This window comes from Pongo abelii, chromosome 3 (assembly GCF_028885655.2).
Source record: "Pongo abelii isolate AG06213 chromosome 3, NHGRI_mPonAbe1-v2.0_pri, whole genome shotgun sequence".
Lineage (NCBI taxonomy): Eukaryota > Metazoa > Chordata > Mammalia > Primates > Hominidae > Pongo > Pongo abelii.
Window position 1 is genome coordinate 174,175,620 of NC_071988.2, and position 72,089 is coordinate 174,247,708.

At 35.4% G+C, this 72,089-nt stretch overlaps 1 protein-coding gene across 1 annotated transcript; it reads right to left on the bottom strand.

Moving 5' to 3' along the window:
- Positions 1 to 19,236: 19,236 nt before the first annotated feature.
- On the bottom strand, positions 19,237 to 49,756 carry FBXW7 (F-box and WD repeat domain containing 7; the record flags this gene model as incomplete). Its single annotated transcript, NM_001133157.1, is given in 11 exon segments — positions 19,237 to 20,314; positions 21,349 to 21,559; positions 23,172 to 23,397; positions 25,369 to 25,550; positions 26,837 to 26,950; positions 27,901 to 28,037; positions 29,734 to 29,857; positions 34,908 to 35,042; positions 43,983 to 44,124; positions 47,081 to 47,163; positions 49,490 to 49,756. Coding segments are annotated over 11 exon segments (1,884 nt in total). The 3' UTR covers positions 19,237 to 20,045.
- Between the last annotated feature and the right edge of the window lie 22,333 nt (positions 49,757 to 72,089).

The following is a 72,089-nucleotide window of genomic DNA, read 5'->3' on the forward strand; positions in this document are numbered from 1 at the left end:
CAAGATGGAGTATCTACATCAATTATTTGGAATTATTCTGTTTGGGAGATTTGTCTCTTCTGTCCCATTCCGCTCATTTGTCTATTTCAGTATGAACTTAAGGATATTTATTTTATACTTTCAGTTATAATATAATTCTATCTTATTTTATTATTATTATTTTTTTTGCTCAAATTGTTCCAGCTTTGGCCATTGGGAGCTCTTCCAGTTGACATACCCCACAACTGGCGGGGAGAGGGTGTTTGTTTGGCTTTTTAAATATTTTTATTTATTTTTAGCCCTTCCTTACTTTCTGGCAGTATAAAATAAGAGACTTTTTAAAAATATTACAAAACATTTCAATTTTACATAAAGGTAAAGAAAATAGTATAAAGAAATCTCACATTCCAGTCCCTTAGGTCTAACAACTGCTAAAATGTTTTTGGTATATACACATCATCTGTTTTTATTTTTATCTCTAACAAAGATTTTCAAAACATATAACTATAAAAACTGCAATGTCACTATCACAGCTCACAAAATAAACACTAATTCCTAAATATCACCTATGATAAGTCATTGCTTAATCTTGGCTGACTGTTAAAAAACACATTTTTACAGTTGGGTTGGTGAAATCAGGTTTACACTGGATTTGGCTAATTGTATCTTCATGGTGCAATTTAAGATGTTCATCTCTCTCCCATATTTCTTATAAACTAGAATTAGATCCAGGAGCTTGATTATATATCCCCCAAAGTTAAAAACATTAATGAGGAGGCCTACACCCTGAATGAGACTTTGAGACTTTGTACTTTGAAGAAACTTCTCTCTCGTGGAAGTGAATGCCCCCCAGACCCTATGTTCAGGAAGAAGCAAGAGGCTTTAAGGCTGCCAGGAATTCACTGCTGATGATGCCCAGTGGAAACGTCAGGAGAGACGTAACCAGGCTCGTATTTTATTAAGGTTGTGATTGTTGTTTGCGAGTGCTTTGGTTACCAAGTTCCATCGGTTTTTATGGACTGCCCCAACTCTATTTTTCCCATAAGCCCTATTATTTTTTAGCATGCCATTTTGTAGAACTCAGAGTTTTTAGCAATGTATATGTGATGTTAGAGCAGAAATGCCAATACATTTTTCTTGAAAAGAATAGAAGGCAGTCAGGTCAGTCCTGGAAATCTGAGAACGTTTGGTGTCTCTGTGTGCAAGGCCCCTCTTGGCCTGTTTCCATTGCCACAGAGCCTGACAGTCCTCTTGAGGAACCCTTGGGTTGCAGCTCCCCCTCAGCACCTCCTCGTGGTCCACAGGGAGGTGTCCGGGCCTGGCAGGGCCTTGCCTCTGTTTGCAGCTTCTCTTAATTCTTCTGATTCTGCTTCATTTACTCCCATAGCCTCCGTCCCTGTACCAGGGCAGCAAGACCAGTTTCTTTTACAAAATGTTATGAGTCAGCTGCCTGCCCCTGTCCTCAGGACAGCAAATTGAGCTCCCTCATCTGCCGTGCAAGAAGGGCCTTTCGGAAATGTTAATTAATGATGAGGCCATGCATTGACAGACCAAGCTCAGGAAACAGCCCGTGCATGCCAGGTGATTCTGTTCCCAGGCAAAACAGTAGACATACTGCTGCTTTGGGAGTTTGGGGTTTCTTTTAGTGATTCATTTGTAGTGCTGGGAGAAATGATTTTTCTTTTAGTTTTCTCTCTTTCTCTATTTTACTCTGTTCCCTGCCCCCCAATCAATTTTTCAACAAGTAATTCCAAAGTCTTAGTGCCAGGTGTCTTAGAGAGTGAGAAAATTAAGTTTTAACTAAAATGTATGTCTTACAAAACAAAGGAACAAACAAAATACACCTAATGGTGCTTTTAGAAAGAAGGCCACTGGGTGGATGATAGTTGCAAAATCAACAGAACTATGTTGTGTGACTGGGCCCTACATCACATCTTCCCACTTGGGTACCCCATCTCCTCCCTATTCCAAAGACCAGGGGGCACCACCAGATCTGCCTTGGAACATGGAGTCATGTAGACTGAGCCTGGCAGCAGGACTGCTCCCTCCTTCTTTGGGAGAGAGGCCCCTGGGAGCAACCCCACCTATCCTCCAGGCAGGGGAATGGGGTGGGTCTCAGGCTCCAGCCAGAGTTTTGTCACCAGGCCAGTGGTCACCTCACTGCACCATGTTATGTGATGGAAGAATTTCCACATCTGCAGGTGACTCTGGAGTGGTTTGTGCTATGTCCCTTCAGATTCCTTCTTGGCTACAATTCCCACACATGAGGCTCCAGGAATGTTTTTGAGGTTCTTGACTCAAATAAGGTGGGAGTGCACACAGAGAGCCTCACTCCTCACTGCCCAGAACTCGGAATGACCGTGAGCTTCCTTCCATTCCTAACCCTCCTTCTTGGGATCCTTCTTTTAAAAATTTCCCCTGCTTTCCTGAATACCTATTTCCTCCCATTTCTCTGAACATTCTACTCCCTTCCTCAGAAATCACATCACAAGTTTCTTCTTGTATCTTACATATTCCCCAACTTCCAGAACTTCCTGGAACTGGACAAAGAGGAGGGCCCGCTTTAGTTTCCTGGGTAGAGGCCAATCTCCAATCTCCACCACCATCTGTTTGACGAGTCAAACGACAGACATACATTCAGCCTCTTTTGCTCATTGGTAAATTGGAGATAAAACTCACCCATTTCTCAGGCTTGCTGTAGTATCAAAAACTGGCTTGCTGAGAGGTCGCCATTATTACTACTGATGGTGCAAATGGAACACCATTTTAGTTTCAAAATGGTGTTTCCAGCCAGGTCAGCTGCACCAGCACCTTTCCCATAAAGTTAGACCTCAAGGCTGCAGGTCGAGGGCAGCCTAAATGTGGTCAGCCTGCTGAGACCCAACTCCCAGCCAGCTTGCAGGTTCCTCTCTTGGACCCTCCAGGAGCCTCCATACTGTGGCTACTCTTTCAGAGGTCTGTTCAGCCAATGATGGCTTCCAAAACCTCCCCCTTCAGACCAGACCCTGTGGCCATCCCCTGCTCTGCAGAGCGACAGAAGTGGGGTCCTAGGGCAAATGCCAGGCGGAGCTCTACAACCACCTTCCAGATCCAGATTCAAGGAAGGGCTTTCCCGACCTCTTTCCAAGTTCACTCCCACCTTTCTTTTTATTTATTTATTTATTTTTTTGAGACAGGGTCTCATTCTGTCACCCAGGCTGGAGTGCAGTAGGGCAATCACGACTCACCGCAACCTCCACTTCCTGGGCTCAGTGATCCTCCCACCTCGGCCCCTTGAGTAGCTGAGACTACAGGCGCGAGCCACCACGCCTGGCTAATTTTTTGTATTTTTTGTATTTTTTGTACAGACAGGGTTTCATCTTGTTGCCCAGGCTGGTCTCGAACTCCTGGGCTTAAGTTATCCACCTGCCTCAGCCTCCCAAGGTGCTGAGATAACAGGTGTGAGCCACCGCCGCCAGCCATCCTGCCTTTTAACTGGCAAAGCCTGGGGATGGATAGTTGGAGGTGGCACAGAGTGCGGCACGTGACAGTTCTACAGACTCAAACCTGGTTCTCTCAGGTTTTCTAGCTCAGTTGAAAATAATAGTTTACAGGGTGGGATGGGGGAGCATTGGTATTTCATTCCTTACAAAGCTCCTGTTGGGGCTGGAGGGACAGTCTACAATATGTCTGATGAGATTTATTGTCTTATGGGAGTCCAGTTCCTTTATCTTATTCCCAAAAGTTTTGCCTGAAACCCAGACCCCGTAGTAAGACAGCCACCAGAGTGTGTCGGAAGTCACTGAGAACCACATTTCTTCAGAGTAGTTGGATTTGGGGAACAGGGAGCAATATTTTTTCTACAAATCAATTCTGCTGAAGGATGGTGTGCCCTCCCACCCTCTGAAATCCCAGGAAGCTTCTGTCATTGCAGTAGCAATTCAGCGTCCACTTGGTAAAAATAGCTTTTTAATTTATTGACTGGCAAAATACTCTATTTATCAAACCATTCTGGGTTCTTCTAAAGATAAAATGGAGGTAAAACCCAAAAGGAAAATTAAAGCTTTAATGCAGTCTTGCAGACTTCTGCTTCATTTCATTGTAAATTGCGTGCAATAAAACATAGCATTGGCAGCCTGCATAAAGCAGCTGTATAATTTTCTTTTGTGCAGGGAACTAATTCTGAAGACTTCTCACCTAAGAGAAGGCTTACGATGGTGGATGACTCCCGTACACTAATTATGTCTTCCTTTATATCTTTGGCTTGAACTCTAATTTGCTTACAGTTTAATGAACATCAGTTCTTGCTGAGAAATATCTAAGTACCTGGGAGATTGAACACTTAGGCAGTCAAATGCTCTCACTCCCAACACTAATCTTCAAACCCTCTGCATTCTAAACAGACTTCTAAAGGAGAGTGGCTCTTTAAAGGCTTGTGAATCACTTTTGAGCAGTAACTGTACACTTAAATTAAAAGCCATGATCTGGCAGGAGACTTGGGTTGTGCTTTAAAAAAAAAAAAAAGAAAGAAAGAAAGAAAGAAAAGAAAAGGCTTTCCTAGTTCAGGTACAAGGCATGAATTGCCGGTTTCTATCATTGCCTGACGCAAAAACCATAAATTCTATAGCTGTTTGTTTCCCTGACTTTGGTCTTCCCAAGAGTTTCTCCAAAAAGGTTTAGTTACTTTCTGCAGGTGTTTTCCCTTTATCTCTGAGAATTTAGAAACTGAGGAGCTGGAGAAGCAGGGAGGGGGTTTCCAACCTGGACCTTGCCTCTCATTTCCAAGGTCTCTTTCCTTTAACACTTTACTCCTGGAATGGTGATGCTGAGCTTACTTTGATGGCAGATAATTTCAATATATATCATTACAATTAACGGCCATTATGTGCTTCACTTGCCATGACTTCTCAAATTTCAGTATTTGAGATGAAGGACCATTCAGATCAGCACCGGAGGGCGAACGTACAGATTCTGGTTCAGCAGGTCTGGAACAGGACCTAAGAGTCTGCATTTCTGAGCAGCTCTCTGGTGAGGGTGCCGCTGCCGCAGGACAATGCAACACACTCTGAGTAGTAAGAACAAAGCTCTGGACCTGGATAGTCTGAGTTCATATTCATTATGGCGTCTAAGGTAGTACTCTTACAGATGAGGCCACCGATGTGCAAAAGGAGGAAGTAACGTACCTGAGGCCACCGAGCTGTAAATGGCAGAGTCTGAATTTGATTCCGTTCCATTTGATTCCAAAGCCTGAGAATACAACCCCTGCACATCGCTCCTCCATTTTTCAGTAGGTGCTCTTGTGAAAAGGAAGACATGAAATGAATTGGTTCATTGCTCTTAATCCAGAATATTCTGTGGGTAGTCCTTGTAAAGCCAATAAGCCATCTCTTAATTTACCACCATTGTCAATCAAGGTTTGTCTCCAGCTGGGCATCACTGTGTTGCCATAGGAGAACCCAACCTTGACAAGCACTGAGTAGCCAGTGTAGGCTGGTCCAGTGCTCCTGGCAAGGCAAGGGAGGAATCAGCATGATGGAGATCTCTGGTCACATCTCTCTAACGCTTTCAGCACTCCCCAAGGAAGCCATGTTTTCTCTGATGACGTTGGGTCAGATTACTCAGAAGTGGATTGTAGGCGGACAAGGAAACTTTTGCACTTCACTTGAGAATTTAAAATGGCACAATGTGTTGCTTCTTCATTTGGGTGAAATAACTCACTTTTTTCTAACACTGCACACTTAAGTCAGGGCCCTAAAGAGAGGAGCAACAGCACATGGTAGTTAAATGTGTCCACACCGGAGCCAGAATGCCTGGGTTCAAACCCTGGCTTAGCTAGCTGCTATGGACTTGGGTAATTTACATAACCTTTCTGTGCCTCTATTTTCTCACCTGAAAAGGAGAGGATGATAATATTTCCCTCATAGGCTTATTGTGAGGATTACAGAATTTATTCCTGTGAGGTCCCTTGCCATAGGATAGCACCTCAAAAACGTGAGCTGCCATTATTAACAGGAAGCTGGAACAGCCTTGCGGAGAGTGCTCCCTGAAATGTGGGCGATGTTTCTTTCTTCTATACCTATAGCCCCAGGAGCTAATTTTATTGATTCTTTACAATAGGGAATAATGGGAAAATAAACTTCTGCAAACAATTGACACTATAAGTAGTCCAAAGCAGAGAGAGAGAAAAATGTATAGGTGAACGTTAGCACCTTTATGGATGATGCTTCTGTTTACACGTTGAGTCTTGAAGCTATTCAAATTAAGACCTTCTGCTTTGACTACAGCTGTGTGCACAGGCGATGTTTGCTGAGCCCAGTTCCTGTGCTATCATTGCAGGACTGAAATGCAAACATACTTGTAAAGAGGAAACACACTTTTATTTCCTAAGGGCCCTCTAATCAAGGCAAAAGCTATTACTTGATCGCATAATTAACCTTAGGAATAGAAGTGTAAACAGCACAATTCATGAATTTGTTAATTGGTCTTCCCTGCTACTGATATTAGCCCAAGTTGATCTGTTGTTCTCCTCTGTTGATTATCTTAAATAGGAAGTTTTCTAATTTGGATTTCTCCAGGGTAAGCAAGGGAAAAGAGTGAAGTAAGATATTTTTAACAGATTGAGAATATTCTGTAATTTTTTTTTCTTCGAGGTGGACACAACTGGAGGGAAGATACTATATATCTTATCAGATTTGGACCTCTTTCCAGATTTCCATTCTGTGCAGTGATTAGCCACATAGCTGGCTTTCCCCCAACCTCACACCCCAGGCAGTGAATACACAAAACAACCAGTAATGTTTCATAGGCAGCCATGCTTCCTGGACTCTGAATCTCAGTCTAATTTGGTTCTAATTTATTTTTCCCATTGCAATGACTCCTTAGCTGAGTGGAAATAAACAGAAACACTGAGGGGGGTGTGTGTAGACTCAGGTCCTGCAGGTGGAGAATGTGTGTGTGTGTGTGTGTGTGTATGTGTGTGTGTGTGTTAGTCTGGGGTGGGGAGGCTTTGAGGAATATAGTACCGGGATCCCTCTCCTATGAGTTTTAAAGAATTGTACTCACCAACCAGGACACTTGAATTCTGAGAAAAGTGGACATGGCACATCTGTAGTAGGAACTTGGGCCAAGTTCCAGAAACAGCCAATCAACACTTCAGAGATTCTTTCATTCTTTCATTGGAGTCCCTCGTTATGACACCTAGTTATTCAATTAAATTAGACCTTAAGCCTCTAAGGGCTGCTTTAATTTAAAAAAAAAAAATCACTGAGGGTAGTGATACTAGGCCTGATTTATTCACACATACCTAAAAATATTTGCAGAGACATCTTAGGAATCATCACTGACAACTTCAGAAAATTAAGAAGCTGCCCACTTCAACCAACAGGCAACTTCAGTTAAGAAGGAATGGTTAAAAAGCCCTTAACAAAGAGAAACTTGCTAGTGGTCTCTTTAGCTGCTTTGAAACCTTAAGGAATCTTGCTGGGTAAGAGTCTAGGTCACCAAGCGGAAAGCCACAGTGAAACATATACAAATGAATAGCCCGTGGCTATGGGATTCAAACACCACAAACCACCAAGTGCAGAGACATGGAATGTCTGTGGTTTGGGGGCTTTCTGGCAATCTAGGATGTGTTCAGAAGGATCAGGTGGCAGCAGTCTGTCATTTAGACCTTAGGACTTAGCCTGGAGAGCTGAGCTGACACAGGGAGCCTCCCAGGCTGACTGCCACGCCTGTGGGTGGGCCTCTGAGGCTCTCACTGGCTGTAGGCCTTTAGAGAGAGCAGCCAGGGCAGATGATTTCATGGGCAATGTCTCTGACTGTCTTGGGCAGATTTGGAAAGTCAGGAGTAACTCACAGTGATGGCACACCCTGTCACAGCTGGGCTGCGGACCAATGTACACCCAGACCAATTCACACTGCACACTTCCAGGTATGAAAGACCTTTGGTCATCATGGGAATTATGAACTCACCCTAAGGATTCCATGTAGTGGGACTAACAGAGGTGCACAGAAGTCCTTCCAACTCATTGCTTCTGCTCTTCTATGGACCCCACTCGGGCCTTTTTGAAATTTTGATCTAGAATTTCAAGGGAAAAAATAGAGTCCCAGAAGGGATACTCTGAACTTCACTTTATGAAAATTTCAGTCATTTTCATTTTACTGAAAAGCATTTCCACGTGGAGAAAACACTTAAGATACCTGGTGGGAGAATCTGGAAATAAACCTCAATGAAAGTTAGGAAGAGGTGATGGGAAAACAGGTTGGAGAGGGGAGAGGGCACCTATATCCTTGAGGATCCCCAAGTGGCTGGTCCTCTTGATATAAAATGCATGGGGTTACAACTCAGTTTATCCATCTGCACATGCTCAAATCAGAACCTGAAGTCAAAAGCTCTGGATTCTGCTAGTTCCAGATCTTAACATATGATGGTTTCCACCTTGAGACTGATGAATGCTGCTAACAGTGATATTATCAAGTACTTTTTATTAACAACTCATGAGCCAGAGACTATGCTAAGCACTTACCTACATCATCTGTTCAGTCTTCAACAGCCTGATGAGGTTAGGACTATTATTGTGCCTGTTTTACAGATGAAACAAGAGACCAGAGAACCGAGGTAATTTGCCCACACATGGATTCCATCCTAGCCTCTATCTAGCTATAGAACTCCTCCAGGAAAAGCACCCCGAAGCCCCTCTTTGTGACATGAGACTGACTAGATAGATCATTCTTGTTGATGGATTCTACTGGCATGGGTAAAGAAAGGTCACTATTTCTGAAATCTGCCATATTGATTTTTTTTTTGCAGAGGGTATTGGGGGAACTTGCTTTAAAAAATATATTTCTAGCAAAGTAATGCAAATACTCAAAGTATATGAAAATGCTATAACCCTCCACTTTCCCCCCCAACCATAGAGGCAAATATTTTTAACTTTTAGCTAACTCTTTTGATATATATATATGTCCCATCTTTATATAATATGTGCATCTTATTTTTTCATTTTAGACATTAATAACTTCTAATTATGGTAGATGAGGATTTAAGTCTCCTTCTACTATCCTCTCCCACTCATTGATGTTTTAGCAATCATAATCATAGTATTTACATTTTTATGGCTACATAAATATAGTTTAGTATAGTTTCTAGGGCTAACTAGTATACTATGTTTTTAAACATACTTTTAAAAATTAATAATTGCCTTATTTTTATCTGTTGCATAGCTTTTTATATATTGAACCTTAAAAAATTTCTAAATGTACCATCAGCTGTTTGGAACCCTGAGACTTTTTTTCTCTAAAAGCTCTGGCATGATAATAAGATGATTATCATTTCCTTTTGTACTCTTGGGACCTTTCTTCCATTACTTTCCCTGCTTACACCTCAACTGCTACTTCTTGAATTCAAATGCCCCACCTACCATCCTAGAACTCCCTTCACCCATCTCCTGTGTTAAAATCCCTATTTTCTGTCACGTTTTTCTTGATTGTGGTTTGTTGGACCACATATTCATTTCAGAAAGAAAAGGTTTCTGAGAGGGAGTGCTTTGTGTCCTTCCATGCTGAAAATGTCTTTATTCTCCCTCCCACTTGATTATTTGGCTGGTGTAAATTCTAAATTGAAAATACTTTGCCTGTACAATTTTGAAGACTTTTGTCTTCTATTATAGCATCCAGTGTTGCTATTGAGAAGTCCAAAATTCCAATTCTTATTTTATTTAACCCCGACTTTTCTCTCCACAAGTTTTTAGGAAGGTCTTTTTAAGCCTAGGTGCTTCAAAATTTCATAATGATGAACATGGATGGGCAGTTTTTATTTCATTCATTTATTCAAAGGGCACTCAGTGGGTCCTTGCCATTTAGGGGTTTTCTGTCATCCAATTCTGTTCATTTTTCTTGCATTTAAAAACATTTTATTCTTTGTTTTCTATTTTCTGTTTTGGACACCCTGTTATTTGAATGTCAGACGTCCCAGACTGATCCTCTTAAGTTTTTAATATTTTTTCTACTGATTTCCATCTCTTCCTTTAACTTTTGTTTGATTTCCTCAATTTTTATTTTCAGTTTAAGGTTTTCTTATGAAATTTCTATTATATTTTAGTTTCCATGAGCTCTTTTAAAAATTGTACCCTAGGCAGGGCAAAGTGGTTCACACCCATAATCCCAGCACTTTGGGAGGCCAAGGTGGATGGATCATTTGAGCCAAGGAGTTTGAGACCAGCCTGGGCAACACGGTGAAACCCTGTCTCTAGAAAAAAATTAAAAATTAGCCAGGTGTGGTGGCATGAGTAGTCCTAGTTACTCAGGAGGCTGAGGTGGGAAGATCACCTGAGCCTGGGGAGGTCGAGGCTGCAGCGAGCTGAGATTTTGCCACTGCACTCCAGCCTGGGGGACAGAGTGAAACTATGTCTTTAAAAAAATGTATTCTGTTCCCATATTATAAGATGCAATATCTTTTTGAGGGTATAAAACTTTCTTTCTCAAAGCTTATTTCATGAGTTTTTGGCTTACTTAGTCTTTTAAATCAGAGTCTTTTCTCAAACGTTCTTTGAATCTTGACTATCTGTTCATATTTTACAGACAGATGCTAAAAAGTGAATAGGAAGCTCTGTATGGTTGGGGCTCTTAGAATGAGAAATTTCTCCTCTGATTGGGTAGGGAGCCAGCAGTTTCACTGAAGGAGTCCTCCAATAAAATGCCAGTATCTAGAGACTTTTTCTCGCAGGTTGTTCACTTCTCTGGGAAAGAATCCTCTGATATATTTCAGACTGTTGGCATTCTAGGAGACGGTTAGGGAGAATGTAATCTCCATTTTTGTTTCTGAGCCTCTTCTGTGCCTGTGTGCTCAGTGCAAGGTGGGGTGAAGTGGAAAGTGGGATAGGGGGTAACACAGAGGTGGTCCCCTGGCTGAGAAAAGGATGTAGGGCTCCAACCATTCCATGTGTTCTCCTTTTCAGCTAGTCCCCCAGTTTTCAGCTCCTGTCTTACCTTTGCCTTTCACAGAAAAGGAATTAGCTTGCTTCTCATTTGTATCTCCCTTTCTGGGCACATTAGATTGTAGCTTTTATACTCTACTCAACTAGAGTAATCCACTCCTACATCTGTCTTCCTACATCCAAAGTTGATGAAATCTTTTGTCTACTCAATTCTCTTCTCCTGCTTCCTTTCTGGGGTCCTGATTTTTAGATTTCTCAATTGAAATAGGTTCTTTGGAGAGAAAGAAATAATTTGTCATCTTAGACTGGATTGCTTTTTTTTTTTTTTTTGAGACAGTTTCTTTCTTGTTGTCCAGGCAGTGATGTGATCTCAGCTCACTGCAACCTCCACCTCCCGAGGTCAAGTGATTCTTCTGGCTCAGCCTCCCGAGAAGCTGGGATTACAGGCACCTACCACCACGCCCTGCTAATTTTTGTATTTTTAGTATTGATGGGGTTTCGCCATGTTGGCCAGGCTGGTCTTGAACTCCTGGCCTCAGGTGATCTACCTGCCTCAGCCTCCCAAAGTGCTGGATTACAGGCGTGAGAAACTGCACCCAGCTGGGATTGCATATTGCCTTCTAACAGGGAAGACTACTGTCTTAGGTTCCCGGCACATTTTGGGAGGCAGTTCAAGCACTGCGTCCTGGAAATTTTACAGATTTCCTCTTCCAGATAAACTTTGAAATAGTAACCTGAAACATAGTTACCAATATCTTGTTAGTGGTAGTAATAATAACAAAGATGACTAGTATTCATTAAACACATAATTAGGTCAGTACTGTACCAGATGCTCTATGTTATTTCATGTAACATTCACAACAGTTTCTTTTTTACAGATGATGAAAGAGGTTCAGAAAGATTTTAAAATCCTTTCAGAGTTGCATGAGCGGCTGAGATGGAATTTGAACTCAACTGTCTTCCTCATTCCTGATTCATAATAAAATAATAATAATAGCTACAACATTTATTGAGAATTTCCTAGGTATCAGTGTAAGTTCTGCATGGCCCTGACTTTCCTGACAATACAGCATACAAGCTTGCTCCTTCACTTGCCTAGTTGTCTTTAGAACACAAGTACATCAATGGTGAATTTATTTATTTTTAACGTTTTTTATGTAACGAAAGTATCCACCTTCTGCAGAAACAGCATTTCTTTCCTCCTGAATTATCTGGTAATATTCTTTCTTTTAATATGCAATTTTACCTACTTTTCCTGAAATTTCATTACTAAGGAGATGGCTTAGAGTAGGTTCTTTCTTCTTAGGCAACTCACTCTCTTTTGTTTCTGCAGTTGAAAATAAGCAGGAGGGGATTCACACAGCCAAACCATACCAGGAATCTACTACACATTTGTTCTTCAGGCCTCCCCTGTTGAAAACCAGGCACTTGCTTGAATAGCTTTATGTCAGCTTCTAGTTTGACAGGTCAAGGCTGAGGACTACATCATTTTCTGGCATGACCTATGAGATACTACATGTTCCTGTATTTTCAAGGCAGTTGTGAATCAATATATAACATAGTGGTTAAGAGGTTGGGTTCTGGAGCCTCAATGCCCAGGTTTAAATCCCAGTTTCTCCAAGTTTTGTTTTGTTTTGTTGACACAGGGTCTTGCTCTGTCACCCAGGCTGTAGTGCAGTGGCACAACCACAGCTCACTGCAGCCTCAACCTCCCATGCTCAAGATATTCTCCCACCTCAGCCTCCCAAGTGGCTGGGACTACAGACGCGTGCCACCATACCAGGCTAATTTTTCTATTTTTTGTAGAGATGGGGTTTCACCATATTGCCCAGGCTGGTCTTGAACTCCTGGATGGTCCTCCTGCCTTGGCCTCCCAAAGTGCTGGGATTACAGGTGTGAGCCACTGCACATGCCAGCCCCCCTTTTTTTCCTCTTGTGTCCTTGAGCAAGTTACTTGATATCTTTGTGTCTCAGTTTTCTTATCTGTAAAATGAGACTTTCTATTAATAATAATAGTAAGCCATGGGATAGTTGAGAATATTAATAATTTAAAAATATTTAGAGCCATGCTAAGTGTTAAGTGCACAATGGCAGTTAGCTACAATAGTTTATTACAGGTAATAACAATAAACAACCCTTTAACAAATACTATGTGCCAGGCACTATGCCATACATTGTCTTATGTAGTCCTCATAATGTTTCCTCATTTATAGATGGGGTAGAACACAGAAGTTGAGACAGGCAGACATGGATTCATGTTGAAACTGATGAAGCTAATCTTGAGGCCCTCATTTAACAGATCCCTGGGAGAGCTAGGGGTTGCTGGGAGTTGTAGTATTTCAGGTGGGCAAGAGAAGCCAGGCTGCAATCTGAAGCATTTCTGATAATTGCCTAAAGAGATATTCTGTGGCTCACACCTGTAATCCTAACACTTTGGAAGACCAAGGCGGGTGGATTACCTGAGCCTGTGCTCAGTTTGAGATCACCATGGGGGTAACATAGTGAAGCCCTGTCTCTACTAAAATACAAAAAATTAGCCGGACTTAGTGGTGCACCCCTGTAATTCCAGCTACTCGGGAGGCTGATGCAGGAGAATTGCTTGAACCCAGGAGATGGAGGTTGCAGTTAGCCGAGATTCAAGATTGCATCACTACACTCTAGCCTGGGCCACAGAGCGAGACTCTGTCTCAAAAAAAAAAAAAAAAAAAATCTCAGAAGGATCTGCATTTCCTAGGCTTCTAGGCTTCAGTAATTTATCATCTTTCTCATTCTAAATGTTTATTTTTGGATCTAATTGTATTTTTTTTTAAGAGAGTCCTTAAGTTTGTAAGCTTTAGGCTCCTGAAACCCAGATCCAACCCTGACCAGAGAGGTATGCGGTTTTACTCTTTATCTCTATACCATACTGTGTTCTTGCTGGATGTATTTAAGCTATTCAAACTCCCTTTAAAGGAGTGGACAGCATACTCAAATTGAAAGACTCATAGTTTTTCTAACTACATTTAGTAAGGAGTAAGGGTCTGATGAATCCTTAGTGGCTGTAACTAAGTTTAAAAAGCCCTGCAAATAACCTTCCCCTCTAGGTGAGTAGCAGGGTTTAATGTCTCTTTTATAATCGATTAACCTCCTGGAAAAGGGAAAATTGGCAATATACTTTTGTGGTCTATTACATTTGAATCTTTGATTTGCAAGTGGCTTCAAAATAATTTTACTTGCAGAGCATGGCCGCTGAAGCAAAACAGAATCCAAACAGCCTTCACAGGTTTTGCCATTATAGATATTCCAAAGGAAAGAATGAAACATCAAAATGTCCACTCAGTGGCTCCTTGTCCTTAAGAATCCTGGGAAGAATCAGATCATCTGAAATAGAAACTCTGCTATTTTTATACCCAATTGCAAATTGGGAAGTCGCCAGGCTTTTTGTCTCAGCAATGAGTCTTCCTAGGAACTGGATCTAGAATTTGTTTATACTTCACGCTCTGGTGAAAGGTGCATTCTGAATCCTTTCAGCTTCTGATGCTTTTCCTTTCCCTGAAGACCCCTTGAAATTTTTTGTCTCATTCAACCTAGAAAGAGAAGGTGGCAGGGGACAAAGTTGGCAAGAACCTCACTCATTTGGGCATCACTAGTATTAACTGAATGGATAGGACATGTTGGTTAGTCAACAATGCCAGATCTTGCTATGTTGTTTGCAATTCAAAGCAATGACTAGGCACTCCCCCAAAAAGGAGCTGGGTGCAGCTACTTTGGATCTAACTTCATATCCATCTCCTGGGCAGCAGAAAATGCCCAAATCAAAAATTATGCATCAACTTTTCAAATTACCATATGGTTGCTTGATGCAGGGCTCCAGGAACATTATGCACACACATTCTCTTCAGACATAGAGACCACTAATCTATCATGGAGAGGAATATTAGGAAGTCTCCTCTTGGCCACCAACCCCTTCCCTTTATGACCCATTCCTTATTTTTGATAGATGAAAAAAAGAGGCCTAAGGGAATGATGGTATGACTCAATAAGAACAAGAGGCTTATTCTCAGTTTCCAAAATATTCTTGTGTATGTATGTGTAACTATGTGTAAACACATACACACACACATAAACAAAAGCCATCTTGAAAATGCAGTAAGGCAGAGAACATTAAAACAATCTGTGTCAGAAGCATTTATTCAAATTCATTCATCAGCAAACCTAAGCCACTGCTACTATTAGAATTACAAATGGCACTGCAAAATAGGAGGTTCTCTTCCAATTGCTATAAGGGACAAGGCTGGATCCTTTATTGGCTGATGAACCTGAAGGAGTATAGGTTACAATTCTGATTTTTATTGGGGCCGGAGATGACTAAAAGAATGAAAACGAAGCTGTGTCTGAGGGCGGTATTGATTGGGGAGAAATATTTCAAAAACTTTCCTTCTCCTGGAGGGAACCAATCAGAAAAAAATGTAATGTGAATCTATTTCTGCTATGCAAAGCAACAGAGCTTCATGTTTCTGGTTTCAACATGGAATAGAGGGAGTTACAGGGGCAAGGACAGTGGTGAGTAGGCGCCTCTGAGATGTCTTCTCTCCTTCACCTCTGTACCTTTGCTTCACAGTGTGCAATGTGTATCTCAGGGAGAGGTGTACAGAAAACCAGGGCTCAGCTGGGTCTGGGAAAGCTGCCCTTCATCCCCATTTCACTTTAGGGAAGAGAAAAGGAAAGAGGTCTTTTGTAGCCTCTAATCAATTCAGGGAAATGGAAGAGTTTACAACAGACTAGCTTAAAGCCAGTAGAGAAAATGGCTTAAAGAAGTTAATACAAATAACTAAATGTCAATTACTTTTTTGAAATGAAACAAGGCTGGTTGAAACATTTACTTAACCATTTGGTAGGCATTAGCTTTTGCAACCTAATGAAATAGCTGTGGTAACTGAATCTCAATAAGGGGGTTTCAAAGTGTCAAAATTATAAACAATTCTAATAAAAAAAATGAGATAATCAACTCTCTTTGCTCAATTCAACAAGTATACTAAGTACCTGCTACTGGCTTTTATGGGTTACTTTTGTGTCCTAATTTCAGCCTTAGTTTCAGGCAATGTTTGATATTTGCGAACCTGTAACATCTAAATATGAAGTGTGCCTATATCTGTTATGAAGATTTAAAAATATACAGTTACATAAGGTGAAGTTTTTCATTAAAAAGGCCACAAAATGGAGTTATCTTAGTGACCTTTTTACAACAATTATACTTTGATTCCTGTAGAAGGATGCTAACATTTTCCCTTCAAGCAAAGATCTCTTGTAATAAAGATTATTCATTTATTCATAAAATGATGTTTAATGAACATCTAAACACAGTCATCCCTCCATTATTTGTGGGTTCTGCATCCACAGATCCAACCAAACGAGAATCAAAAATATTTGAAAAAAAGGGTGGCTATGTCTGTATTGAACATGTACAGACTTTTTCCCTTGTCATGATTGCCTAAACAATACAGTATAATAACTATTTACATAGCATTTACATTGTCTTAGGCATTATAAGTAATCTAGGTATGATTTAAAGCATACGGGAGGGTTTGTATATGTTACATGCAAATACTATGCCATTTTATATCAGTGACTTGAGCATCCATGAATTTTGATATCCACGGGGGTGAGGTTGGGGAGATCCTAAAACCAATCCCCCTCAAATACTGAGGGATGACTGTATATACAAAACTACTGTTAGGTGCGCAATATCAGTCTATCTCACAAGGCTTCTGTAAGACTCAAATGAGAATCTAGATGGTTCCACTTAAAAGAACGGATTGCTGTACGTGTGTGTGTGTGTGCGCGCGTGCGTGTGTATGCTATTTTTATTGCATAATCCGAATGAGTAACAAATATATCCAATTCTCAAATATAGAAAGTTATCTGGGTCTATTTACTTAAAAATTTTTAATAGAAGCTACCATTTACTGAGCTCTAAATGCCATCGGTATGCTACATGCTTTATGTTTCACCTAATCTTTATAATAACCTTAGGAGATGGGTATCCTCTACATCTTAAATGAGGAAACACGAGGTCAAGAAACATGGTAAAGGTCCCAGTAACTAGACCATATTAGAACTGAGATGAATTCAGGGCTATTTGTCTGCAAAGCCTGTGAACTCATTCTATTCTCTAAAGTTCTAAAAATGGATGTTTCTCTTCAATTATATTCTAGTTAAGCCTCATTTATATGCTCTTATGAAAAATCAAGCAGTTTCAAGAACTATCAAATAGAATTACAACTTTTTCTTGACAATTCACAGTCATCAATGTGAACAGTAGTCACGGTTTGGGCAGTAACGTGGTTTACTCTAAAGACCCTGCACTTCACGGCCTAGTAGGATTTTTGCCTTGCATTCAACCAGGTAGTTTTTTGTTTTTTTCCTTTACCCTGTCACTTTTCCTTGTTATTTTTGTGTCTGTAATTTGCTGTGGACTAATAAACCAAATAACCAAATGTACAGGAATGGTATCTAAAGCAGTGGTTCTGAAACTTTAGTATCCACAACTCACCTGGTGAGCTAGTTTAAATGCAGGTTCTTGGGTCACACTCCCAGATGTTCTGATTTAGTAGCTTTGGGAGAATGAGGCCCAGGATTTGCCCTATGAGTAAAGAACATATACTTTATGACTATGAGAAAAAGGGGAGTCCATTTTCAGTAGCTTTTATATTTTCATCTACGGCCTGGTTAGTTGAGATTACTGGATATATATATATATATATATATATATATATATATATATAGCCTGCTATTTGAGATACTAAATATCTTTAGAACTACAGTTTCAAAAACAATTTTATTTTTCCCCCTTACATTATAAAATTTAGATTTTATAAAATTTAGATTTGTTGAACAAAATGGCTACAGAAGAGTCAGAAAGTACCAGAAAAATGGCTTATTTCCCTCTCAAACCTTGCTTTAGTCTGTCAAACTTTCTTAAAGAGCAGCATGTATTTAGTCTTTGGAAATATGGGTCTGAGTTCTGGCATTCCGCTAGTTCTATGATTTGACAAATTGCCTAACCAGTCTCAGCTGCAGATTTTTGCTCGTCTTTAAGATGGGAGATAATAGTGCCTACTTCTCAGGGATAGTGGGAGCTTGAGAGAGAATGAACAAAAAGTATCAAGGGTAAGCACTTAATACGTGGTCAAAATTTCAAAATGAATTTGTTATTTATAAGGCTTCTAGTTGTAATTATCACAAAAGTTTTGTGGATTCTTTGAGGGAACCAGATTTCATATTTATACACCCCAATGCAATCTACAGAGATGAGCACAGTGGAGTGTCCTCCTTCATCGTCTAGGAGAGAAATAAAATTTGCAGTTGCAGCACATTATCCTTACTTTCGCTGTATAAAACGGGCTTGAAGTATTGATTTCTATGTCACACAGCAGGAGATGTAAAGAAACCAAGATTTTGCTTATTTAAATATTATAGACAAATACTAAATATTTATAATGAAGGATTATTACTTCAGTGGAAGAAACAGGCATACTAACATGAAAAAACACATTTTATTGCACTTAAGTTATAAGAAAATAAAATTTCTAAGTGAATCAAACCATAGACACAATCCCTTTAAAGGTTGTTTTCCTCCATCATGTCAGGTTGTTACATAACTAAAATTAACCAACTTGAATCTGATTGTTTTAAATCAGACTATAAATAAAACAAACAAAAAAATAAACGGAAGGAGGAAAAAAAGATCGCCTAGGATACAGTGTTAAACCACTTTCACAGTTCAGCTTGAGTTGTGGCTCTTGGAGAATGAGGCAAACCATTTGACTTTTTCATTCATTTTGTTTGTTTGCATGTGACGCCTTTACTACAAAAACTGAATAGTTTCTGCTTTGTCAGTTACTCAGAGCAATAAAACTGTAACAGTTGTTTTCCCAAATACTGTAAAACACTAAGACTGACCAGCAACTTTATTTTAATTTTGTGTTTTATATATTTTTAAAATATTTTGTCAGTTTTACGATGTACGTTCGTCCATTCACCACAGCCCTCAAAAAGAAAAGTTTCTCCACAGAACAGGCAAGTAATAGCTCTGTTCCAAGGAATGTGTTTTAATTTTTGCCCAGATAAAAGAAAATAAGCTTTGCACACACTCTCAATTCTTTACTTGCAGGCAAACTTCACTCTTTATTATCTGAAACTCTTCCATTCTCAGCCTCTTAGAGGCACAGATGGCTCAAGTTTCAGTGGCAAAAAGTCTTTTTTCCATAACCAAACTAGAGCAAATTTGGAATTCAGTCTGGGACTAAAACGTCACAGCAGAAAAAAAATAAAAAAAAATAATTTGCTTTTTTTCTTTCTTTCATTTAGCAGCATAAATAAGTTTGGCCACTGGGAGTACAGTACAGGGGTGGGACAACAATCCCATATTTGAAGACCTACTTCTAGCACCAGCATCAAGAATTAAATCCATCTCAGGACTCACAGAACCCAGGACAACTTGCCACCTTTGAGCAACATATGCATTGAAGAATGTATATGGAAGCAACAGTAAATAGATTAACAGAGGCTAATACTGTGATTGATTGACATTGGCAATGGTTGGCAAAAAAAAAAAAAAAAAAAAAAAAAAAAAGCTTTTCATGATAACTGTACAAAAACAATTCACAGTAATTTTTTTAAGCTTTTCCACTCCAGAAAAATGACTTTTTGTTGCAGATGCTCTCTAATTAGAAAGTCAACCAGTACTTGTTTTGATGTTATTGCAGTTCCTTTCTAGGTGTCTAGTTGTCAGTGGTAAAAGAACAGGCTAGCAGAATCTGTAATGATGTTTCAGCATTAACACTGCCCAATGACCACTGGAGAAGAAAATAAAGAAATAATTGCACCTGGTTTGATTTAGAAAGTCTCATTTTGCAAAGCTGCCCTCAGTCAAAAGTGAAGCCTTTTATGTGATGAGACAGCAGACGCCTCTCTTGTCAGTTATGGTTTGTCATCTCTTCTTCTTTTCCTTCTTAGTCTGTAGGTCTTTTCAGTCTGTTGCCCCAAGCCAACATCCTGCACCACTGAGAACAAGGGATTTTTTTTCTTTTTCTTTTCTTTTTTTCTTTTTGCAGGGGGAAGGGCAGGGAGTATATCGTCTACACAATTGGACAAATTCATCTTTTCTGCTCTTCACTTCATGTCCACATCAAAGTCCAGCACCAGCAGCTTGGTTTCTTCAGTCCCATTCCGACTCCCAACTGCACACACCAGCTTTGTGTTTGAGGCTCTGATCCGCCACACAACTCCCCCACTCCCCCCACTCTCCAATGTGACTAGGTTTCGAATAAATTCACCCGTTTTCAAGTCCCATAGTTTTACAGTTCCATCATCTGAGCTGGTAATTACAAAGTTCTTGTTGAACTGTAAACAGGTCACAGCACTCTGATGCTTGTTGGGACCTAGACAAAAACCAAAAGAATTTAATTACTGGTTAGAAATAATGGCTATGGGTTAGTTACATTATAATTTGTAGACTTCTACTTTAGAACATACAATAAATGCAACATTTGAAATGATACATATTTAGAAACCCATGTCCTCAGTATTTTAGGATCAGCATGGATGTAAGAAAATCTGGTAGTGATTTGTAACTGAAACATTAACTTTCAAGAGGTCTGTCTTCCAAGAAGCTTGGTTAGCTACCAGACAAATATCTTATTTTCTGGCTGTGTGAACGACAGCATTCCTTGGTGAGGATGCAGATAGTGCAACTTCGTACCTTCTGCTGATGGACAAATGAGCACTAAGAGATCTATTACCCCACCACTATGAACCACTCAAAGCTGAATGGTCACTATTCCAAAACTCTGAGGAGAGACAAAACCAATGAGTAAAAAGCTACAATGTTGCATATCAGATGGCCGCACCGAAAAAAACACTTTCTAAGGGCTATAACAAATAGAAAAAGTTAATCATGAGGCACTGCTGTACCTCATCTAATATTAGTGATTTTCACTTGTTTCTTTCTCTATTTTAGTAGGCACTATTATTCCTCTCCATTCCAGTTAAGCACGTGACTAAGCAGAGGCCAAAGAAATTTTCTATCAAGGATGCTTTTGTTTTTTTCAATAAGGCAGCCCTTTAAAATTGGACTACAAATTCAAAATGCAATGGTCAATCAAAAAATATAATGAGTATGTTGCTTCTATGATATAGCCAAGATCTTTCTTCTCACTGTTCTTAAAGGTTAAGTAGAGTCAATTGAACATGCAGGAAGTGATTAAACAATTTTATATTACATATTAAAAACACAGTTTAAAACATTTCCTCAAGAGTAGACTAGTTCTGTAAGTCAGGGTGAAAATATTCATAAACTTTTCTGAAGTAACCATTCTGTATGAGGTTGACTCTTTTTGTGATGCTAAAGCTCCATATTTCTCTTGAATAATGAACTCATTTTTAATGAACAAAATGAAAGGTAACTAATACTTACCTTGCAATGTTTGTAAACACTGTCCTGTTTTGATATCCCAGATTTTAACTGTAGAATCTGCATTCCCAGAGACAAGAATATTGTCTTTGAGTTCCATTCCACTTGTTAACGACTGGTGCCCTGTTAACGTGTGAATGCAATTCCCTGTCTCCACATCCCAAACACGGATTGATGTATCAAGAGATCCACTCACCACATGGATACCATCAAACTACAAAAGACACAGTTTATTAGAATAGAAGTATGGATACTCTCCCTATCAATTACTGACCTTAATCCTAGTAGGAAAGGGGAAGAGGATGGGAAACAGGTAATGCCAGGAACAAAATGAGGTACTAAGATAAAGTGGCAATGAGGATAAAGTGCATGCTATCAAGCAACTCTACAATGTTATCTTCTCACACACTTCTATCAGAAAGGCTCATCTTTATGTCAAGCAGCTTCAAAGTAGATGCAGAAACAATTTAAAATGAAAACAAAGCACCTAAAATGAACAATATGTTAATTTTCAAATAATCTGGCCCCACCTAGCTATATATCATGGATGACTGAAAGAACTGCTATTTGAGTTTTACTTCCCACTAGGAAGCTGAGACTGACATAGCTTATGATTAATGGAATGCTTATCAACACCTAAGGCATCAAAAGGGCTAGAGATAACTTTCGTAATGTTCAAAAGTAAGTTCCATTAAAAACTGTGTGTAAAATAAAATTTCATTTATAAGAACCTAATGCTAATTAGGAAATGTGCCAAAAGATAATTGTATCTGGAATCAGAAGAGATGGCATTTTGATATCAAAAGCAAACTACATACTACCTCTTCTCCAGCTTCCCAGCTACACCAAAAGTCAATAACAGTCTATCATTTCTATATAATAATGTGGCTACCTCTTTTCTCAATCAAATGGTTTATTTAAATTAGAATATTATATTCATTAAGCTTCTGAACATATCACAAACAGGTGCAGCCAATTCCCCTTCCTCCAAATTCATCACCTTTTCTAATTTAGCAAACATTTTTATCATACTGTCAATATTTCATGACATGGACAATATCCCTTCGATAAAGAAACAAATATCCTAAGAACAGAATTGACAGTACTAAGATTATGTATTAATTTGCTGAACATTAATGGGCAATAACTGGTAAATAAACTATATAAGCTATAGGAAATATTTTTACACTGAAAATGTTGCCTTTCTGGAAATAAAACAAGATTCATATTCTAAACTTCCTGTTCATCTAGTTAATGATGTCAAAATATGGCAATGTTTTCAAGGATATGGGCTTGAAATATAAACCAAAAAAAAGAAATCAGTTTAGTCAACTTTACTTCTTTATGACTACAAATCAGTGGGCCTGGGACAGTAGAGTGCTTTATGCAAAAAGGATCTATTTCCACTTTGAATGGGGATGGAATCACAATTACATGGTCCATCAACTTTCAGCTATCAAAGCAAAGGGGCAGCTTTTGGCCATATTAATCTTCTGCAAAGGAGTTTCTTAAAATCCAGGTTACTCTCCTATGAGACTATTTAACCATTAATTAACATAGCAAAACTTAGAGCCCCAAAGTGTCAGGTTGCAAAACAAATATTTGTATTTAGAGGAAAAATAGATCACAGAAAATCGAAAGCATTTAAATAATTTTGAAATTTACACTTTCTTCATGCCAATTTTAACGTATATAAAAACAGCACAGAATAATCTGATTAATCTTTTTTGGACTGTACTGGATCAGCAATTTGACAGTGATTATCTGAGTAAAACAACCTTATGATTCATCAGGAGAGCATTTAAGGGAGAGATAAGAGATCTTACCTGTAATGAATAGACTCTATTAGTATGCCCCTGCAACGTGTGTAGACAGGTTTCAGTCTCTGGATCCCACACCTTTACCATAAAATCATATGCTCCACTAACAACCCTCCTGCCATCATATTGAACACAGCGGACTGCTGCAACATGACCCATCAAAACATGTAAACACTGGCCTGTCTCAATATCCCAAACCCTAAGAGTGGCATCTCGAGAACCGCTAACAACTCTGCAGAAGGAGAAATAGAAAAACAAAACAAAACAAAAAAACCCACGTTTAGAATTTTTAATAATATGAGAAAACATGGTAGATTTAGTCAAGGTTTTTTAGCTTTTTTTTTTTTTTTTTTACACAGCAACAACTGTTTTCAAAAGAAGTCCTAGGTAAAACCTTGGTATATAAACATAATAAGGGAATGGGAAGTTGGGAAGCCTAGAATGCTGCATGCTTGGTTCCCTGACCTGTGGACCTTAGTTCAGCACCTTAAGGTTCTGTGGGACTGAGTTTGAAAACCACTGTACTGTATTTTTTAAAAAGCAGCAGAAGCTGCCTCTAAATATATACAATAAGATTTTGATTTTAGAAATAAAATGTTAATGTGGGCTTATGTATAAAATGTTAATGGGAGAACTCTAGGTGGTAGTAGTTTAAAGAATTTAAATTTTCTTTATGTTCTTTGCCATTTTCCAAAATTTCAATTATGAATGCATATATTCCCTTGTGATTAGGTAAAAAATTCAATAAAGTTTATACAACAAAACAAGTCAGAATTTGGAATTTAAACAGCTGCAGATTTGTGTTTACACTATACATTCCAGTAAAAATTAACCAGTTTTAGACATGTCCTCAAACACAGGCTGCTTATGCTTTTAATGATTAGATTTATAAATATGCAGTAGGCTATAAAAATATTAAGAGATAAAAATTTTAAAAGATATGTACATCTTTAAAAACAATGGCTATCCCTTAAACATTTGGTTCAACATTAGTGCTATACTCTTCTGAAAACCAGAGCAATATGCAAATACTGTAATCATTTTTGGATTACAAAACAAAGCTGAACACTCAGGTATCCTTATGTCATTCTGAAGAGATAAAGAAATACCACAGTTTCCATATTTTAAAAAAGTAGATAATGAAAGGGTTGAGAGAACCCTTTGATTGAGAACATAATGTTGAGAGAACATAATGGAAACTGGAATACAAGGTCTCTTGATGCTCATCTCCCAAATTTTAACAGTATAGCACACTGTTCAAAGTAGAGGTAAATGACAATTGAAAAGGTACTCCTTTTCAGATATTACAAATCTAGTGTGAAATCTGCTTAATGTAATCATTCTTAATAAAGAAGATGCTATAGACAGAATTAAAGGTAAAGACTGCCATGGATTCAATGTAAGGACCTTTCAGAGAGACCTTTTTTGACAAATGAGGTAGAAATCATGCTTGTTTAACAGGGGTACGATGAAGATAATAGATAGGATTTTAATAGGAGGGCTTTACAGGAGGAGATAAAAGCAACAGCAAAGGCACTGAGAAGAAAAAGTCAAAAAGTCCAGTTTGGCAGAAACCATTTTGAAAACTGGATCAAGGATTTCTTCCTTAATTCGTTAGTCAACAGTAGGCTCAAAAAGACTTAAGAACTGGGCAGTGACACTATCATAATTATAAAAGGACTGTATGTCAGCTGTATAAAACATAAGATGACCAAGTTAGAAAGCTGTGACAATAGTTCAGAATGAGAGAACAAATTACCCACAGGCCTCAGCTTTTGCCTAGACTTAGAGATAGGGTGGGTGTAAGGTGGGTAGGTAATTTAAAAAGGCTCAGACGCTTGAAGCCTGAATCTGTCCCACTTGCAGAAATAAGAATACCAAAAAAAGAGAGAGAAAACATGATTTCCACTTGAATATGATGAGTCATCAAAGATACAGAACAATAAAAAGGATTAGAGATTAGAGAGTAGAGAGTTTCAAAGAGGAAGCCGACAACACTAGCAAATGAGAAAGGAAATTTACAGACAATCCCCAATTTTAAGACAAAACGCTATGGCTTTCCTAGAATAGAAACATCTGAAGTTTAATAATTAAACCTAATTTAAGAGCACACTGTCACTATTTCAGTAACTCTACACAGAAAGGGCCCAAATTCACAAATAATAGAGGAAGAAGTCCCAACCATGATAAGATTTTCCCTTACCTTTTTTCATGAAGATGCATACAACGCACAGTGGAAGTATGCCCATATAAGGTGTGTATACATTCTCCAGTCTCTGCATTCCACACTTTGAGAGTCCGATCTGTAGATCCACTAATGATGATGTTGTCTCTCATTTGTGATGACCATACTCCACCTGTATGTCCCACTAATGTTCTCAGACACTGGAAAAACACTTAAGATGATTACTTTTGGGTAGAAAGGAAAAGCGATTTAAATAAAATTTAATAGCTCATTAAAATTTGGAGTAAAGTTACTTATTCAATTTGTTTGGCTCTTCAGAAAATATTACATCCATATAAAATGATCCCATCACTATTTATTGTTTTGTTTATTCAATAGCATTATAAATTTATATAAGCACAAGCAATTGAGGAACAAGTATGTAGAAAGCAAACATATGATATAAAACATGACATAATAAAAAGGAAACACGATATGAAAGCAGTTATGATAGCTCTGGCCTGGCCTCTTTGATGAAATAATACTGAAATTGCAACTGGGTTTCTTCCATGGGAATAGATTCAATGAAAGTATGCCAACAGTATTGGGTGTGGCTACATACCACATTTCATCTGAATCTGCCCCAGGGCAGTAGTTAGGAGCCAGTGAAGCTACTTCTAGACAAGTAAAGACAGACATTAAAGCCCTGAAATAAATCCCAAACTAATATTACACTATGGAAATATAAAGCTGCTTTAAAAAATTTTAACATCTGACTTGGAATATTTATAAGATACCTGCCAAGAAGCAACATGGTAAAAGACATTTTAAAAGACATGGATTTTTTTTGTTTTCATACTCTCTTCTGTTATTTTTTAGGTGGCAATTACTTAATTCATGAAAATATTCTCTACTGGACAGATAAAAATAAATATTCACTAGAGAATCATTAAGGTATGATATGGTACACAGTCAAGCTGATTGCTTGGGCTACTTTTTTCTTCAAACTTAACATTTAAATGCCTAGTCCACTCTCATCTCACAAGGGTTTGAGATAAGTATAAATTAACATGATTTATTAAGTTCTAAACTATAGGTAGGTTATCAACAAAGCAGTTTATAAGGAAAAATAAATATCCCTCAACCATGCTTTTGAAAAACATTACAAAGTAATGAGGTATAACTTAGATAGCAAATAAAAGTGGGGAAAAATTGAGCCAAGAAAAAGATAAAAGCACCCTTGAAAATGTTAAAATATCTGTCACAAAGATAGATAAATTATGTAAATGAAAAAAATTTAATGAAACCTTTATCATGAGAAGCATCACTATCCTCATGCCATTGACTTTCATAAATATGGGGAAAAAAGCTAAGTTACGAGCTCTGATATTTGCTATCCAAATAACTGAGAATCAAAAACGAATTATTGTTTTCTTTTTTCCAGTTGCTACTTGCAATGATATACACAAAATTATGACTTTGTGAAGTGTAGGAAGAGTAAACTTACTTTGCCCGTGACTGCTGACCAAACTTTTAAAGTGTTGTCATCAGAACCACTAACTATTCGGTTACCACAAAACTGTAAGCATGTGATCACATGATCATCATGTCCTTTCAGCACCTATAAGAAAGATGTGCAGATTAGAAATATGTTAATTAAATTATGTTCTTTAAAATACTGGTGAAGAGAAAATAGAAGGCATAAACAGGAACAGTAATTTGTAGTCTATCTCTAGAATTAAAATTTATATAAAATATAAAGCATTATTTTTCCTGGCTGACGAATTCAGAATTAAATATTTTCTTGTTTCCATAGTCTATTATTTATACTCAAAACATCAACTATTAAAGTTTTACTGCATCAAGACCTCATAAAGATGGTTCAAACACCAACGTATTTGACAATAATCTATTCCATCTGTTCAAACCAGAAGAATATGCCTCTAATTTTTACAACTTTGACACACAAGAACAAAATAAGCATCTATTAACCACAGAGTAACAATTATTAGCATTCTTAAAACAAAAAAAATCATAATATATACATATTAGTATAACAATGTCTCCCCAAATTGTTTTCTTCCAGTTGTAAAAATATGCCCAATAATTTCAAGTGTTTTTACCATTCTTTATATATTTGAAATGTTATTAGACAGAAAACCAGAATTATGCTTCAATTTATAAAAATAAGACACACAAAAGCCACCAAATCCAAAACACAGACACTCCTCAAAAAATCATGTTTGGAGTATGTGATCAGAGGAGGCAGCAAATTCTTAGGTAGAATGTGTATGACACAGTAAAATTCAACAGGATATTGAGAGATTTTCATTTGTGTAAGATAAAAAGATACTCAATTTAACTTATCTTTTATTCAAGCACAATTAGTTGTCAGATTAGAGAAATTAGCAATAAAAGAATATTGTCAGTAATACTTTCAGTTATTTTAAAATATATGGTTTTCTTTCTACAGAAGAGGGGTGTCAAATTATACAGTTTGCCAAGTGAAATAGTACACTAGGTACTAACACTGTTTAACGGTTTCTGTTACATTGTGCAGAGTTCAGTTACCTTAGGAGATTTGAGTTCTCCTCGCCTCCAGTTAGTATCAATTCTGTGCTGTCTGATGTATGCACTTTTCCATGGACTGTGTATGAAACCTGGTTTTATTACTTTTCTTCTCTTGATGTGCAGTGGTTCATCAATCCCTAAAATGTTACAGTTCAAGAGTAAATTGCCTTCACCAATAATAACAATTATACATTTTATAAAGTATTCCATCTTTCTCTCTGCTCAAAACCACTGAAATGCAAGACATTGTCCAATTTCTAATACTGTTATCACAGTATGTAGCAATAATGTAAAGTTTACATTCTATATGGCATATTTTTGTATTCACTATTTCATTTCTTTCTCAAAATGATTCTAAAATATGTTGGCGAAGATGTGAGGAAATTGGAATGCTTGTGCAAATGGTGCAGCTGCTGTGGAAAATAGTCTGGTGGTTCCCCAAAACAAACATAGAATTAACATATGATCTAGCAATTCCACTTCTGGATAAATAACCAAAACAATTAAAAGCAGAGTCTCAAACAGTTATCTGTACACCCATGTTCATAGTAGGATTATTCACAGTAACTAAAAGGTGCAAGCAATGCAAGGGTCCATCGAAAGATGGGTAAACAAAATGTAGCATTAGATACATATACACAATGGAATAAAAGAAATTCTGACACATGCTATGACATGGATGAACCTTGAAGACATTATGCTAAGTGAAATAAGCTGATTACAAAAGGAAAAATATTGTATGATTTCACTTATATGAGGTACCTAGAGTAGTCAAACTCATAGAGACAGAAAGTAAAAGGGTGGTTGCCAGAGGCTGTGGAGAGGAATAACGGGGAGTTATAACAGGGGGCATGGAGTTTCACGTGAAGATGATGAAGTTCTGAACACAGATGGTAGTGATAGTTGCAAAACAATGTGAATGTACTTAATGCCACTGAGCTGTACATATAAAAACGGTTAAACTGATAAATTACATACATGTTATCACAATTTTTAAAAGATCATTAAAAAAAGATTATATGGAAGAAGGGAAGGCAGAGATTAATCCCACTTTATGTATGCAAATACTTAAGAATAAAGATCTCACTGATTAATCCAAGCCCTACAGAGGTCAAAAGCAGGATGAGAAACCAAGTACCCTGGATCTTTACCTCAAACCTTTATTAACTGGACTAACCATCAATGCTTCCTACTTGACTATAACTATCATGAAGGGAATAATCACCTATAGAGTACCTACATCATGCTCTATGATTCTTTCTAAAATATTCTGCTTCTGAGGCACATAATATTTTTATATTTTTTCAAAAATATTTTTCTGGATGTCTGCTTGGAAAAAACAAAAAAAGAAAAAAACGGTTCTCCCAATACACAGGATAACTACTCCTCTACTAAGGAAAAAAACAGGTTTCAAGAACATAAGCTCCATGACAGAAAGAGAACTTCAGTTCACTGCTATATCCCCCACCTTGAAGAAATGTCTGGCTCATAGGAGTTGTTCAATAAACATTTATGAAAAGAATGAATTAATACTAAATATTTGGATATTTAATTGGAAATATAATTTCGGGGTTTCCTTTAAATCATCCTCATCTTGACTTTTTCATTGTTTATTAATTCTACTAGTGATAGGAAGCAAATCAGATATATTTGCTATTAGTTATATTGCCTGTTAAAGGGGTTATTTAGCTGTAAGATTCGGCTCATTTGAATGTGTAGAATAATCTGTGGATTTTATAATAAGTAGCTGAATATTTATTTTTTCTACTTGTTTTCAGAATCACTCTGCTTTTCAAAGTACAAACATATTCTCTATGCAGTTTTGAACCTTACCCTCTTCTTTGCATTTCTCTCTCCAGAGAAGGTTGTCTTCAGCCAAAATTCTCCAGTAGCGGCATGTCTGAGCCGCTTGTAGCAGGTCTTTGGGTTCCAGGAATGAAAGCACATAGAGTGCCAACTAAGAAAAAAATGCATAGTATAATACCCATATTTAAATAAATATATATATTATATAATAAGTTAATTATTCTCCACAGGATGAGATACTTGATAAATATAATTCTGCATTCTGATTTCTAAAATTATGAAAGGCAGTAACTTCAGTCCTAACAAATATATACCAGATAAAAAACACACACACACCTTATGGTTTTTATGAACTTCACTCTACTAACTCTTTACCTCTCCAAGGACTACTTATTAAACCTCTCTGTCTCTGCTCTTGCCTTTGCTCTGTGAGCCTCAACTCAATTTTTTTAAAAAATGTTATTAGTTGTTTAACTTTGTTCTCTATCCTACTACAATGTAAATTCACTGAAGATAGGACCTAAATGCTTGCCTGACAGATAAGAAATGAGATTTGTGTATATTCTGTGTGGTATGACTTCAGATCATTTCTGATAGATATATATCATAATTAACAGTCTTCAAATCAAAGTGTTTATTATCATAATGAACTTTTGAAACACTTACATCCTTGACTGTAAATGACAAAGGGGTACAATTATTAAACCATTCCATAGACATATAAAAGTAATTGAGTTCTGATTACCTTACATTACTTATAAGGATCTTCTTGATGGGCCACATAAGAGTTGTATATTTGAGCTAAATCTTTGGTATACCACTGATTTAAAAACTTTGTTTATAATACTTGTAAATTATTAATTTTTTTCAGTGTGTCAGTTCAAATAAATAAAAAGGAAAAATAAAGAGAAAAAAAGAAAGAAGGGGAATTATAGCCTCTGATTATTCAAGTAGCCTCATATATCACATAAAATTTTAAATTATGATACTAGGGAAAACAATTTAAATAGAGCAATTAAGTTCAGTTTTCATATGAACTAAATGACAAGAACTAAAACAAATTATCCGTTAAAGGGTCAAGGGTCATATAGGGAGTAAAAGCACAATTTTAATTATTTTTTGATGCTAAATGTAAATTATATAATATAAATTATGCTTTCCCAATGACTTTGCATATATAAGGAATTCATCATGGGCTGGGTGTGGTGGCTCACTCCTGTAATACCAGCACTTTGGGAGGCCGAGGTGGGTGGATCACTTGAGGCCAGGAGTTCGACACCAGCTTGGTCAACATGGTGAAACCCCACCTCTACTAAAAATACAAAAATTAGCCAGGTGTGGTGGTGCACACTTATAATCCCAGCTACTCAGGAGGCTGAGGCATAAGAATCACTTGAACCCAGCAGGTGGAGGTTGCAGTGAGCCAAGATCACGTCGTTGCACTCCAGCCCGGGCGACAGACCAAGATTCTGTCTCAACAACAACAACAACAACTCATCATTAATTACATATTTATTGAGTATATTCAATATACAAAATACTCCAACCAGCCAATATTCAGTTTAATACTACTACTGATGAATGATAATGAAAAACTTTTTGTGAAATAATTACTTTTGGTATATCAGAGAAGACCAGTATTATGCAGAGAAGCTGAGTCATTTAAAATAAAAAGGTCTAACTATATTCAACAATACTCACACATATATAATCTCAATATTGTACTTAACAGATACTCCAAAAGCCACTTAATTTGGGAATTACCAATCAATCGAAGCCTAGGCAAGTTCGCTTTGTGTCAGTATAGCAGTAATGTGATGTGACCATTACTAATCTATGTGGAACTGTAATTTAATATAGAAGCTATCAGGCATAAAAATATTTGTGCAAAAGAGATGCTAATTAATGACCAAGATATTTATCTAAAAACAGAAAAAGGCTATTCTTTGCTTTGCTTTGCTTTAGTTATCTAACTGAAGTAGAAATCAGGTAATTTACAGAAATAGTCAATGGATCTTAAAGACTAGGAAACAACAAATCCAGAACAGCTTAGATTTCAAAAGTACATCCCCAAATCACCAAGTAAAATTTCCAGCATTGTGATTATGAGATCATCTAGTCCAGTGCATTAAAGAGAAATATGAAGAAATACTAAGGCGCTAAAGAAAGTTGAAGTGCTAACTCTACAGGTTACTGGCACACTTTCCTTAAAAGTAGTGAAGACACTAACTCAACCAAGAACTTCAACTTATTAAATGTTTGCTTATTTACATCTAGCCAGTTCCATCAAAACATCTAAGCAATACAGAAAATACACAAAGCAAAACAAAAAAATATGAATTAAAAAATCAGAAAAGAAGGTTTAAACTAGAGAAAAAGTACAGCACAAATATGCTGTCAACAAGGTTATGTCTTACAAGGTTTTGAATTAAACTGTCAAGCCAAAAAGAGAATAGCAATTAGTTGCATGATTCTTACTATGTATTATGAGGAGGAAGTACACCAGTTCCCTCAAAGGAAGCAAGGTTTTGTCATGTAGGGCTCTAAAATGGACTGAATGTCCATATTCCCTCAAATTCCTGTTGAAATCCTAACCCTCAATGTGATGGTATTAGGAAGTGAGGTGTTTGGAAAATAATTAGGTCATGAGGTTGGAGTCCTCATGAATGGAATTAGTACTCCCATAAAAGGGACATCCCCCCCCCACCACCCCCACCCCGCAAAAAAATTACCCAAGTGTGGTGGCACATGCCTGTAGTCCTAGCTACTCAAGAGGCTAAGGTAGGAGAATCGTTTGAGCCTAGGAGTTTGAGGCTGCAGTGAGCTATGATCATTCCACTGCATCCCAGCCTGGGCAACAGACTGAGACTCCGTCCGTCCAGCCACTATGGTAGGGAGTTATGGGTTTCTTACAGCCAAATCAAATGGTCCAGTTAATGCAGTTCTCTATTCATTTGTTTTAAAGGTAAAACCCAGATTAGTATTTCTTCCTAAAGATCACTTCTGCCAGAGAAAAGCTGTTGAATTGAAACGTATTTCAGATAATTACCTTTTCCTTGTCCAACTCTGTAAGAATTGCTTTTTTTTATTTTTCTCTATAACCTATATAAAAGACAACCACATTGTACTTAAAAGGTAGCCAATATTTTCCCAGACTTGCTGTATTTCAGTGGATTAAACTAGTCAAGGAAAAAAAATTATTTTGAAATGTTGGCTAATCCTCTATTAAGAATTTCAAGTTTTGCTCTAGATCATCTACTATATGATTATGATTTTCTTGGTATTCACTTATAAAGACAATGCTATTCATCACAAGCCTCTCATGTGAAATTAGTGACACTTTTGTCAAGCTTTTTGAGATTAATAAGTAAATGTTTGTAAATAGTTTTGAGATATGTCCAAAGGAATTATAAGAAAAATAAGTCCATTTCCTGACAAGAAGGTAATAATGTTTTAAATAATAATACTTTGTTTCCGAGAAGATAATGTTTTCTATACCATTATTTATCCACTTAGACAATAAAGCATTTTTCAAAATAGGAATTTTTTTTCCTAGTAGTTGAAAACAAGAGGGAAACAGAGATGATATGCTAAACCAAGGCTCTCCCTTAGTCTCCTATCTAACTAATTTCACTTATTTTTCCCCAGGCAGTCTTTAAAAGAACACTTAAACCAAGAGAATCTTTATTGGATTTACCCTGGTTATTGATTATTTGTTTTTAATTCTTAGATTTTTCAAAATACTTTCATATTCTGATCTTAACATTTTGTCTGTTAAGAAGTTATTATGGAAATTCAAATAAAGCAAAACAAACCAAAAACCTCACCATTATTAGAAATAAGAGAAAAAATGAGACTATGAGAAAGCCTGCATTTTAACAAAAATGATACCCTCTAAAATACGGAGGATATCACTAAGTAAACTACAGAGAATATATCAAAGGTCAATAAAATCACTTTCAGTCAAATACTTATGTAAGTGTTTCCCATTATTAATGCCCTTCTGGAAGCAAAGAGAGCTGACGTCACTTTCATAAGCCAAATCTATTCAAAGGATTCAGTTTTAGAATGAGCTAGCAAAAATAAAAATTTTCTTCTGGGCCAAAGTCATTTTTAAAAAGCATTCAGTAGAAAACACATTTCAGGAAGAGATTTTCTCCACTTTGCTTTTCTCTGGAGTTATGCTTCGTTCCATGCATTAAATATGATACAACTATTTTATTCGTATCCAACGTGCAATTTTAATTGGGACTATCTTTAACACCATTAGGATATTTAGAATGATAATCTTAAAAAATGATTTTTCTGTTCAAATTTGAAGTTTCAGGATCATTTGAAATGGTATATTAGTATTTTATATTGTCTTCTTAGCTGACATATAACTAGTGGCATATACATATTACTTATGAAAATATAAATCATGGTGATGCTGATTATTTAATGTTATATTATTTCTGTTCATTGACAAAATTACTAGGTCTATAATATCAATAAAGGAACTATATCTAAACTATGCCTTATAGTTAAATGCCCATATAATCAGTCTATGATAGTTTCAGCTTACATAAAAATATAAAAAGAAATAGGCATAAATAATTCCCAAAGAAGTGCTGTTAGCATGTAATTAGTATGGGAAATCTGTATTTGTGTAATGGAGATGGGGAGGAGAATGATTAGAAAAATATACATGTGAAATTATAATATTTGTATTTAAAATAATTACACAATGTAAGTACCAGAGAACTAGAATTCCATAGAATCATAAACCTATTGGTCTTGATGGGACTTAAGATATACAATAAAATAAGAGAAAAAATATTGCTATTTTAATATGGTCAGAATTTTAAAAAATCTACTATCATGAATATACCAAGATAACTAAAGGTTGGGCTTCAAATAACTTGGCAAAAAAATCTTGGTAAATAAATAATCAAATTAGTGAAACTCAATAGTTACTCTCACATATATGACTTATTCAAGTAGTGGAAAGGAGTTACTTAGCCCACATGCATACTTTAATCTGACAATTACATTATTAAGTCATGGCAATTTATCAATTTACAGCCCTCTTTACCACTAAATAAGAGTGTCAAACTGACAATACTGAATACCATAATTAGCATGACAATGTTTAAAGGTGGTAGCTGTTGAGTTATATATTCAAATAACACCCAATGAAGAATGTAATTGATAATCTTTACCTCTTTAGGGAGCAATGAAATGAAGTCTCGTTGAAACTGGGGTTCTATCACTTGCATCATATGTTTTACTTGTGTTGGTTCACAACTATCAATGAGTTCATCTAAAGCAAGCAATTTCTCTGGTCCACTCCAGCTCTATCAAAGAGAATTAGAAATTTTTATTGTTTTAACAGATGTCCCAAATTACAGGCTTATAAAGGAAAACTCACATCTACACACAACCATAGTTGAACAGGGTAGAATTGTATAAAAGTGGATCCTTATAGTGACACTTTTTCCACAAGGCATTGAAGAAGGCATTTAATTTCATCGCTTACCAACCACTTTTATTTTGTAAAAGGTTTAAAAAAAATCATGTTTGACAGAAAAATATTTTTTCATTACATTATTATAATAGTTATATGTTCATCTACCACCAAGTCACTAACTGAGAAGCCAAAATTTTATTCCAGAAACATCATTTTGGGTTACTGAGTAAATAATAGAAAATTTTGACAATTTCTCTACATTCTTTCTAGTAAGCACCATAAAATTAGATGGTTTTAATAAGGCACTCATCTGAAAGGAGACGAGCAGCATCATTCAGAGAAAAATTAGTAACTGGATATATTACACATTTGACAACTGTCTTCCACAAATTAAACAGGCTTTGATTTGTTATGTGAAAACAAATACACAATAGAAAATAGAATAAACAATAAAAACAATAAACAATAGAAAATAGTAGCTGATAGTGGTAAAATTAGAATATAAACAAAGGCCAAAAGAGGGTAAGAAAGAGATACACTATAAAAACACAAAAACACACAATCATGCTTCAGAAATAAGAGTTCCTTTAAATGACATCAGGGGATTATCTTAAAACATTATCCCAGTGAAGAACACCTGCACAGAAAAGCCATGGTTCTTAAAAGGAAAAACTAAAATGCCATGTGAATAATTCAAAATGTTACAATTTCACACATTTAATTAACCTCATAATACTTAAATGAAAGAACATTCTTAGCAGGCCTTTGTTTCTGCAAATCTATACTGATTTAAGTACCATTTTAAGAATTATTGTGTCCACTTTGGAAGTGGGTGAATAGAGAATAGGTGAGGTTTTCAGCTAAAAAGATCTGGATTTTGCCATTCCATTTCTTGTCCAAACAAAACTTGATCCAAGACATGAAGTGTATAATAATTGACAACAGATATATTAAGGATATGAGGAGCTGTATTTGGAATACTTTTTAAAGTATTTACCCCTGTGGAATCTACAATGAACTTCTTCTCTTCTTTCTTATCATAAAATATGTATTAAATTGGCAATACCATAAAACATTTCAATGGTATTTATTTCCATAGTATATTCCATTTTACCACCTAATGTTAAGGAAATACAGGTTCCAACCAGTTGTGTCCCTTCCTTTTGCTTCTACAAATACATGTATCCAGAACATTCACCTTGAGTCTTACATTGTATCTTTTTTGGTCAGGGGATTTATTATACAAAGAAATGTAAAATACTCATAAACATGTATATGTACACACATGACTAATTAAAAGCAGTTAATTTGAAGTTTAATTATCTTGTTTGGTTTCTCTCACATAACTTCAAACACTGGTTTAAAACTTACCTCTTTGACATAACTGATAGTGATCAATCTCCACTCTTCTCTCTCCATTTGGTATCAATAGAACAAACTCATTAATTTATTGATTCACATCCCTCACAGGATTTGAGGTGGGTTTTGATAATATGCTATTCCTCTCCATCTACATCATAGACAATGCATGGACACTAATACAAGGACATGCTCATTTGGAGTGATGGTAACTATGCTGACTTGATTAAAATGTAGCTTAGGCCAGGTGTGTTGGCTCATGCCTGTAATCTCAGCAGTTTTGGGAGGCAGAGGCAGCAGGATCACTGGAGCTCAGGAATTTGAGATCAGCCTGGCAAGATAACGAGACCCCGTCTCTACAAAAAAATTAGAAATCAGCCAGGCATGGTGGAATGCGCCTGTAGTCCGAGCTACTCAGGTGGCTGTAGCAGGAGGTCAAATCTGCAATGAGCTATGATCACACCACTGCACTCCAGCCTAGGTGACAGAGCGAGGCTTTGTCTCAAAAAAAAAAAAAAAAAAAGCTAATATATGAGACATATCTTTTATCAAGGCTTTTGGAGGATAGGGTGTAGAAATTAAAGAAGACAGGACAGATGAACAGATGACAAACAACCAATTCAGACCTTAGCTAAGTATTTGAAACTGTGTCAGAAATTTCCATATATTTAAGAAAAAGTACATGGAAAAAAATTATGCCTGTATAACAAAACATATCTAAGACTCTAAACAATATTTGAAACAATGTATTTTTATTTTGTTTTAAAGAATCTTTAATAAGAATCAAAGACAATTTAAAAGGTCTCAATTTAAATTATCTATACACTCAGCAGACGTTACTTCGTGTTATCTTATTAAAAAGTATACCACTGATAGGCCGGGCGCGGTGGCTCATGCCTGTAATCCCAGCACTCTGGGAGGCCAAGGAGGGCAGATCATGAGGTCAGGAGATCGAGACCATCCTGGCTAACACGGTGAAACCCCATCTCTACTAAAAATATAAAAAAAATAAGCCGGGTGTTGTGGCGGGCGCCTGTAGTCCCAGCTACTTGGGAGGCTGATGTAGGAGAATGGCGTGAACCCGGGAGGAGGAGCTTGCTTGCAAGTGAGCCGACAGAGCGAAACTCCATCTCAAAAAAAAAAAAAAAAAAAAAGTATACCACTGATAAAGACAAGTAGCAATAGAAAATGAGACTGTTTCCACTGACCACACATATTCAACTGAGCTATTGTTTAAAATCACATCTCTTTGGTGATTCTAAACAAAGATCTGGACCATAAAAACAGCTTTCCTCTCTCCAGCCTGGAGTCCTTCCTGAACTCCAGACCTGTATTATGTTGTTGCTTTTTCAACATCTATTTTTGGATATGTAATTGAAACTTAACATGTCTATGATCTTTCTCTCCAAATCTGTACTTCCACAGTCTTCCTCATTTCAGTAAAATAAACTCTATTTTACTAGTTAGGCCAAGAAGTCTTTGGTCATTCCTGATTCCTCCCTCTCTTTCACCTCAGATGGTTTTGATCCAAATGAACTCACAGCCTTAAACTTTAAAATATATCCACAATCTGACTATTACTACACTGGATTGAGCTACCAGTATGTGTCACCTAGATTATTCCTGTAACTCCCTAAGTGGTCTTCCAGCTTTCTACCTTTGGCTCTTCATTCTATTCTCCACACTACTCAGTGCTACTGTTAGAAAGTCTTAAACCTTCTTAAAATCTTCTAATGGCTTTCCATTTCACCCAAAGTAGAAATCAGTCCTTAGGTTGGCCTACAACATACTACTTTCCCATTACTTTTCCTTTTATTTATTCTGCTCTGCCATTCACACTCTTTCTGTGCTGTAAACACTCCAGGCACACTCAGCTTCACAGTATCTTTCCTTGCTGTTCCTTGGAACATTGTTTCCCTAGATACCCACATGCCTTGCTTCCTTACTTCCTTCCCTGAGCAACCTCTCTAAAATTGCAACCAGTTCCAAACTCATCCACCTCATCCCCTTCTGACTAGAATGCAGGTTTCATGAAAAAGGGTTTTTTATCTGTTTTATTCACTATTGCATACCACACCCAAGTAGGGCCTAGCACAGAAAAGGTGCTTAATAAATATTTACTGAATAAATAAATGAATCCCAAAAGAATCAGGAAATACTCTCTCTAGATTAATGCTATCATTTCAACTCTATCTCTAGAGAGTGTTTCTATTCTTTATATTTGATGGTATCACTAGGACTTGCTTGCTTATTCTGGCTCCAAGAGTGGTTTCAAATTTTGTATATACACAATTTAGCAGCAAGGGACATATACATTAACATGAAAACCTTGCAGCTAATGACTATCTACGTGTGTATGTGTGTGTGTGCGCACACGTGCATGTGTATATGAAGTAACAACCTACAACAACAATTAACGAAGAATAGTTGAGAGATAACTGAATTGGGGATCAGGAAATAATTTTAGGAGATACTGTTATTACAATTAGGTTACAATTTAACGTCTTCAGGCCTTAGTTTATCTGCAAAAGCAGAGTGTTGGATAATTATTTTAATTATTATTTTACTGCTACTTGAAAAGTGGTTGTCTCAGAAAAGAGAAAAAAAAACGTACTTCCTTTGGCCTTTCATGGTAGCCATGTTGGAACATATTCAAAGGGAGAGGAAAAATATTCCAGGTTCAGAAGCAAATTTTAATTTAAGGACAAAATTGCAAATGCAAATTTGAAAATTCCCCATGGAAGTGGTCTTTTATTTCAGGTAAATTAGGGCACAGAGGTAGCAGAGTAGAGTAGAAGGAGCACTAAACTGCAATCAAGAGCCTGGGCTTCCCCAGGAAACTCACTGTAGAACAACATGGAAGTCTCTTAACGAGTCTGAGTCTCAGAGAACCCACCTACACAGTGAGTGGCTTGGTCCAGGCCAGTGGTTCCCAAACGCAAATCAAGGATAGCAAGAATTACTGAGTTCTAAAACCCGCCAGCAGATAGTCTGATTCAGTGGCTGAAGATATTTTATTTTTTAAACAAGCAACTCATCTAGTGTTGATGTAGATGATTCACAAAGCAGCATTTGGGAACCACTGGTCTGGATGATCTTTAGTGTCCCAATTAGATAGACTGTTTTATGACCTTGGGTAGTACTGCATCTGAATTTCATGTAGTAAACAACTCACTTCTCTAGCCCCTCTAGCACATGGTTATCCAGTCTGTTTGAACAGTTCCAGGATTCAAGTAACTTCTTATCTCCCATTCTACTGTGGGCCAGTTCTAATTGCTAAGTTTAACTTAATGCCAAAATCTGACTCAAAGAACATGATTCAGGTTTTACTTTCTGAAGAAACCAAGAAAGAGTCTTTTCCTACTTTTATACAAAAATCGTTAAAATATTAAAAACAGACATCACATTCTCTCCTGGTCTTCTCTAGCTAAATACATGACTTTCTTCAAGTCTTTCACACAGAACAAGGTTTTTAAATCACTGTGTCCCAAATACATTTCAAAGTAATAATAAATTCAATTTTTGGCACTATCCTGTAGTTTTTAATCTTTTGTTGACTAGCGAATAAGATGTAAATAAAGTAGGTTTGAGAACATGTACAACTTCTAAGTGTTCCCATGAAACCTAATTAAATCTTTCAATGGAGAAGTTTTTCCTCCATTTTTAATATCAAAACACATGTATTTTATACTTATCATTTTAAAATATTTTTAGTATAACATCTTTTCAAAGTACATAAATAGCTTAATTCCAATATGCTTTAATTAAAATAATGTAAAGCTAATGACATCTGTGTAAGGTTAAAGTTCTTCCATACCACTTTATCTTTGATCCTCATAGCAATACTGTGAAGCTAGTGTTAACGGTCCCTTTTTAGATCTGAGAAAATTTCTGAGGTCCACTAAGATTATTTCTTGACCAAGGGAAGCAATTAACATTTATTGAGTCTCCAATATATTTCTAAGTATAACTTCAAGCAGATGTACATGTTTTCTCCCCTTTGACAACTTTTTAATATTATGTGTTTTATAGAGTGTGAAAATAAAGGCAAGAATGGTTATATATTAATGAAATTGTTTTTAAGAGACAATGTCAAAATTTGAACTAGGAACTTGTCCTTCTATGTCATTTGTGCTATTCTCAAGATGCTTCTGAATACAAATTTCAATATAAAATAATGTTCATGTAATTAATGTCTTTACCTAGTCTGAAAATTTCAGTGAAAAACCATTTATTAGCACCTGAATGATATAAACAAGCCAAAAAAATGACCAACTCGCTTCCCTAAATTAATCTGAAGCATCAATCTGACTGCCATACAAAGTGGATCAATGGTTACTGAAAATTCAAATGGTATAAAATTTCTATTTTTTTTGGTTTTTGTCTTTAATTTGCACTTCTATTTTCCAGTGGCATTCTGTTTCAGTCCTCTTTTATGCAAAATGGAATATCATTTGTTCATACTCAATTTATAAACAGAATACAGAGTACTTTGTCAGAATAGATGGAACTGGACCAAAACAATGCTGTATCACTGCCTTAGGAGCAATAGCAGAACAGTAAGGAGACAAGCTCTCCCATACTGCTTATTATGCAACAGAAAAGTCATCATGAAATGCCCCCACAGCATATTTGTAGAAATCATGCCAGTTTAATTATCCCTCAACTCTCTCACATAGGTCAACTCATGACTCCCCACTTTATTATGAAATTATCTCTCTACAAGTTAGACATTAAAGCACTGTAAGCCTTTAGGCAAGTGAATCATTTCTAGTTACTCTGGGACCAGCTCTGAAAATAAAGGGCAGTGTACAACAATGAGGCCCTGGGTGTGTCAGAGACAGACATGGTACTCAAAAGAGGAAGGTCCTGATCTACCTGTCTAGTTGACCTTTTGTTGCTACAGATTTCTTTGCTACAGAATATTTATCTGAAAAAAATGTATATAATACTATACCTGCAGGGGTAATTCCACATGCTATTCCTGTTAACTAAGAACATGTTTTCTTCACTGCACCTACTCCTTTTACAGGACCAAAAGCTAGTCTAACATTCTTTAGCTTATTGAATAAAGTTTTTTTTTTTTTCACATTAACATTTCTGAAATTGGAATGCATCTAAAAAAACTATGGTGTCTCAGATTTGATGAAATACAGTATGCGGTAACATTTGGACATTTTATTTAAAAAGCATGAGCTAGCTAAACAAGCAAACGGTGTACAATGAACTCTCTAAAATATCCTGACTAAAATAAAGCTGAAATGCCTCTTCCTATAGATCAATACTAGAGAGTCCCCTTTAAATTGAGAAATATCCTAGATAGCAAGCAAAGAATATTCTGGTATTCCAAAACGTTGGAAAAAATGAGCCCTACCACAGAAAAAGTAAATCTTACTCTGAACTACCTTCTGAAAAGAAATAAGCCTTTTCATATAAAATAAGCATTTTGGAGGTTATCTACAATGATGATAAAACTATTGCTAATAGTGTAATTTTCAATCATGTTGGTATTTTCTTATAAAAATGATATGAAATCAGTGAAATCAGGTGATATGAAATTAGAATGATATATGCTGTTCACACTACATGCATGTGTTAGCACGGCAACACACAACCATATTCCTACTTCTCTGGCTTAATCAGAGATGATAAAAATCTTTAAATTATTTTTTTAAGGCTATACAAGTGTCCGAGTTTTATTTTTGCCTCTTATTGATGGATACATTTCCTTTTAAAAGGATGGGACAAAATTAAAAATTTAGAATTCTGAGGGTGTGCATAGGAAAAAATAAAAATTAATTAACATTTTACAAACCATCATGAACCAGAGGCAAAATAACTCAGGAGGAAGGGTAGGAATAATCCCTGGGGAAAAGGTAAGTTTAATCAACAAATGACTATGAAAATGAAAACTTAAAAAAAACTTTGTAATTACAGTGGCTTATAACATTTTAATAACAATAAAATCTAACTTTCATTCCTCTAACCCAGATTCTTTAGTACCATTGACATTTTGGGCTGGACAATTCTTTGGCATGGAAATCGTCCTTTGTATTGCCTCTGCTTACTAGATGCCACCAGCAGTGTCCTGCGCCCCATCCCCTCAGTTATAAAAATGAAAAATGTCTTGAGACACTTTTGTCTCAACCAGGGGAAAAACTAATCCCTGTTGAGAGCAAGGCTTAAATCTTTCAGTTACCAACCAAAAAACGGTTATCCTAGTTTTGCAGAAATCACCTGAAGGGTAGAAAACAATTTTAAAAATCCATTTAAAAGCAATACTGCTCCAAGTTAGTTTTCTACCTACAGAAGAAAAAAAAGACACATTTATCTCATATCCAACTAGGTATTTAAAATATTAGGGTTTACAAAGTGAACACCTTAAAAATCTGAAACACTGAAAGTCAAGTAAAGTATCATCTTTACCAACGATTATTGCCTTATGCATTGATTAAATACCTAACCATTCATGCAGCCAGAGGTAGGGTAGTATATTCTTTTTACATTACTATGGAGGCTAATATCAGATATCTTTACTTTACATAATTTATATTATTTATTATTTACAACAAATAATTGAGTAAGTACTTAATCCTTGCCATGTATTTTGCTAAACACTTGATTTATATACATTATCTTACTGGAAGAAGAGATAAATCAATGTAATATCAATATCTTAGGTTATAAAATTCATAATATTCAGGGTGTGGTTGTAACCAATCTTCCCTGTACATGTCCAAAGAATATAAATACTATTAAAATATAGTAATCAGGATTCAAGCATGGTAAGCCATATACAAGCATGGCACTGAAGAAAAGAAGCTGTATTAACTCTAGCTAGTATGGTTCTTAAATTACTCTTAAATGCCTAACTTACAAGCAATGCAGTTTAGAAAACTAGACAACCCAGAAATTCAAACAAAGGAGAAGATGAAGGAAGATCTTATTATTTAAAAAGCAATAAAAAAATCTCAGTGCACAGTTACACAAATAAGTATTGGACTTTCTCAATTATGACACTCAAAAATTGAGTTCCCTTGTTTTTAACAGCATTTTTAAATTGAAATATACAGCACATAACATTCACCATTTTCAAGTGTATACTTCAGTGCTTCCCAGTATATTCATCTTGCTGTGCAACCATCACCACTATCCAATTCCAGAACACTTCCATCACCCCAAAAGGAAAATCTGTACCTATTGGCAGTTAGTCCTTCTCCTCCCCCCACTGTCAGGCAACCATTAATCTACTTTCTGTCTCTATGGATTTGCCTATTCTGGACATTTTATATAAAGAGAATCAACATGTGGCCTTTTGTGTCTGGCTTCTTTCACTTGGCAGAATGATTTCAAAGTTCATCCACAGTATACTATGTAAAAGTGCTTCCTTCTTTTTTTACGGATGAATAATCCCTTATTTTGCAGCAATTAAGTGAGGCATTTCAAGTACTATGTTTAGATATGTCACCTGAAACATTTTTAGCCATTCCTGGAGGCCTGTAGGTGGCTGGACAGATGTAATTCGGCGTCGTTGTTGCCCTTGGCCATTGGCTGCTCTGAGGTCCCCAAAAGTTGTTGGTGTTGCTGAACATGGTACAAGCCCAGTGGTACTACCAAAAAAAAAAAAAAAGAAAGGATAAAAGGAAAAAACAAAGTGAAAGCAAAGATAGATACTTATTAATAATCGATTCTAGTACAAAGAATGATGATCTGGCATATTTCAAACATCAATTCAATTAATTACATTTCTTCCCAGAGATCACAGGTACACAAAACCTACTTGCTATTCTTACAGTAAGTTTCCTCCCTCCTACGTAACACCTGTTATTATCCCAGAAATGCTAATTGCAACCAAATAACAGAATCTCCATGACAAAACTGCAAGTTGTTAATATATACAAATAATGTTAAAATATTTCCTTAGAACATACAAGTCCCACTTCTCCTATGACTGGTCTTCAGTGACATAAGTAAAGTTTAAATTTTCTTTAAAAAAGGGTTGTGATACTTTATTAATGTTTTAAAAAACTCAGACATAGAAATACTATGTTCAAATGTTTTGAATTTCAAGAATCACATTATTCCTTAAGTTTGCCTCAGATGCCTTCAAAATTGTCTATAATATTTCTAATTTTTTATTGCTATTTATAAAGCTTGGTCTGAATAGTTGACAGGACTCAGTCTTGATTAGAAATACATTTATTCAAAACAGGTAAGTATTAAGAACTTATATGCAAAACTAAATAAGATCATCTAAACACTTTTATACAATAATTTAAATTTTGAGATTTAACTGTCTCAAACAAACTTGAAATTCAATTCTGCCACTAGTAAAATAAGGACTAGATGATCTCTCTAAAACTGTCTAACTACCCTAAAAATGACCAATTAATAGCAGAAAGAATATATAACTATATTACTAATGTATTAAACTTTCCTTTCTAATTTCTGCATGTGATTAAACTAAACTCAAGGTAAATATTGGGTATCCATTTTAAAGACCTTGGAAAAAAAGCAGCAGGAAGGTCTGGTTTAACAAAATTATATTTGAAAAGAAATTCTCACTCAATTCATTGAGCTATGTTGATTAATTATTTTAAATTCAAAGAACACTTACAAATTGCATCATAATAGTTAACAATCAAACTCTGATAAATTACTAATGAAACAACTCCTCCAGCTTTTTTTTTCTATCCAGCATTATTTTGTTAAAAAATGTATCTCAGTCACCAGATTTTACAGAAAAGTCTTCTTATCTACTCCCTTTAAATCCTCTAATAGTATAAATCGAAGACAATCTTTAACATTCAACAATTAAATCTATCTTTTCTTCTTTCAAATTCAAAGGTAAGTTCTATTTTCTTTTTCTCCAAAATAAAATAGGATGTGTTTATAACAAATTTTTGATGGAAAAATCATAGTTTTATCTTATTAGCAAATCTGTCAAAAATATCACAAAATATCAAATATATACCTTCCTAACTGAGAGTCTCCAAAAAAACATGGAAATAAATATGCTGTTTGGTCTAATTTTGCTTTAATAAAATTATATATTAACAGGCTAAAAATAAAACTTCTGCCTTTTCAGTTGCTTTGTCAATATAAAAAGTGAGCAACTAAAGACAAATTTTACTAAAATGTGTTCTGTAATAAAAATTCAGCACTCATTTATTCTAAGTTGCCTTAAAAACAAGTGAACAATGTAATACCTTTGTCCTGGTATCAGCCATATTAATAGAAGACTGATACATTTAAAAAATAGCATTAACAGTTAGTTTAACATTAAACGCAAATTTCTCATCCAAGAAATACTTTATCATGACTAGAAGGGAAAAGCAAAATGAAGTGAATAGTTTCACTTGTCTCTCTATCCCTCCACACCCTCTGGTGGAAGTGCCAAAACACAGTAAAACTGTCAAAAGGCAAAGAGTAACAGGAAGGGGGACAGTTAACATAAGAAAAATCACACAGAAAAGCAGCTCCTGAATAAGAGATAGCTTTATTTTTCTCTTCTGTATTATCTCTTCACTTTTTTAATGTTATTCTAATTATGATGATTTTCAAATTTCATAAAGCAGCATTTGAAAGAAATATTTTTTACAACTGAAATAAAAACAAGCTATTTCTCTGTAAGAGGCACAATCTGTAACAATGTTCAATAAAAAAATTACATCTGAGCAATGTTAATTTTAGTGCATCTTATAGAATAAAAATAACTAAATTGAAATATTTTGAGAGAAAGGAAGAAATGTCATAACCATGAAGTTCTTATGGTTTCTACTGTTAACTTTCAATCACTTATTTTAAAAACTGGCAATTATACAAAAAATTCTGTTTTAAAGACCAAAAAAAAAGCTCTAAGACACTTCTGTCATTTAAATTTTAAAATATGACATTCCAAGTGACATTCAAAGCCACTTTTAATTGGTTGGGCAACAGACATTGTGCTTAAGTTAGCCTAATAACTGTGAGAGTGGGAAAAGTTTTACACTGATGTAAAATCCAAAAATAATGGGGACTGAAGTAGAAAAAGATTACAATTATATTTCGTTGTTATGGAAACTATTCTACTGGTATAGAAATGTATGTGTTAAAAACTTAAGACCTACCAAGCCCATAAAAGAAAATTTCTAACATATTAATTTCATGAAATAAGATTGAGTTAGTAATTGTTTTATTTCACTGCTAATAAATGTATCTTCAAATTTCCATACATAAATGTCTACCCTAGAACAGCTGTTGCTATAGTAACAAGATACAGGGGCTCATATTCATATTTTATGGTTTACTTTTTAGAATTCCTTAAAAATTGTAATTTTAAATTTTTATTCACAAGATAATTTCTGCTTGTGTCATACTTCAAAATGTATTAGTAACAAAACATAAACTAAGGTGGCATTCCTCTTATTTAAAATGATATAGTTCTCAATTTCTGGTAATCTCAAAATGTGTTAGTCAACCGTACTAGTAACATTATTATTCTACAAGAATAAACTAAAACACTTTCAGAATCAACTCTAAAAAACTGAGAATCATGAGATAATCAATCATTATATTTAATATTACCTTGTATATTCTGAGACTTTGCATGGTTTCTTTCCCAAAGAAAAAGAGCGGACCTCAGAACCATGGTCCAACTTTCTTTTCATCTATAAGGTAAAACAAACAAGATATGTTTTTAAAAAATCATCTAACTATCAAATCTTGAGTCAGCATGGTTAATATTTTAAATTCTTAAATTCTCATATACCTACAATGTTAATTAAATATATAAAATAAATGTTTCATAGTTTCTTCTATTTGTTCTACTTTGTTTTACTCTGAATGGAATGGAAAGGTGAATTTTTCCCCCTAATATTTTATCCAGAAGAACAGTGTGTGATGATTTGAAAACTGATATTCATTATATATATATTCCTTGAGATAATAGATCTTTCATGTTTTCCAATTTAATAACCAACATAGGAAAAAATCTCATGTTAATCCACACAGAAAATAATCATATTTAACGTGCCTTCCTCGTGAATCATTTTTCTTTAAAAACATGTTTTTAATAAAGATAAAATTCAAAATTGTAAAATCAGAAATAATTATGAAAGTAACAAACTCAATTTTAAACACTCATACCATTATAAGAGGGTAAAGAGCAGTATAAATAGTGATAAGGCATAAAGCAATTAATACGGGCAATAAGGACAGTTTTAAAAAGTAAATCAATAATAGGAGAAATCTGGAGATAGTATAACAACGCTGAGGGGAAAAGTTGTCAATTGATATATATACAGAATATAGCTCTATTGACAGATACTCAGGACAAAATATTCTAACTTGAAAAGCAACAACAGAAAGGTTTTAAAAGAATCAGGTATGCCTCTCTATAAGGTGTATCCAAAATCTACATTTTAAGGTGTTTCATTATGCCATGTTATACTATAAATATAATCAGAATTGTTTCTTGTCAACATCAATATTGAAATATTTTTATGTGACTGTATGTATATTTTAAAACTAGAAAATAAAATCTGGTAAGATTCCACTTTTTCCATTTCAACAACCTCTTTTTAAGACTTGTGTCCACTAATTAATCACTGTATTACTGCAAGTTATAGGAGGAAAAACACTCCAAAGTGATACAGAGCTATCCTCATGTTTATAAGTAGGTAAAAATCCTTGCTTTGCAGCAGCCTTATTTTCCTACCTCTTGCCTTACATGGGAACATCATAACATAGCATGATACAATATAAATACTAAAGAGACTAAAAATGTTTTAGAGCCACACTGAATAATAAAGACCATGTTTTTGTCATCACGAAGAGTTTTCTAAAATACTGGGATGATGTTACGACATTAGGGGCTAGAGGTGAGGGTACAACAAGCTCATCTACAATTTATACCTTAGTTCATGACATACCTACTGGAAAGAAATGGAATTGATCTGGCTGGTTTCTTCCCTTCAGAAGTTTATGTACTCATTACATTGTTTTAAAGTGATTCCTCTCAGAAACCATTATTTTCTTTCTCCAAATAATTTTATTAAAAAGCAAATATAAATATAAAAGCTGAAGTATATAGGTAGCCACGTGTTTCCGTGTAAATAATTTATAGATACACATATATATATACATACATGCAAATGAATCCATCAGGAAGGTCAGTCAGTACAGACTATGTTAAAATCCAGTTTTTTGATAACTTCCACAAACTCTTATCTTCATAATTAGGAGAAACTTTGATATTTATTCTAATTAAGTTTGTAATACTGGCTTTCAGAACTTCCCAGGATACCTTGTAAAAAACATTGGTGCAAATACCATTTGCCACTAAAAGCAAACTTTATTTCCATCTTAGAAATCCTTCAATGAATAAACATGCCCAAAATGTGTATCAAGGAAACCACTGGGAAAGGATTTTATTTTAAAAATATTTTATAAAGGAAAGCACCTTCTGTATGACTAGAAGTCTTTTAAATACTGTACTGTTTACTGAAAATACTGACTTCAGAACCAAAAATTAATTCTGCAATTTTTGAGGGGTACAGAAAGTAAACATGATCTCTTTAAATATAAATCCCAAATAGTCTCATGATTCTATACTTTTAAAGAGTCAACTAATGAAAAAAGAAAAACTATATACAAGGTATAGAAAAATTGAAGGCAAAAGGTTCACTAAAAGCCAACTAAGGATAGAGTATTTCCAGGTCAGCATTTAACGGAGCCACATTTCTAAAGTCTGAATGTATTTTTAGTGAAAAATTCTCAGATTAAAATATACATTTTATCTTAAATTTAAAGCTTTTTCCAGCTCACAGTCTTTCCATTATTTGCTTACATTCATGATATAAAACAGAATACCAGACATCCAGCCACCCACCAAAATTAGAGGATACTGCAGCCATCTCTGATGATACAGATTTTCCTTCTCAGGCAGGCATACACACACAATCACATAGCATAGGAAGAAAACAGCTTACTTACTTTGTAAAAAATCATTTTTAATGTGCCGTAGAAACCCATATTTTCTGTATTTTTCCCCTTCAGTGATTCTGTGCCCCCGTGTGTCCGGCTGCTTGGCAGTCTCTGACAATATAAACCTTTTTCAGGTAGGTATGTCACAGATTCTAATGTGGACATGCTCAGGCACGTCAGAAAAGGAAGATTAGGGAGCAGAACCGGCAACAAAACTCCACAGTAAAGGCAAATGCAGCTCAGTATCAAACCGCTTCTCGGGACACACATACATACATGCAGCTTGACTGAGAAGAACTCGAGGGAATAATGAGAGAGAACGGAGAAGATTATTGGAGGAGACTATGCCCTGTCAAAGCCTTGACTGAACAGATTCCTCCCTCAGCAGCAGAGGGATCAGATTACATCTTCCCTTGAACACAGAATGGTGCAGTCCAGGATTCAGCAATGCAGACTGCACATCAATTATATGGTGATCCGCTCCAGGGAACCCGTAAGCACACAACGCACTGAACAGAGGGAGGATGTGGGCAGCAGAGACCGCCCCCACACAACAGCCCCCTCTCCCCTTTCAAACTTTCAAGAGGTTATTTTTGTATTTTGTAAAACCTGCATTTCTGAAGAGTTTTAAATAGCAAGGAACATTTCCACAAATAAGTCTTCTCAGAAACATTTTGAAAATAGGATATATTTTCATACGGTCCCCCTCAACGGAGGCAAAGCACGCTATTTTCACTGTCATCCTACCGTAGTCCTGGCACAGACTAATCAGATTTTTCAAGTAGCTTGGATGGTACAAAACAGGCAATCCCAAAAAGAGAAATTAATATTCTCTGGGGTTGACTGACAATAAAGTAAACTGGTTTGGAGCCGACAGCATTTGCAGAAATTATGTAATCTAAGTTATATTTCAAACTGCATATTTTGGTATTGATTTAATAAAAATATTCCCTATGCTTTTCCATTTCAATCCTTTAAAACATACTAATTTTCAGGAAAATTGCCATACACTTCATCAATTCTTACTAATCATGAGAATATCTTTGTAAGATTAACAAACTAGTACTACCTAAGTGTGTAAAGTTTGGCCAAAAGGCTATTTTATCCCCAAAACAGCAAACACTGCGCTGGCTGGAGAGGCTTACTTTTATTTGCTAATTTAATCTGGAGTAAACAGGAGGCACTGGACTTCTATCTCCAAAATTATTTTTGACAATCTATATTGCTTATCATTAAAAAGGCATTTTACATAATAAAGGTGCCAAAGTTTGCCAGAAGGCAACATTTTTCCTGGAATGACTACTACACAAATCTAGATATTTCATCTTGCAACTTCCTTCACAACTAGCTTCAGGGACAATTATAAGATTCCTTGAACTAGAAAAGCCCATTATTAAGGTTCTAGTTAATTTACTCCTACCCTCCCCATTAGTGTTCTTTATTACAAGTAAATTGTGTGCCTATAGTTACCACTATTTGAAGTAAGTTTCTCCAGAAAAACAAAACAAAACAACCATTTGGACTTACTAACATTTTAATACTCTCTGCTATGGTGGTAAATGGCTTTCTTTAGTAAAATGGTTCTAAATACTGCATAAAGTAGTATCATAATTTTAAAAATAAAAATGTTTACCTTTATAACTAAGACATTATGTCAATGCAACATCTTTTACTTTAAAACATAAATAAGATAACGTAAAATTTTATGAAGATGTACATCTTGAGTCTTCTAGAAATTATATTCTACTGTCTGCTTATCTTTAAAAAAAATCTCCTACCTGGCTCTTAAATTAATTCTTACCCTCAGGAACAATATGTATATGTACTCAGCAGAAGTTAGTTATCTAAATAATCCCACTTCGAAGGGAAGCAAAAAAACAAAAAAATGTAATTGTTAGGAATGGACCCATAAACCCTTTTGTTAGAAGTTCTGAGGACTCAAGATTTAGGAAAGGGGGGAAAAAGTGATTTTCCTCAATGTTCTGGGCTATGAGAACACCTGAAATTTCATCCAGAATTTGTCAGCGGTAACAAGCTTTTCATAAGACAGGTGTAATACTAGTGCTATAATAGTATATGCTTTGGCTTCAACTGAAATCATATCCTATTTCTAGTTGAACTAACCTTTTCAAATTAAATCTACTCAGTTAAGAAGAGACCAACTTTAATGAAGTAGGGGATACTGTCTCAAAACCTAAAGAAAATATCTCTTAACTTTGTATATTCAAAGGACTGCTCCCATGGTTATATGGCTCCTACTTAGGGCTGTGAGTTACAGGAAAACCTGTTCCCTACAAATATTGTTTGTATGTGGGTACTGTCCTGTAGATCCATGTTTTATTACCAGGTTTGTACGCTTCAAACATCAAAATGATATACAAAAAAGTCTACACTGAGAAGTCTTTCTACTACCACATATCCTCCATCTACCATGGTTCCCACTTGGGAATGATTTTTATTGTTTACCCTTTAAGTGAGAAATGAGTAAGTTTATAAGTACTAATGAAGACCTTGTCTTCCCAAGTATTTAAACAATTATCCCTAATATCTTATGATGTTAATTTGAACTGTGAAGAATCTGTCAAGCAAAACTAGTCAACCAAGCCTCTAACTGAATTTCAAATTAACAGAATAAAAATGATTTTCAACATTCTCTGATGTACTATCAATGAAAACTGTGATCTATTATATTACTGTCATCATAATCTAAATATGAACAAAGCAAATAAAATCACTCACATTTCTATTTATACCACTCTTGACTAAAATATAGTTTGAAACTTTATTCAGATTTAAGTTTTTAGTAATATAATATTTAAAAATTTTTATGGGTTTGTGTCTGTATTTATCTATCTTATCTCTGTGACAAGAAACATTTTAAACTTTAGATCAGTCTATTATCTCTGTTAAATAAGTTTTTTTAAAGTATTTTATGCCTTACACTAAAATATTAAGTAGTATTAATATTGCACTAAAATATTAAGTTCACAGGAAAGAAGGTCAACCAAACAGCTAAGAAACCAAACAGCTAAGTTAGTCAACCAAACAGCTAAGAAAATGCTTATGTTTGTCATCTATATTTTTAGAATTACTATTTCACTGTATTAAATATATTTTCATTACAATAAAGTAAATTTTCATGTAATTTCAGCTAGGCAATCATTTCTCCCATTCTATAAAAAATTAATTTTTGTGTTGACTGACAACCTAGAAGCATTATTGAAATTCCATTAGCAAAGGGAACGACCAACAATAAGGTCCTAGAAGAAAATCCATCTGCTAACTCAGACCCAATGCTCATCTTATCACAACTCCACTGTGCTAAGTGTAGAAGTGGAACTAGTGTGCTAGCATAGAAGTTGGCAGTAACGAGGGAAAAAAAAAACAGCACAAATATATGATGATATCTTTGCCTGTGGGGAATGATGCCATAGAATCATTAACCTGTGAGCTCCTACCAGAGAAATGGCTCTCTCTGAGCAAATAATTGGGATGACTTAAGGGCAAGTTGTGGTTGTGAGCAGAAAGAAAAAATAGTGCACATACAGTGAGAAAAATATAAACAAATGGTCTGAAGCGAATCATGTATCTTCAGAGAAATACTTATCTTTATACATAATGTCAACATAAAGGATGAAGTAGTTAATAGAGTACTTTACCTCACCTTGACTCTCAAGAGTTCATTATTTCCGTCTTATATATAGTTCTATTACTGCAGTTATCATAGTTCATTGTCATTATTTTTATACATCTTTCTCCCCTATCTCCTCCCTAAAGATTCACATCTTACTCAAATTTATTTCTAGGGCATCCAGAAAATGATACAAAACAAATAATTAATATTTTTGAATTGGCCATACAAGCAAATATCAGAAACCACAGCATTATTTTTCTAAAGCTTAAACATATATTACAATCAGTACTAAAAAGTTTAACTCAACTAAAAAGTTTATAATTAGTGGAAAATACTATGAATACTATTAGTTCTTTTCATTACCTTGCTAACATTTAAAAATACACTTCCATTTTATAAGAGTAGGAGAATGTGTTTATATTCCTATGTCAGTGATTTTATTATTATCCTGACAACACTTTGTACTCTGGAAAGGACTAGGAAACCACCACAGTTAGCTGTCTTGCCCTGAGCACAGAATTTAGATTACAGACAGTTCAAAATTACAGACAGTTCAAAATTTCAACATCAATGAAAGGAATGCCAAGCATGTTGAGACTGAAATACTTTTTGAAATTTCACTAACTCACTGTCATTAACTTTCTGGGATGTGAGTGCTTATTAAAAGGTTTGCTTATTAAAACTGGCAAACTAATAAACCTGTTCTATTACAGATATCAACTGGAATAGTATATATGCCTAGCATTTACATTTTCACTAACACAAATAGGTGGCAGTATTGACCAATAAGCAATTTTCCACATTTATTCATTCAGTAAGCATTTGTTTAGCACCTACTTTGTGTTGGGCACAGAATATTATATACATTAACTGAAACTTTGTTCTTTCTCCATTGGAAATATAGTCAATTAACACAAGAGCATAGTGTAATGTAATATACACAAACATCTGACTGTTAGAACTTATACTGAAATTAGTTCTAAAAAATTTTTGAGAACATGTAAAATAAAACAAGATGAGCCAGCTTTAGTTCAAAACTACCACCTAAGTAAACAAATACTGTGACACTAGTGCCTTAGAAAAAAATCCCAAACACTAAACACTGTGATAGATAATCTTACTTTACTTAAACTTATTTCTTTGGGGGAAGGGGATGTTTATAATAATATATATAATCCAAACCTCTGTAAATCAAGCTGCAAATCAAAATGTTATAGCCGACTGCTTTTAAATAAATTTTAATATAAGTATAATTACAGAAGTAGTAGTTTTTTTTTTTTTTTTTTTAAAGACACAGTCTTACTCTGTTGCCCACGCTAGAGTGCAGTGGCGCAATCTCGGCTCATTGCAACCTCCACTTCCTGGGTTCAAGAGATTCTCATGACTCAGCCTCCCAAGTAGCTGGGATTACAGTCGTGTGCCACCACACCGCACTAGTTTTTCTATTTTTAGTAGAGATGGGGTTTCACCATGTTGGCCAGGCTAGTCTCGAACTCCTGGCCTCAAGTAATCCGCCCGCCTCAGCCTCCCAAGGTGTTGGGATTACAGGGGTAAGCCACCGTGCCTGGCCAGAAGTTTTAATTCTTAAAGTTTAAGCTATTTAAAACTCTCCTTACAAAGACACAGCCTCTGATGATTTGACACAAATCAACTGCAGTATTAGTTCCAACAGTGTAAGTTTTTTCATTCCTTCAGATTGGGCCAAATTAGTCATCTGATGGACACATGCACAAATGTATTTATCTACAAATATATAAATATACATACATACATAATTTGTACCCAATAATGCAAGTTAAGAGTTCTATTTATGCCAGCCACAGAATAAAACAATATGGCGGTTTTATTTGCTCCTCTAAAATTTATATTGTCACAAAGCTGTCAGACTAATACTAAGTCAACATCCTCTACTTTTCCACAGACAGCTGGCATCAGTGCAATAATTTGACAACAAAGTTAGCAAGTCACCCTGGAGTTTACTGATTTATCCAGAAAGCAATGAATCCTTCATGCTTAAAATCCAAAATAAACTACCAATAAGCGTTCGGAATTCATAAGTTTCCTCTCAAAATTTTATTGTGAATTTCTTATAGTAATACCTTCAGTAAAGTAAGACAGATATCATGGGAAAAAAAGTATAAAATGTAAGTCTGACTTCAAGAAAAATGAAACCACAAATATGACCCAGGAAAGAATTTAACATGGAGAAAGAATGAAATCAAATTTCCCTCAATATAAGGCCTAAACCCTATTCACTCTTCTGCTTTCTTTACACAAATCCATATTTATTGCTGCTGTTTGGGATTTTCAAATATATTTGCCTGACTTGAGAAGAATTTTCCATAGGTGTGATATATTAATCTTGTATTCATTTCAAGAACTGTTTAAAATTCTGGCATTAATTTCCTAAATTAGTGATTAGTCATGATAAAAAAGTTTTGAGAAGAGAGCTAAAGACTAAAAAAAAAATAAGGTATAGCTACTAAATCAGCAAAAAACATTAACAGCAGGAAGCCATAGAGTGATTTTGGATGTCATCTAATTCCTCTGTTTGTGGAATGAACACAAGCAATGGAACCAGAGAAACCTGGATTTAAGCGCAAGTTTTGCCATTACCAGAGTGTAATGTTAGGTGGTTACTTGACCTTTACAAGTTTCAGTTTTCTCTTTTTATAAAACAGTAATGATATACACCTACCTTACCCACCTAAACTACAGAGTCACTGTGAGGACACAGAAAATGCCTAGCACATAACAGATACCCTAGAAATGGTAGCTGTATTTAACAGGTGAGAAAAGTAGGTACAGAATTAAGTGTCTTGCTCATGCTTAAATAGCTAGCTATATTTAGAACCTTGGTCTCTGGTCCCAAGATCAATAATTCTTACTGATTTCCATTAGATATGTGGTAGCTCAAGTTAAGCTAAAACACGAGACATTGTTAAAGAAGAAAAAGGTGTTATATTTTGCAAATAAGTATGTATGTAAACTACAAGTAAATCTTGATTACTCAGTTTATTGAATCATTATTTTAGGTCCATATTAACTATGCTTCTACTACATCTGGGAAATCTGAGGCAAAGGCCCGGTGATGGGGGAAAGGTGACAGAAACTGAGAGAAAAATTTAGGTTAAAAAAACAATCAATTGAGAAATAAGTCACCTCCTATGTCCCAATATCTGCGAAATGCTACCAAGGGCAAACAAAAACACTGCAATTACCTTCCTCCCACAAGATACTTAAAATCCAGGTGACAAGATAAGAAATGAGGCTGGGTGTGGTGGCTCACACCTGTAATCCCAGAGCTTTGGGAGGCCGAGGCAGGAGGATCATTTGAGGCTACGAGTTCAAGACCAGCCTGGGCAATATAGCAAGACCCCATTTCTATAAATAATGAAAAAAAATTACCTGGGCATGGTAGTGTGCACCTGTAGCCCTAGCTACTTGAGAGGCTGGGGCAGGAGGATCGTTTGAGGTTGCAGTGAGCTATGATCACAGCACTCTACTCCAGCCGGGGTGATAAGGCAAGACTCTGTCTCAAAAACAAACAAACAAAAACTACCAAAAACAAAACAAAACAAAACAACAATAAAAACCGCGAAGACAGGTGAGGCAGGAGAATCGCTTGAACCCGGAAGGCGGAGGTTGCAGTGAGCTGAGATCATGCTGTTGCACTCCAGCCTGGGCAAAAAGAGCAAAACTCAGTCTCAAAAAACAAAAAACCCCACAAAGACAAGAAACAAATAGAAAGCAATACTGGACTATATATCAATTGCCAAATTGGGTGGAGTGGGTCAGAAAATGGAGAAGTTATTTTAATAGTCTGAGAGTTCATAAATGACATGGTCTTGCATCTGTGTTTAAAAAACAGAAGTTTGGTAAGTGTTGAGAGGGAAGAAGGAAATTATCACCTGTGGACCTGAGATGTAAATGGAAATACGACTATTATTAACTTGCAGGATTAACAGCAACTATTAGACTTCTAGTCACCGGTCTTACAAGGTTCATTAGGGGATAACCCATGTGATGCAATTATTTCTCCTAATTGAAACATTTAATACTAGAGTTAAAATGTTATTTAACATATTGTTAAATTTCTTCAAAATACTTCCTGTCATGACTCATCATTCCATTTTAGGGCATTATGTGTCTTTCTGTACTAGGAGAACTTTACTGTGTGGGTGTGAAGACTGTTGACTTTTTATTTTAGTTACAAACACTGACAAACAAGGGGACTTTCTGTTTGAACAGGCATTCACACCAGAAATCATACATACAAGCAAGTTGTACTCCTGAATACATGGCGTAGGGAAATGGTGAAGAAAACATTCATTGAAATTGTATATTCCCAGAAAAAGTTAATGAAAAAACAATCCAAAAAGTTACTCGGGGCAACAGGGGAGTACACAATTCACCGATTCTTGCCAATATGTGGCTGAAAGAACCTCTCCTATTCAAAAAGGTATAGCTCACTAAGAAAATTTTCATCTTGTTCTACCCCAGCCCTTTCTCCCCACACCTCTACTGTCTGGCTCCCAGACTCAAAGCCTCCTTTCTAAAGAACAGACTTCACTACAGAGCATTTTGAAGTCTCAGAAACTGTTCATCATGTACAGAGCTAGGTGACTATAGAAGGGTGACTGTAAAACTAGAAGGTATGTGAGATTCGATAACACAATATTAAGGTACTGTCCTTTTGAAAAAAAAAGCATATATTTCACGTGTGTGCGCACTGTGTATGCACAGAGAAAAGCCTAGAAAAATATATTCAAACATATTAAATATATATATATATATATATATATATATATTAAAATGCCAGCCAACATTTGGCTGGCAGATACAGAAAGTCCAGATTCATACTTACTGCGCTTTTTAAAATATAGGCATCTCTTCTCATCAAGCGTCTTACTAATTTTCCAGAATAATTCAAAATGACAAGGCATAACTTGAACCAATCTTTTAAAACTCTAGTTATGAATCAAAGTCTGTGAATTCAAACTGATTTCACTAATTCAAAAATATTTATTGAGTACCTATTTTGTTTTGGTGCTAGGCCAGTGAGAAACAAAAATAACACTGGGTTCTTGCTCTAGAAAGTGTGCCTCATGGTGACCTTTAATCAATTCTTTGTTTTTATATAGCTTGCTTGTTCTTTAAGTATTCAAGTGTTTGACATGGCTGTCAAGTGAGTAGGGAAGAACATAGTAATCAGGCCCCCAACTACATTTTAAAAAGAGGATTCTATTCATTTTTAAAACATTAATTTAAATTTTAAAGCAATTCCTATATACATATATATACTTTAACAAATTACATTATTTGCTTTAAAAAAAAAATCAAGAATTCTATGACTAGCAAATACTTACATGATTCCCTACCTGTTTAGGAGATTCCAAAAGACTCTGAAGGTTCAGTAAATATTTTCAAGACAACTTAACTTGAAAAGGTATCTAATGTATATTTGTCTTTTATGTGCAGTGAACTGTAAGACTGATAGAAGCACTTTGCTATCTTCTCAACATTCTCATAGAAATATTTTATTTACAGATTCACTTTCTTAAAATTTATTTTAGCACATGATTTAAAAAATATTTACCAATAAATACTTGAGATCTCCAAATGTTTGAAAACTAACTTTTGCCAGGCATGGTGGCTCACGCCTGTAATCGCAGCATTTTGGGAGACCAAGGCGGGTGGATCACTTGAGGTCGAGACCAGCTTGGCCAAGAGTGAAACCCCGACTCTACTAAAAATACAAAAATTAGCCGGGTATAGTGGTGTGCACCTGTAATCCCAGCTACTCAGGAGGCTAAGGCAGGAGAATTGCTTGAACTCGGGAGGTGGAGGGTGCAGTGAGCCAAGATCACAACACTGCACTCCAGCCTGGGAGACAGAGCTAGACTCCATCTCAAAAAAAAAAAAAAAAAAAAAAGAACAGAATAGAACGAAAAAAGAAAAGAAAAAAGAAAGCTTATCACATTTAATACATGATTCTAAAAACTCCTTTATGTGGAATGAATATCATAAGTTTCCCACCAGTTGCATGAAGGCATGGTATGTAATGATGGAATGATGACTACTAAACAAATATGAATTATAACTAAAATTACGAACTGCTCCAGATCTGAACAAGTGCATATAGCTGTGGTCTGTTACGAACTGCTACATGGTAAATTGAGAACACTTTTTAAAACTAAATCTTAGATTTCTTAAAATCTAAGTTTATGAGTCAATGTATGTTCATAATTATACAATACGAAAAAATCCTATGAGGAATAGTCTAAATCTACCCAAAAGAATATAAATTCAAAGCTAGCAAAAGGATGCTGAACTTTAGTGTAATCTTAAAATTCCAGTATTTTTTTAGTTCATGAGATAAAGAAGACACACACACATTCCTTTCTTCATTTTAAACCTTTCCTTTAAAGTTATTCCATCAACAGACAACACAACATATTAAAAAAGAACTTGGGGCCAGGCGCAGTAGCTCATGCCTGTAATCCCAGCACTTTGGGAGGCCGAGGCAGGTGGATCACAAGGTCAGAAGTTCAAGATCAGCCTGGCCAAGATGGTGAAACCCCGTCTCTACTGAAAATACAAAAAAAATTAGACAGGCATGGTGGTGGGCGCCTGTAATCCCAGCTACTTGGGAGGCCGAGGCAGAGAACTGCTCAAACCCGGGAGGCAGAGGATGCAGTGAGCCGAGATTGCACCACTGCACTGCAGCCTGGGCGACAGAGTGAAACTCTCTCTCTCAAAAAAAAAAAAAAAAAAAAAAAAAAACGAAAAACAACAACAACAACAAGAACTTGGAATAGTTTTCAAGAGAAGATAAATGAAGATATGTTAATCATCATGATCACAACATAAACAGCAAGGATTAAAATTAAGTGGTATTTTCTAAGATATTTTTAGTCACCTGACTTTTATTAAACCATTGCAATAAACAGATTTTGTTAGACTAAGATGTAATTTACCCCCTACCAATCCATTTATTTCAAAGACTTTAACTTTGTGAGATTCACAATATTTGTTTATTATATACAGGTAGCACAGAAAAAGCTAGTGACTGAGAGTAATTCATGTGAGCCTCTAACTCCAAATTCCATTATAATATTATCAGTTTCATCCAAGTGAATCCTGAGTCATATAATGATTCTCCATTTTCTAAACAATAAAACAAGAGGGAGAAAAAATTTAGCAGTGATTCAAATGTTATATTTTTAGATAAGATCTACCACATTTTAGAAATGTTTGTCCAGGGTTACTAAAAGCCAAGCACCAAGCAAAAAAGATGCAAAATTGAGCAAGATGTAGTATCTATCCTGGAAGCACTCCCAACTCAGGAGGGAAAGACAGGCAAGTCAATAAAAAATGACAAATCCATTTGACTAATAAGTGAAACTGCTTAATTTGTATGACAATATATACAACTAGAAAGAGGAAGAGATAATATTTTCAAGAAATACACATGGCAATATTTTAAACCAAATGTATAAAAGAAAAATAAACACTAGATTTTAAACTGACCTGAATGCTCTTTCAGCGCCCACTATCAAAGATGCTGCAAACTTTATTCCGGTTTGAATAAGCAACTCCTTTTCAAAAAGATGTTTTCTTAAGAATACAATGTATACAAGGAAGGAAACTCACTGTATGTCAGGCACTCTTCCTGGGTGTTTTTCTTATATTAACTCAATGAAACGGTTTAACAACTTTCTGCAGAAGGTACTATTATTATCTCTATTTTACAGATGAGGAAAGAGGCACGGAGAGTTTCAAGCGACCCCAAGGTCACTTAAGGTAGATGGGATTTGAACTTAAGGAAGTCTTGGTCTTCAGTTTACAAAAAAATAAAAATAGGGTTCTCTATATACAAAGCAAGAAATATTGGCAGTTTAAATATCTCTAAGATGTTTTCTTAGCTATTTCAGTATGCAAATGTGTGATGTGAATATAAAATCCACACTAGAGCCACTGCAGACTTGCAGAAAGAAGAGACAGACTATGCAGCTAATTGTGTACTGTGATACACTTTATTTCTGGGAATTCACCAGGGGCAGCTTGACAACAAGTTAATACACTACTGCCAGTGGCTCCGCTTGGTTAAGAACTGCTCTTATAATCTTTGACATTATATTGAGGCCAGGCAGTCATCAGTGGGCATACTGGAAGAAACACAACAACAAATGGGTTTTGCTTCCTTTTCCCAAACCCTCTCAGGACTTCTATGTCTTACTCTGCTTCCTTCATGTCCTATGCTTTATTTCCCTAAAATATGAAATAAAAGAGAGCTGAAAACACAAACATCAAAGGATCTCCATTGGACTGTCCTTTCAACGAAGGTACTAGGTTTTTTCTTCCTTACCAAAATGATTTGAACCCTATGGAAAACTGGCAAAAGTTATGAATCATAATATTTACGAAAGAAACTGCTTCAAATGCTCTGTTGATTACTCAAACCCAAATACACTTAATAAGGGACTATGACTTCTTCATTGAAAATTTTTTTAGTACACAGCCTAAAAATACTTGACTTACTAACCAAGTAGTAACATATACACAGGATTTTCCATCTGAATACATAGAGCACATGCTTTTCAATATGTGGCTATCATTTGGGCCCTGTTTCTTAACTTCATTACATAAGGCCTTTTTTAAAGAGCCAATCCATCTTTAATAATTGTCCATTTGATCCATGTGTGGTTATCATTCTTAGCAGTGAACATCTGTATTGATACATATGTATCTCTGTGATTCTATCCTACACTTTATTGTCTCAAGTATCTCTATAATTATATTCTACCTAAGATACATAATTACAACACATGCAGATTTATATGGTTATTTTAGTCTGCCACAGACACTCTCATTCATTCAATATAATAGTTACTTAGTTGTCTAACATAAGCTAAACTAAGTCTTTTGTCTGTTTCATGGCTGGAGTTCACAGCATAGTGGGCAAGATAATGAGACAAAACAAAGCAAAACTGCAACTGTGGTAAATGCTGCAGAGTGTTCGAAGAGTGTTAAGAATGTTGAGGTTTCCACGTAGTCTGTGGGTTCAGAGAAGGCATCTTCTCTCTGAATGAATGACTGAGCTAGGTTCGGAGCAGGGAGGGGTAACCACCTATAGCTAGAGGACACTGAACAGAGGTAGGATGGCAGGTGTAAGATGAGGCTGAAGAAGTAGACAAGGGACAGATTTTGGGTTTTACCATAAGAGTAATGAAAAGCTAATGCTGCATATTAGTTAAGAAAAAGATATAATCAGATGTATTTCTTGAAAAAATCATTCAAAGTGTAATGCTGAAAATAGAATGGCAGTGATTGAGAGTAGATGTGGAGAGACTGTGTGAGGAAGTTATTCCACTTGACCAGGCAAGAGATAATGATGGCTTCGATTAGCTAGGTAGAAACAGAGATGCATAGGAGTGGGCAGTTAAGAGACATTTAGGACATCAAACTGATAGGATAGTAACAGATGGGTCATGCATGGCAAGTAAAAAAGAGGAAGGTATCAAAAATAACACCTGTTTTCTCACTTGTGCAATTGGATAACAAGGACTGGGTTAGTTGGTTGTTTTTGTTTTCTGGGGGCCAGGGGTGAGGAGGATCTTGAGATATCTTGGAGATAACTGGGTATCCAAATCTAATGCTCCAACTGGTTCTGGCCCAGAAGAAAGGTCTGGGTTGGAGATGAAAATATGTGAATTATCTGTATACAGGCTATCTCTGATTTCCCAGTGCTTGAAGCCAACACCTTGTTACAGTGTGAGCACATTAAATATTTGTCTGTCTTCTCCAATAGACTGTAAGTCCCATGAGGGTAGTATTTTGATTCTGTTTTGATTCTTGTTGTATCTCAGCTCCTCACATAGTTCCTGCATATAGTAGGGTACCAATAAAAAATGTTTACATGAGATAATTAGCAACATAAGACATATTCTAATCAACAATGGTAGAGCTACAGAAATAACAACAGAAAACCATTAATTTTCAACACAATTTTAAAAACTCATAATTTTCTAAATAAGAAATGATGATGTAGGCGAAAAATACATTTTACAGGTTTATCATTTTATAATTATACTGTCTATTGTTTATAATACTTAATATATTTCCCCCTCAGGGAAAAGTCATAAAAGCATTTCTAGATATTTATCAGTCATACAGTCCAAATACAAATTAAATTGGAAGAAAATAAGTTTGATGAGCAATAAAAATGCAACTTCACAGTTTAGGACTTCTGTACCTTTAAAATGCCCAACAGAATCTAAACTTTCACTATTAAAAGGAATACACAGTTTTAGCAATGCTTGTTAAAGTACACCACTTCTCACAGATCTCATTTAAATCATTTTATTTATTCATAGTTATTAACTTCACAGACAATATTTTGTACCTCCATTTTACTGACAAGAAATCTGAAGCATGAGTTTCTGAGTTGCCAAAAGTGTTGTAACTTATACTAGCTTTAAAAACTAAATGCAAATCAAAACCACAATGAGATACCATCTCACACCAGTTAGAATGGCGATCATTAAAAAGTCAGGAAACAACAGGTGCTGGAGAAGATATGGAGAAATAGGAACTCTTTTACACTGTTGGTGGGACTATAAACTAGTTCAACCATTGTGGAAGACAGTGTGGCGATTCTTCAAGGATCTAGATACCATTTGACCCAGCAATCCCATTACTGGGTATATACCCAAAGGATTATAAATCATGTTACAATAAAGACACATGCACACGTATGTTTATTGCGGCACTATTCACAACAGCAAAGACTTGCAACCAACCCAAATGTCCATCAATGATAGACTGGATTAAGAAAATGTGGCAAATATACATCATGGAATACTATGCAGCCATAAAAAAGGATGAGCTCATGTCCTTTGTAGGGACATGGATGAAGCTGGAAACCATCACTCTGAGCAAACTATCACAAGGACAGAAAACCAAACACCGCATGTTCTCACTCATAGGTGGGAACTGAACAATGAGAACATTTGGACACAGGGCGGGGAACATTACACACTAGGGCCTGTTGTGGGGTGGGGGGATGGGGAAAGGATAGCATTAGGAGAAATATCTAATGTAAATGACAAGTTAATGGGTGCAGCAAACCAACATGGCACATGTATACATATGTAACAAACCTGCACGCTGTGCACATGTACCCTAGAACTTAAAGTATAAAAAAAAACTAGCTATACTTGTATATATTTCATATATATTATATATATTCACATATTTTAATCTCTATGAAAAGAACAAGTTCTATTTCCTTTAAAATTAAATTGAATACTACATATGTTACACAAAATTGCCTAGCTTTATTTTGCTTCAGTTGCTTTTCATCAGCATCTCCCATTGGGAGAGGATGTATCAAGAAACACTAGTTAATAAAAAAAGGGCCAAAAAGACTAAGATCCCACTAAAATACTCTAATAAAAATGATGGTTATTTTAATTATACTTCATTCACTTTGGTTTTGTGAATATGCAAAATATGCAAGAAATATTTTTAACAATAGATACATTTCTGGGCATACCATTCACTTCTAACTTTGAATGCAGATAAAACATTCCTCGACTTAATCTTCAACGTAGTCAACACTATACATATTGATATCTAAATCTTTAGTTTTCACTTTCTTTTTTTTTTTTTTTTTTTTTTTTTATTACCCAAAGTTGAACAAGGTTGGGTTAGTTTTATTTTTTTTATTTTTATTTTTTTTGAGCTAAACAGTGAAGTTATTTATTTATTTATTTATTTATTTATTTATTCTTTTATTATTATTATTATTATTATTATTATACTTTAGGTTTTATGGTACATGTGCGCAATGTGCAGGTAAGTTACATATGTATACATGTGCCATGCTGGTGCGCTGCACCCACCAACTCGTCATCTAGCATTAGGTATATCTCCCAATGCTATCCCTCCCCCCTCCCCCCACCCCACAACAGTCCCCAGAGTGTGATGTTCCCCTTCCTGTGTCCATGTGTTCTCACTGTTCAATTCCCACCTATGAGTGAGAATATGCGGTGTTTGGTTTTTTGTTCTTGCGATAGTTTACTGAGAATGATGATTTCCAATTTCATCCATGTCCCTACAAAGGACGTGAACTCATCATTTTTTATGGCTGCATAGTATTCCATGGTGTATATGTGCCACATTTTCTTAATCCAGTCTATCATTGTTGGACATTTGGGTTGGTTCCAAGTCTTTGCTATTGTGAATAATGCCGCAATAAACATACGTGTGCATGTGTCTTTATAGCAGCATGATTTATAGTCCTTTGGGTATATACCCAGTAATGGGATGGCTGGGTCGAATGGAATTTCTAGTTCTAGATCCCTGAGGAATCGCCACACTGACTTCCACAAGGGATGAACTAGTTTACAGTCTCACCAACAGTGTAAAAGTGTTCCTATTTCTCCACATCCTCTCCAGCACCTGTTGTTTCCTGACTTTTGAATGATTGCCATTCTAACTGGTGTGAGATGGTATCTCATTGTGGTTTTGATTTGCATTTCTCTGATGGCCAGTGATGGTGAGCATTTTTTCATGTGTTTTTTGGCTGCATAAATGTCTTCTTTTGAGAAGTGTCTGTTCATGTCCTTCGCCCAGTTTTTGATGGGGTTGTTTGTTTTTTTCTTGTAAATTTGTTGGAGTTCATTGTAGATTCTGGGTATTAGCCCTTTGTCAGATGAGTAGGTTGTGAAAATTTTCTCCCATTTTGTAGGTTGCCTGTTCACTCTGATGGTAGTTTCTTTTGCTGTGCAGAAGCTCTTGAGTTTAATTAGATCCCATTTGTCAATTTTGGCTTTTGTTGCCATTGCTTTTGGTGTTTTAGACATGAAGTCCTTGCCCATGCCTATGTCCTGAATGGTAATGCCTAGGTTTTCTTCTAGGGTTTTTATGGTTTTAGGTCTAACATTTAAGTCTTTAATCCATCTTGAATTGATTTTTGTATAAGGTGTAAGGAAGGGATCCAGTTTCAGCTTTCTACATATGGCTAGCCAGTTTTCCCAGCACCATTTATTAAATAGGGAATCCTTTCCCCATTTCTTGTTTTTGTCAGGTTTGTCAAAGATCAGATACCTGTTCTAATAAATATTCTAATATACAGAAACTGAAGAATGTTATTGCCATTTTCACAATGCATCTACACTTTTGTATATAGACGTAGACATTTTAAGTAAATATATTTAAGACTACGATGACAAGTTGATGAGCGATACTAGGTGACAGTATTAATGCTTTTAAAATTATACTCAAGAAAAAACATACTACTATAACATAAAGAAGAATAAAACTGGTAAGTTTTTTTGGAGGAGGTATGGTTTGCCATTTATTACTTTTTTTTTTGTAAGAGTCGGTTAATATTCTAAAAAGGTCTACAAAAAAAGCTGAATAACCTCTCAAGCTCTGAATTCATGGCACTGACCTTAGACTTTCTCAGAATGATTTTTAATGCACTCTGTTATTAGTAAAACCTGTTCAAACACATGCCCCATCTGCCAGCACCCCATCTGCAAGAGAGCTTCTTATTCTTGTAGACAGTACAACTTCTGCCTGTTTCCTTCTCTTCTCTACATACCAGCTGTATGGTAATGAGCATGAGCAGCTGAAAAATACTGCATGATAACAAAGCTAATATGAAAACAGCAGAACAGCACTTCCCTTCAATGAAGCAGTTGTAGCATGAACATAGCTGATAAGCTATTAAATACAGGTAGGGGGTGGTTAGAATTTTATTTCTATGTGTGTGGGATGCCCGTGTGTGGGGATGCATGCATGTGTGTGTGTTAAATATGGAATTTCTGTATAAGACAGAAATAACAAGAACCAAGAGAAGCACAGGGTACTAAAAAAAGGTCTAATTTTCTAAGTACTTTTGTTAAAATTTGTGAATCAGTTCTTCAAATGTTTTAAGTCTCAATTCTTATGTAGTAATGATATATCAGGTACCATTTTGACAAGACAGTTTTCAAATTTGTTAAAAGGTATGTTACATTTCTTAATTACCAAATTTTGGGGGCTTCAGTAGGAAAATGGTGTCAGAACTTAAAATTATAACGGAAACTATATACTAGACATTTTAGCAGCTAACATAATATGTAAATCAATAAAATGTATTTTTAATTCTTACATAGCGATTTTAAAAATGCCAATTTAATGACATTTGAAACCAACACACTTATTCTGAACATCTGAGAATCTCCAAACAAAATACCAAGACGTCACACATGATTTTCTTCATGTAGGGAGACATAATGGGGTTAATTTTTACATATATGATAGTCACACTGAATGAATCTACATAATGTAAGTAGAACCAAATCACATTAACTTTTTATGCACAGTATCTTTCCACTCAGAGAAGATTAAAAGTCACTCAGGAAACTGTTTAAGAAAAATTATTCAAAATTTATGCTGTGCATCTTCTTTCACCACTTGAAGAAACTAAAAATGAAAAAAATACTCAAAATCTCTATCATAAGTACTATTACATCAGGAGAATTAATTATAAATTTTACCAACACATCTAAAAATGTCTTATGAGGGCTTCATAATAGTTACAGAACTCTTGTACATAACCATGCTTTCCATGGGTTATTTCATTTTATCCTTACAACAACCTTCTGTAAAAGGTACTACTATTAGCTCCATTTCACAGATGAGGCTTAGTAAGTGGTAGAGCAAAGAACTTAAACCCAGGTCCAATTGACTCTATAATCCGCGCTCTTAGGCACTCTGTTTTTCTGATGTGAACTTCACAAGGGTGATGGCTGGGATGTTTTGTTCACTGTTGTACTCTAAATGCCTAAAGCAGTCTGTGGCTCACAGGTGTTGAATAAAGTGAATACACAGATGGAAGAGGTAACTGCTCAGTTGTCTTCTTTTAAATATTAAGTCGGGGGAAAAGTTACTATATTTTGTAATAAAGTTTGTAATAACCTTAACCATTCTGACACTGAAAAAAAGATGTACCAATTAAAGAATCTTAAAAATAAAGACTGTTCGGTAATCTCAGTTTTGCTCACTTGTCATATTGAAAAATTAAGACTGTAAAAATTCTCATAAACATTCATTTTGAAAGGATGACACAGAGTAAGGGCAAAACTGCACTGATCCTGGTATTTTCAGATTTTTATGAATCCGTTTATTCTCATTTTTATTGTCAGACAATAAAAATGCATTTTTCCTTTTAACTAAACATATTCCTTGACTTCAAATATAAATTAGGGCCAAGAACTTTCATAATATAAGAGATTTTGTATAATACATGTAAGAACATGACCTGAAAGAATAGTTCCAACTTAATGAAGCAGTACCAACCATCCTTTTAAAAAGCAAGATATAGTTATGTTATCTTAGAGAAGAACAAACTTCTAACAGTAACACAGATGTTTAAAACTCACAAATTCAGACAAGATTTACAAAAACAGTACTATACTGCCCCTACATGTTCATGTTAGTAGCAACAATGACATTTTCAAATCTAAAGTGATAATGCAGAGATTTCTATGGATTATTGAAAAGCTGTTTAAGCTGAAATTGTTCCCAAGTGAACGATATGAAATCACCCACACACAAAAATGTAATTAAGTAGCTCATAAGTTTCAATTTTCATGTTCAAGACTAGCAAAGGAGAAGAAATTTAAGAAAATTCCATTCAACATTACCATAAATTTTCTCGAATCCTCAAAACAGATTTTCCTATCATTATATGAGGATACCACAAAATAATCATAAACAAATGGCTAATTAGCCATGTGCTTTTGGGATAAATATTTAACCTTTTCTGTCTCTTTTATGTGTGGGGTTGGGAGTGCTACCTTTACTTGAGGAAGAAAGTTCAAATTAAAAGTCTTGATTTAGTTGTGAGTAAATTCCTAAAGAATGCAAACATGGAATTCCACCATAAAATTAATGTTTCAAGTTAATTATATCAAAATCTTACATGTATAGTGGATCACTGCAATGTTTTTAGCATTACCTACATTTGGAGGTGCTACTTTCAACTATTCTCTCCCTCAAAGAAAAACAAATATGCAAATAATGCCAATGTAGTAAGATGTACGTTTAAGAAATGATGGCTCTCCTAAGGAAAGCCTGCTATTTTATGGTTCAATAGCTCTGAAAAATATTCAGCATAGAAAAACAGAATTACAAAAACAGTATTAATATTTGAGAAAGACTCACTGCTTCCCCCATTCCTAAATTGCAGTGAAGTTTATAAATATATAAACACAAGACACTATCAAAGTCACAAAAGAAAACTTTATTAATCTAAGATATTGACTTAAAAAAACCCTACTTTAATAATTTTACCCTTCAAATTTTAGGAGTAAAACACTATATATACAAATAAAGGGACGTGCTGCATCAGCAGATACTTGTGAAAGGAAATAACTGAATTGAAACTGCTAACATTTAGAATGTCATAAACTTTACCAAAAATGCTGGGCCTTTCTACTATTATTTCTATAGTAAAATTAACATCATATTAAAAAATCTTAAATTATATCTACCGTTATTTATACCAAAATATAAACAAATATAACACAAATATATCTACCATAAATTTTATCTACCATTATGTAACTAATTTATATGTGAGATACATGCTAGTTTATGCAACCTTCCCTAGTGGCATGGAAAAAGACAATAAGTCTAATTCTGATCCAGGAATAATTCAGAAAGAAATCACTAAGCTGTGCCTGATAGAATTATTAAAAACACCGAAAGTTGTTTCGCAAAAATATTTTAAAAAAGGAGTTAAATGGAATCCTATTTATCCTTTCAGAGCATCAAAATAATATTTTGTTTGTAATAGATACTATATCTAACAGTATTTGAAAACCGGCAGATTATACATTTCAATAAGGCCACTAACATAATTCTATCAAATCAGGTAAATTGTATGTACATGTATGTAGTTATGTATACATATGAAAAAACTATAATACAAATTATCACCAAATGATTTAGAAATGAAAAGTGTATAATTTAATAAAGGAGTCTGATGACACACTGTATGTTGGCACAAACTGCCTTATGCCTTGGAGGACTTCTCAGGACCACTAAAACGTTGAAAGAACTTTTTTTCCTGTTTTGTTCACTAATGTATCCCAAGTTCCTAGAACTGGGCCTGGCTATTAGTAGATGCTTATTTGTTGAATAAATTAATTAAGCCATGTTCATCTAATTTTGATATGTGACCATGAAATGTGGACGATGAGACAAGTCTCTCAGAGACATGAAGGCATTTGTGGATTCCTTAAGGGAAAGGTGTGCTGTCTTATTCATCTTTGTAACAGTAGCAACACACACACAGAGAGTATGCATACTACATATCAGCAGATTAAAATTAATTTTGTGGTGTTAATTTCCCATGGAAATACTGGGACAATTAAAAAAATGTGGTTGAGGTTCTCTATACTCATATAAAGAATAAGTCTATTAGCATGAGCTGTATTTTAATCACTGAAGAAAAGTAATATAAAAGCTCCAAACTATCATTGTATTATATGGTTATAATAGCCTATAATTAGGTTAATAAACTTTAGGTACTCATCTATATATGTATGTTTTAAAATATCTAATATGCATGTACTCAGAGACTTAAGATAAAGCTCAGACTACTCTGACATTTCAAAGTTTGTTCAGTTTTTTATGAGTGGGTGACAGTTGTAAAACTCTAAGGTCTCTGGATTTAGTTCCATGCTTTTGGAGACAGCTGTGTTCCTAAATTCAGAATATTTTGAATTGTAGAAAGGTAACAGAGTGCATATACTATTTATTACAGAACACTTCCAGTACATCACACATTAGTGTTTTTCCAGAAAAACATATGAATATTCAGATAAATAATAAAGATGACTGTTTTATGTTAGTTTGGGTTAGGTTTTGCTACCTTTATTTTTAGATTTTCAGTTTTCAGAGCATGCTGGATTTCTGCTTTGCAGACAAGGGACTGTGGACTTATTTCACACTTGTTTACCTTGCCAGGAGCTTAGTTCCAAGTTTATTTTTAGCATATTTTTCATCTGTCTTCTATATTACAAGCCTTAACATTAAGTTAGTTTCTGTAAAACCTAACTTAGTTTAAATTTACAAATTTAAATAGCCTTGCCCTTTGATGTCAAAATTATACAAATTGTTACCTAATTAAAAATTTGTTACATAAAAGACAAAATCATACAAGTTGTTTCCATGGTGTAGTTACAGATTTATAAATCATGTGCTAAGTCGCTTTGTACTCATATCTGACAACTCAGGCACAACCCAATACTACAACATCATCTGATGACAAAAACATATAGAAGGCAGTATTATCAGTAATTAGATATTGAGATCATCATAAATTGTTGGGAAAGGTAAGAATTACACATTTAAAATTCCAAGATTATATGGCAAAAGTTAACCCTTAAAACATTTGGACACTAAGGGTCTGTTCAACAAATGCCTACTCCAGATCCGTATACTGCAGTGGCTGTGATGCTGGAATAAGACTGCTCGAGTTAGTGTCCTAGCTACATTACTTACTAGCTAAGGGGCAAGAACCTTCCTATGCCTGAGATTCCTCATGTGTAAAACAGGTATAATACAATACAACGTACTTCACAAGGTGATTTTAAGGATTAAATGAGTTTATGTATAGAAAGTAACTAGAGTAGTGCCTCTTCTACATCCCAAATCATACTCTATTCTATTACCCTATTTTATTGTCATCAAAATATTAACAGTAGTATTTATTTTCTGTCTCCCCAAACTACAATCTAAGCTCCATGAGGGCATGGCCTTTGTCTATCAAGTTCACTGTTATAACTACAGGTTCTAGGAAAGTTCTCTACTCTAGGTGCTCAATACATATTTTTTCAACATTAATAAATTGACGGCAAGATGTAATTTGCAGCAGTATATTTAATATGAAAAAACATAAGACACGAT